At 45.8% G+C, this 52,373-nt stretch overlaps 1 protein-coding gene across 1 annotated transcript; it reads left to right on the forward strand.

Moving 5' to 3' along the window:
- Positions 1-444: 444 nt before the first annotated feature.
- Positions 445-44,753, forward strand: LOC140899499 (myeloperoxidase). The gene is made up of 11 exons (XM_073315118.2): positions 445-597; positions 1,845-1,968; positions 8,841-8,970; positions 11,488-11,691; positions 15,890-16,205; positions 25,536-25,696; positions 29,743-29,995; positions 35,797-35,967; positions 38,603-38,840; positions 41,123-41,340; positions 44,296-44,753. Exons 1-10 carry the CDS (start codon positions 450-452, stop codon positions 41,328-41,330), a joined length of 1,953 nt encoding a protein of 650 aa, XP_073171219.2. The 5' UTR covers positions 445-449; the 3' UTR covers positions 41,331-41,340; positions 44,296-44,753.
- Positions 44,754-52,373: the final 7,620 nt, after the last annotated feature.

Raw genomic sequence — 52,373 nt, forward strand, 5'->3', positions numbered from 1 at the left:
ACCATGACCACTGGCTCCTCCCCAGCACTACCTATAAGGCTATCTAGAGGTCTCATGAGATCCACTGCCTTCACTACACTAGCAGGCAATTCACAAACCCAACCACTTCATATAAATTAGCATGATTCTGTATAAGAAGAAGCATAAAACAAAGTTGAATTGTTTACAGAAATTAGCAAATGTTTGCCAAGCAGGGGTTACAGACTGGAATGGTGTGTCCCTTGTAGCGATGACCTGGGAACCCTGAGGCTGCTGGTCAGAGTGCAGGAAAGGTCAGCGTGGAGCTGGCTGCTGCAGCTCTGCTCCTCAGTTGTTTTGGGCCTGGACTTAATTCCCACATACCAGTGCAGGTCTCATTTTAGAGGGCTGGGCTGTGGACAGCAGTGACTGGTGCACCACTTCGGGGGTCCTTTTTTTCCAGAGCAAAGGAGGCATTCCGGAAAAAGGACATGAGCCCCTCAGATTTCCTGAGACATTTAAAGGAGCCAGTGGGAGGAACCAGGTCTGCAATCCGGGCTGCTGATTACATGGAAACCACCCTGAGCCTCCTGAAGAAGAAGCTGCTTCGCGTGGTGAAAGGAGAATTTAATATCACAGGTACTGTGCACATAAGACTGTAAATGGCTAATTAGCAGGAAACCTGTCAATGGCAGGAGAGTCCAGTAGTGGTTCTACTCCAGGCCAATATACCCAGGATCAAAACTACTGATGAGCCAGGTGTGGCATGAAACCCCTTAATGACAAAATATGGTCAATGGTGACACAATCACAAATCCTGGTAAAGGAACCCACCTTTTAGCTCATCTAGTCACCTTCCCGTCAGAGCTGTTCCCAGCTGGACATGTGCTACTTCATTGTCCAGTCTAGTAGTGTCCCAGATGTTCCAGTTCCCACCATTTCTATTGTCTGCCTAGCTCCTCCTGGCCAGAAGTTAGTCCCTACTGCCCACTGGCTGGATTTGTTGCTCTTCTCTAAAGTTCCCTCAGTCTCACTCCAGTTTTGTGATGATAATTTGCTAGTGCAGTACAGTACACAAATCTGCAGGGAGTTCTACTGAGAGACAAACAGCCTGGTATGGTCCCTTGCTTCTCGATTCTCAATATCCTGGTTATTGCTTTCTTCTTTTCAAGTTTGAAATACCTTCCATATTAATATTATTGTCTGTCCCTACCACCGTGCTTTCTCTTCTGCTCCATCATTCTTTAAATCCTCCCATTGCTACGTCCCTACCTGGTCCCCTCAAATGATCATAGAATATCAGGGTTGGAAGGGACCTCAGGAGTCATCTAGTCCAACCCCCTGCTCAAAGCAGAACCAATCCCCAAGTTTTGCCCCAGATCCCTAAATGGCCCCCTCAAGGACTGAACTCACAACCCTGGGTTTATCAGGCCAATGTTCAAACCACTGCGCTATCCCTCCCCCCGATGATGTCACCATAGCCATTGAAAATACCATACATTTTAAACCCCCCAAAAGGAACTTTATCTCATCAGTATTTGAATCAGGCAGGTATACTAAATGTAGGGATTTTGTCATTAGCACTTTTGAATCAGTCCTGATACCTGTCCTCCACTTCAGATGCTCCAAAACTGCTGAGAGATGAAGGTTGCAAACAATATGATTCCTAGAACATGAAGTACTGAGTGAGTTCCTGAATGTGAAGCAGGCCTTTATTCTGCAGGAAAACTGGTGTACTCTGTTGGTATAAACTAGAAAGTCTTTTAAAATGAGATGCTATTTGTTTGTAGAGCTTTCCTGCTGAGGGAGCCATGAAATGGAACTATTGGAGACTGCTCCAGAAATTATGACAGAAATGACATCACTCTGAATGGCTTGTCTTGCAGATGTACTAAGTAGGAAGCAGAAGGAAATTATTTCCAAGGCAACTGGTTGCGACTATCAGATTCGTTCCATTAGGTGCCCGAGGAGTAGCATTTACCGGACCATTACTGGAGAATGCAACAACAGGTAAAGCATTGATTTTTTTCATGTGTAATAGAGGGTCTTCAGTGTATATAGTGTCCAGGTTAGACACATGAATGTTATTGGTATAACACCATTCCAGCAAGCAGAAACAATTGTATTAGTAGTTATTTGTATTGTGTTAACACGGAGGGATCCAAGAGAGGTGCTGTACAAACACATAACAAAGAGATTTTAATCTGGAGGAGTGTAGCAGGCTTCGCTCAGGGGCCTATTGGTCAAACTGTGGACAGTCTCTCCAAGACTTGAGGCTGGTCTTCCAGGCAGCCCTGGGGCCCAGCAGCCAAGCCACCATTCATCTCCCCCTCCCCGGCCCTGGAATCCTCCAATATCTCTCAGGAGGCCAGGGGAAGAGGGAAGGATAGGGGGATCTGGGCCCTTCCTCTCCACCGAATCCCAGTGCAGGGCCCAACGGAGAGAGGCGAGGGATGGTTCTGACTGCCATTCTGGATCAGCCTTCCCTGTATCACTTCCTACCTTCTTGTTTCCCTTCAGTTTGGGGCATGGCCCAGCCTTCTGCTTCCACAGTGTTGGTAATTCTGGGCTTCAGCTGTGGGTGGGCAGGGATGCTTCCTAGCTCACCCTTGGAATCCAGTTGTCCCCTCTTAGTCAGGGGAAAGGGGATCCCAGCCAGTCCCTGTCCTTCCCCTGTAGATTGCTCTGCCTCAGTGGCTGCAGCTTGTCTGACTTCTTGTAGTCAGTGTCTCCTGCACACACCCCTCTGGAGGGAGGGATAGCTCAATGGTTTGAGCATTGGCCTGCTAAACCCAGGGTTGTAAGTTCAATCCTCAAGGGGGTCATTTAGGGATCTGGGCAAAAATTGGTCCTGCTTTGAGCAGGGGGTTGTACTAGATGATCTGCTGAGGTCCCTTCCAACACTGATATTCTATGATTCTCTGCCAGAACTCCCTTTTAAGCAGGTCTTCCATAGCAAGCATGCCCGGTAGCTGCTGAGGAGCAGGGCTTTCTTGATCCAGTACTGTTCCACCATTCCTTTTACCATGGTGTGAGGTCTGTAAACCCCATCACAAGGAGGTTTGGAATTTCTTTAAGTCAAAGGTGCAAAAATTATCTGGATTTTGCATTCCAAGCAAAGGGCAAAGCTTGTAGGGAAGAGCTCCACACGTAACTCGATGAATAACCACCTCAAAGTGATACTAAAACTAAGATGACAGCATACAAGAAATCATAGAAATGTAGACCTGGAAGGGAGCTCAAAAGGTCATCGAGTACATCCCGTCTGTGCTGGGGCAGGGCCAAATAAACCTTGACCATCCCTGACAGGGGTTTGTCCAACTTGTTTTTAAACCCCCCCACTCATGGTGTGACAGGGGCCCCAGGGTGCAACCGGGACTGTGGGACCACTGAGCCCTCTGTCCCACCAACCTGGGGTATCCCTTTCACACTGTGATGCTGATGTCAAGCAAGAAACCTCTGACAGGTACCGCACTTACACAGACATCCACGGGCAGGGACACATCCAGCTGTATTACATGAACCATCTGTAGGGAGGCTCCAGCCAATTTCTCTCAGTTCCCCAGTCTTACACCCCAGAACTGTTCCATCTTGCAATAGTCAAAAGCCTGACCAGTGTAAGTTCATTATCCAGTTTGGCCCTCCCTCAGTGTGGAATGGATACACACTAGCCTTTGTAAAGTGAGCTGCTCTGACTCTGTGGGTGCTCCAGGGCTGGAGCACACATGGGGGAAAAATGGTGGGTGCTGAGCACCCACCAGCAGTGACCCTATCAGCTCCCCTGCCAGCGTCTCCCACCTGCTGGCAGCCCCGTGGATCAGCACCTCTCCCTCCCTCCCCACTCCTCCTGTCCACCGCAATCAGCTGTTTCACAGCATGCAGGAAGCTGGGAAGGTGTAGGAGGAGTGAGGACACGGTGCGCTTGGGGGAGGGGTGGAACTGGGTGGGAAGAGGCAGGGTGTGGGTGGAGCAGGGGTGGGGCCTTGGGGGAAGAGGTGGAATGGGAGCGGGGCCTGGGGCAGAGGCGGGGCTTGGGCACCCCCTGGCCCTTTGGAAAGTCGGCACCTGTGGCTGAGATTTCCCAAGCACTTCAACCAAAACACATTGCTTTAGGTAAAATATAAACACATTTATTAAGTACAAAAATAGATTTTAAGTGATTATAAGTAGCAGGCATAGAGATCAGAGTTGGTTACTTAAGAAAGAAAAATAAATTTGCAGTCTAATTTCTAAAAACTAAGCAGGATTTGAATCAGTGTCTCACCCTGACAGATGATACAAGCAGGTTACAGATCCTCCATACACAAACTGGCAATATATTTTATTGGATCCACATGCTTACAACACTGCAAACAAAGGCAGATCATGTCAGACTAATCTGAAATCTCTCGTTGATAAAATGGATGATTTCTTACATAAGGGAAATGCAGTAGATCTAATTTATCTGGACTTCAGTAAAATATTAGACACAGTACCACATGGGAAACTATTAACATAGATTTCAGAGTAGCAGCTGTGTTAGTCTGTATTTACAAAAAGAAAAGGAGGACTTGTGGCACTTAAAGACTAACAAATTTATTTGAGCATAAGCTTTCATGAGCTACAGCTCATTTCATCGGATGCATTCAGTGGAAAATACAGTGGGGAGATTTATATACATAGAAAACATGAAACAATGGGTGTTACCATACACACTGTAACGAGAGTGATCACTTAAGGTGAGCTATTACCAGCAGGAGAGTGGGGGGGACGACCTTTTGTAGTGATAATCAAGGTGGGCCATTTCCAGCAGTTGACAAGAACGTCTGAGGAACAGTGGGGGATGGGAGGGAATAAAAAAGGGGAAAGAGTTTTACTTTGTGTAATGACCCATCCACTCCAAGTCTCTATTCAAGCCTAAGTTAATTTATCCAGATTGCAAATTAATTCCAATTCAGCAGTCTCTCATTGGAGTCTGTTTTTGACATAGAGAAGATGGGGATTGGTACAGGAATTGAGAGGTGGGCAAGGAACTGGCTGAAAGGGAGATGACAGTGGGTTGTGCTGAAAGGGAAACTATCAGTCTGGAGGGAGGTTGCCAGTGGAGTTCCTCAAGGATCAGCCTTGGGAACGAGCTTATTCAATATTTTCATGAATGACCTTGACACAAAAAAGTAGAAGTGCCTGAATGACATTTGCGGATGACACAAAGTTTGGTGGCATCTTCTATATAGAGGAGGATCGGAATATTACACAGGAAGCACTGGATGATCTGGAGGACTGAAGTAATAGCAGTGGGATGAAATGTAATGCAATGGTACAAAGGGCAAGGTCATGCACTCAGGGACTAACAACAAGAATTTCTGCTGTAAGTTGTGGGTTGGTCAGTTGGAAATGACAGAGGAGGAGAAAGACCTGGATGTTTTACTCAGTCACAAGAAATCTGAGCCACCAATGTGATGCAGTTGTAGAGAAAGAGAAAGGGGATCCTAGGCTGCATTAGATACTTCTTCCAGGGGTATGACTACACTGCAAGAACTACAGCGACGCAACTGCAGCGCTGCAGCAGTTCCACCTTAGCACTATAGTGTAGACACTTACTACAGCCAGGAGGGTGTTTTCCCATCAGTGTAATAAATACTCCATTCAAGAGGCAGGAGCTAAGTGGATGGAATTTTCCAAAGCACCTAAACTAGGTACGCCCTTGACTCCTATTGAAAGTTAGGTGTCTAAACACCTTTGGAAGTCTAACCCTTAAGTTCTGAAATACCTTTGTCACTTTTGAAAATGGAATTTAAGGCCTGATTTTCAAACGTCTTGAAGCATCTAAAGGTGCAGATAGGTGCCTAGTGGGATTTCCCAAACCATCTTGGTGCCTAATGCCCATTGAGAAAAATCCCACTAGGTGCCTATCTGCCTCTTTAGGCACCCAACTACCATTAGGAATCTGGCCCCTAGTGACGGATGTAGCCATCAGGACTAGCACCCGGCTCTAACTACTCTCTGTCATAGACAAATATTATCTCACACAGGAGTTTTTTCTCATTAAAATGTTTGGAGCATTCTGCAGTTTTGTGTATTGTAAAAATACACCAATCTATGGTCCTTTCAGGTACATGATTAATGGTGACATGTTCATTTTAGGTGTATTACATGATTTCAGTGGGAGTTAGGGTTCAGATTTTCAAAGGATTTAGATGCCTAATGATACAGAGAGGTGCCCAGTGGGATTTTCAAAGGCATCTAGGCACCTAAGTCCTGTTGGGTGCTATACACCCCAGGCTCCTGGAGCTGTGGGGGAGGTGAGCAGGGGCTCTTTGCCTCACCTGCAGCAAGGCTGGAAGGCTCTTTTCAATTTCACAGGCAGCCAGGAAGCCAAAAAATTGCCTTTCAGCTCTCCCAAAAGAGAAAGTTTCTTTAAATCCCTTCCCTTGAAAAAATTCATGTTTTTGATATTTTGTCTTGGCTTGGGATGAAAACGTTTCTAAAAACACACATTTTTCCATGGGAATGGATTCCCATTTTTGGGTCAGCTCTCGTTGTGAGCATATTGAGGGTTGTGAGGCACTCATACTGTTGTGAGGGAGGACTAATCTAATTGCCTTCTATGACGAGATAACTGGTTCTGTGGTTGAAGGGAAAGCAGTGGACGTGTTGTTCCTTGACTTTAGCAAAGCTTTTGACACTGTCTCCCACAGTATTCTTGCCAGCAAGTTAAAGAAGTATGGGCTGGATGAATGGACTATCAGGTGGATAAAAAGTTGGCTAGATTGCTGGGCTCAACAGATAGTGATCAATGGCTCCATGTCTAGTTGGCAGTCGGTATCAAGTGGAGTGCCCCAAGGGTTGGTCCTGGGGCCAGTTTTGTTCAATATCTTCATAAATGATCTGGAGGATGGTGTGGATTTCACCCTCAGCAAGTTTGCAGATGACACTTGTCAAGGTTCCTCCCCCACTCTGAACTCTAGGGTACAGATTCGGGGACCTGCATGAAAATCTCCTAAGCTTACTTTTACCAGCTTAGGTTAAAACTTCCACAAGATACAAATTAATTTTACCCTTTGCCCTTGGAATTTCCACTGCCACCACCAAACTTTAACTGGGTTTACTGGGAAATGTAGTTTGGACACGTCTTTCCCCCCAAAATCCACTCAACCCTTGCACCCCATTTCCTGGGGAAGGTTTGGTAAAAATCCTCACCAATTTGCATAGGTGACCACAGACCCAAACCCTTGGATCTGAGAACAATGAAAAAGCATACAGTTTTCTTACAAGAAGACTTTTAATAGAAGTAAAGAAATCCCCTCTGTAAAATCAGGATGGTAGATACCTTACAGGGTAATTAGATTCAAAACATAGAGAATCCCTCTAGGCAAAACCTTAAGTTACAAAAAAGACAAACAGACAGGAATAGTCATTCTATTCAGCACAGTTCTTTTCTCAGCCATTTAAAGAAATCATAATCTAACACATACCTAGCTAGATTACTTACTAAAAGTTCTAAGACTCCATTCCTGTTCTGTCCCCGGCAAAAACAGCATACAGACAGACACAGACCCTTTGATTTTTTCTCTCCTCCCAGCTTTTGAAAGTATCTTGTCTCCTCATTGGTCATTTTGGTCAGGTGCCAGTGAGGTTACCTTTAGCTTCTTAACCCTTTACAGGTGAGAGGAATTTTCCTCTGGCCAGGAGAGATTTTAAAGGGGTTTACCCTTCCCTTTATATTTATGACAACACTAAACTGGGAGGAGAGGTAGATATGCTGGAGGGTAGGGATAGGATACAGAGGGACCTAGACAAATTGGAGGATTGGGCCAAAAGAAATCTGATGAGGTTCAGCAAGGACAAGTGCAGAATCCTGCACTTAGGATGGAAGAATCCAATGCACCGCTACAGACTAGGGACCAAATGGCTAGGCAGCAGTTCTTCAGAAAAGGACCTAGGGGTTACAGTGGCCGAGAAGCTGGATATGAGTCAACAGTGTGCCGTTGTTGCCAAGAAGGCCAATGGCATTTTGGGATGTATACGTAGGGGCATTGCCAACAGATGGAGGGACATGATCGTTCCCCTCTATTCGACATTGGTGAGGCCTCATCTGGAGTACTGTGTCCAGTTTTGGGCCCCACACTACAAGAAGGATGTGGAAAAATCGGAAAGAGTCCAGTGGAGGGCATCAAAAATGATTACGGGACTGGAACACATGAGTTATGAGGAGAGGCTGAGGGAACTGGGGATGTTTAGTCTACGGAAGAGAAGAATGAGGGGGGATTTGATAGCTGCTTTCAACTACCTGAAAGGGGGTTTCAAAGAGGATGGCTCTAGACTGTTCTCAGTGGTAGCAGATGACAGAACAAGGAGTAATGGTCTCAAGTTGCAGTGGGGGAGATTTAGGTTGGATATTAGGAAAAACTTTTTCACTAGGAGGGTGGTGAAACACTGGAATGCGTTACCTAGGGAGGTGGTGGAATCTCCTTCCTTAGAAGTTTTTAAGGTCAGGCTTGACAAAGCCCTGGCTGGGATGATTTAATTTGGGATCAGTCCTGCTTTGAGCAGGGGGTTGGACTAGATGACCTCCTGAGGTCCCTTCCAACCCTGATATTCTATGATTCTATATAAGTAGCTTAGGTTTAAATTCTGAATTACAAATGTGAGTATAACAACAACATGAGGATTCGTCCTTTTACCTCAGTATTAACCACAGCCTGCGCTAAGAGACTTTGAGCCTTTGCCTCGGAGGGTTGTCTGTCCACAATATAGCTGTTGCCTCTGAACCCGAAAACGATTCCTTTCTATCGTTCGAGCAATTCAACTTAGGTTCCCGGGAGAAAAAGAAATTCTGCTTCTCTGCAGGGCGTGTCCTTTCTGAAATAGTTTACTTGTTTGTTTTCTTCCCAATGTTCCAGGAAGCATTCTTATTTTGGAGCTTCCAATCACGGATATGCCCGATGGCTCCCAGCGGAGTATGAGGATGGAGTGTCTCTTCCCAGAGGGTTAACTGAAGGAAAACTTTACAATGGATTTCCGCTCCCACTGGTACGAGCCTCTGAGGTCGTTTGATTCCTTGTGTAATCAATGACTCCCATATTTCAGACCTGTCCATGGCTGGGGGAAGTGCTCCCTGGGCAGAGGCCCAGGCCAGGCTACTGCCCCATTTAAGTCTATTCTGAGGGCACAAGTGAGGTTTAAGCAGTACGTATGTCTTGTGCTGGGCTGTGTTGCTTCGAGCACTCCACACACCTCATACCTTGGCAGGTGCTGCATGTGCAGGGAATTCATGCCCACCGAATAGCATTCCTGTTACCCTCCTGTGGAGAAGAAAGCGCTCATTGGATCAACGTTTTCCGGGGGTTGCTCAACCCCAGCTTTTCCCCAGGCCCCATCCCAAGTCCACCCCTTCCCCCAAGGCCCCATCCTGTCTCTTCCCGCCCCTTCCGCCCCTCCCCTGAGCTCCCCACCCTCACTCTGCTCCCTCCCCCCAGCACCTCCTGCATGCCGTTGAAGAGCTGGCTGTGGGGGATGGGAGGTGCTGGGGGGTGGAGGAGGAGCCGCCATGAATGAGTGCTGAGCACCCACTGTTTTTTTCTGGAGGGTGCTCCAGCCCTGGAGCATCCACAGAGTCGGCACGTGGGCTTGCACTCTGCATGGGGTGAATTTCACCCCAAATGGATATGCCAGTTCTGTGCCCCGGGCATTGGTGTCTGTAAGGTGGGGTTACTCCTGCATCTCCACCTTCCTAAGGTGCTTTGAGACCCATTGAGGCCTGAGAACGGTGTCAATGCATTGCATCACTAGCAAGCATTCTCATTCTCTCATTCAAACAGTTTATGAATTTGCTTTCATACTCAGAGATCCTGGGTTCAAACCCTTCAGACTCCCTGACATTCTACTTCTGTCAAGCAAATAACCCACTGGCAACATGTGTGTCATGCCCAGTCCAGAAGTCCGTCCACATAGAGGACCTGAGGAAGGACTCTGTGTAGCTTGAAAGCTTGTCTCACTCACCAACTGACGGTCTAATAAAAGACATTCCCTCAGCCACCTTGTCTCTCATAGCCTGGGACTGACACGGCTACAACAACACTGCATACACACAGAGGACAATAGCCTACTACCGCTCTAAGCTAAAGGAGCAACTCCTTCAGCTGAAGAATAAGAGATCTATGTTCAAACCCTGCTGCTAACCCAAGCTCCTGGGTTACTACAGCTGCACATGATGGAATTGTGTTTCTTCAGGGTCTTTAAATTCTAGGAAACTCTATACCAGAAAATATTGTTAAAAGAAGGTTACAAAGTTGAGCCCTCAAAAGTGAGGGAATGCCAGAATCACAGTCACCAGCTTCTTTCACGCCCCAGTGGTGCTCAACCCACCACTCTGCTCCACCCGAGGCCCTGACCCCACCCCACCTCTTTCTGCCCCCACTCCACTTCTGTCCCACCTCTTCCTGCCTGGTTCCAGCCCATCCCCTGAGTGTGCCCTGTCCCCACTCCCCCCACCCCAGGGTCTCCTGTAAGCCATGAAATAGCTGATCTGGAGTGCGGGAGGTGCTGGGAGGGAGGAGAAAGAGTTGATCCAGGCTTCTGGTGGATGGGAGGCGCTGAGTGGAAGTGGGGGGAGCTGATTGGAGCACCCATGGAGTCGGTGCCTATGGCCAGAATGAACCCAGCACTCCCACTCCTTCTGGGTCATCCAGCTTGCACTCTCTCCCACTGCTCTGACCCTCAGCTCTGTGGAGAAGTCGAGGGGAGAGCATCCACAGTACCACAATGGCAGAAGCGCTTCCCTTCCTCACAGAGGGGAGAGATCTGTTCACAAAGGGTGTCTTTCATGTGCAGATGGGGGGTGATGATCTCAGTCTGGCGTCAACACACGTGACTGAATACACACAGGGAGCAGATTGGTTGAGTAAGGAAGTTTCATTTTAAGAGTCACTGTTCAGAGTAAAACCAGACTGTAACGCTTTCCTCCTCTTCCTCCTCACCATCATGGTGTACTGTGGTTGTGCCTAGGACCCCAGTCATCAGTCAGAACCCCATTGTGCTAGGCACTGTGCAAACAGAACAAACATCTTCCAATCTAAATATAAGACGAGGCAAAAGGTGGACACAGACAGACAGATGGGGAGCACAATGCAACATCACAGGGCAGCATGATGGATAGGGTCTCGGCTCACCAGCTGCCTAAACACTACCTAGTTTTTTGTAGGCATGATGGCAAAGGAGAGTTTGAAGAGGGGTTTTGACGGAGGACAGTGAAGTGGCTTTGCAGGTGTTTTACAGGGAGCTTCTCCCAGTTGCTGAATGGCAGCAAGGGAGAAAGCACAAAGCTGCTTCTTTAAAGATTCCAGTGGGCGATGAAGGCTGCGTCATTGGCAGTTCATTGAACTTCATCACTGATGTTCAGAAATTGACTTTCAGCATTACAAAGTGTTGTGTCTGATACTTTCCTGAGGTCTGTAGCAGGCTACCCCTAAAGTTACAGCACTTCCCCTATGGAGCTAAACACGTTCACTGTGTCTCAATCATAAATGGTTTTGTTTTGATTCTATGCAGGTTCGAAAAGTGTCAAATGAAATAATTCACACAGCCAATGAGAATGTCACACAAGACCAGGAGTACTCTGTCTTCTTCGTGCAGTGGGGTCAGTGGGTTGACCACGATTTGGACTTAGCCCCTGTCACTACTACAAAAATCAACAATAAAGAAGTTCATTGTGAGACCAGTTGCACCTTTGAGCTACCTTGCTTCCCAATTAAGGTACAACTACAACCTTGACTCCCTTCCTTCTTTGCAGGGCTCTAAGCATGAGACTAGTTTAGAAAGTTAGACCCAGAAAGACTTTATGGTGAAAGAATAGAGAGAGCAAAGACATGAATTCTTGAAAGAGCCTAAAGCACCTAGAACATTGTATATATTACAGGGGAGCTAGAAGTAACCCCTATATTTAGGTTGCCTAACACCTTGCTGTCTGCAGGGATTGGTTTCCAAACCCAGCAGTATCACCCTAGTGGTGAGAGTCTGCAGCCATGACAGGCCAGTGGTGAGAGTTTGCAGGGTGTGAGGTAGGGGAACCTGGGCCCTCCCTGCTCATTCAGGGGCCCTGTGACTGGCAGGTCAGATACACAGCCTGGGGCAGACACCCCCCAAGCCTGCTCCCTGGGTCACTTCTTACCCAAGCCTCTGCCCCTCCAAAGTCACAGCAGAGTCTGCTTATGGACTCACCGAATATGACTAACACGGCTGCTACTCTGAAACCTGTCACCGAATAGGGTTTCTCCCTGGCAATGATCCGAAGGCTCTTCTCCATCAATCGCAGCCCACTGCTCCCAGTCTCCTCAGGCAGCTCAGGGGATGGGTCTGGTCCAAGTGGTGGGAGCTCCTGTAGCCTCTCTGTAGGAGCTAACTACGTAGAACTGCTCCCTTGCTTTATCTACCCTGACAGAACTGGGCTGCTCCCTTTTGAGCTCTGCTTCCATTGTGAGCAGGCCCTGGCCTGGGCGTTCTGGGCTACTCATTAACCCTTGGTTCCTCAGAGTGGGGCTTGTACACCCCTGTGGTGTTTAGATGTTTCTTAAAAAGAAAAGAAGGACTTGTGGCACCTTAGAGACTAACCAATTTATTTGAGCATAAGCTTTCGTGAGCTACAGCTCACTTCATCGGATGCTGTAGCTCACGAAAGCTCATGCTCAAATAAATTGGCTCGTCTCTAAGGTGCCACAAGTACTCCTTTTCTTTTTGCGAATACAGACTAACACGGCTGTTACTCTGATAGATGTTTCTTGTAATTATTAGAATTGGGAGCACTGGCTGTTGGGAGTCTGAAAGGACAAGAAACAGGAAGGAGGGGGAGGAGTTGAGAGGCTGGGAGAAAGCTACAGAGGGTGCAGCAGCAGCTTGGTAAAGAGGTTTCCACTTTGAAAATAAAGTCCTGTTGAAGCTTGTTAGTACCTTGCCTGGTTGATACAACACACCCCGTCACAATTCCATCATAAAATACTCTTGCAAGCTTTTCTGGGATGATCTACTAGCTCCACTGTTTGCAGCTGGCTTTTGAAATTTGGCACAGCGAAAGCCCTGGAGCCAGAGAAGTGCCCGTTCATTGCCCTGTGTAATTCTGTTCACGTTTTCCTGAGATACAACAAATAGTTGAAAAAATGGCCATTTCCCCTCTCTCACTTTTATTCTTCAGAAACATGTTGGTAGCCTGCTGAAAAACTAACTGAACAGCACATTCAAAGGCGGGGCCCACACTGCTGCCAAAGAAACAGTAGCCACCGTACTGCGAATGTCTATCAGCTGAAAAAGGGTATTGTGGGGAGAGACAGACTGGGATGCTGCACCCACCACCTTCCCCAAGCCAAAGAAGACAGGGAATTACTTGCACAAAAACTACATTAAAGGAACACTATTTAGACTGCAAAGTCAAGCAATCCAAAGTTTAAAAATACCAGAATTCAGGTTGTCCATTCAGTCTTTACTCTGTCCCGTGGCACATAGTGATCATGCTACAGTCTTTTATTATGTGATAAAATACTATTTTTTCTAGGATTCGTTTAGTGCACAGAATGGACACACAAAAGGCAGAGTTAAGAGCAGCCATAAAATTTGTAATTTCCTAACTTTTGAGTGCTTGACTTTGTGATCTAAATAATATTCTTTAACCATAGTTGGGATTTTTGTTTAATTGGGTTGTTTGAGAGTAGGGTTGTATGTAATATTTTTATAAATCAGGAAAAGAACTCGGGCATCACTGTGGACATTTCAATGTCCCTGCTCCATATGCAGCTGTGGTCAAAAAAGGAAACATGATGTTACGATGCATAAAGATCACTATATTTTGAAAAAAAGATATTGCAGAATTAGAAGGCGTTCAGAGAAAGGTGACAAGGATGATCAGGGCCTGGAAAAACTCTCCTGTGACAGGTTTCAGAGTAGCAGCCGTGTTAGTCTGTATTCACAAAAATAAAAGGAGGACTTGTGGCACCTTAGAGGCTAACCAATTTATTTGAGCATAAGCTTTCGTGAGCTACAGCTCACTTCATCGGATGCATGACGTGACAAGAGATTGAAAAAATTAGGATTGTTCAGCTTCGAGAGGGACCATATGAAAGAATAAATGATCTGAAGAAGGAAGATTGGGAGCTCCTGTTCTCCCTGCCTCATAACACAAGAACTAGGAGACAGCCATTGAAACTGGAAGGGGGCAAATTCAAAACTGATCAAAGGAAATACTTTCACGCACAACACATAATTAGACTTTGGAACTGACTGATACGAGATGATGAATTTGGCAAGATTCAAAGAGAGACTGGACATTTCTGTGGATAACAAGAGCAGCCAGAGTTAGAATAGCTAATACTAATACAATTTTTGTCAGGGTTATAAAAATTCTACTTCAGGTTTTAAACTGATCTCTAACTATTAGGGATTAGGACAGGAGTTCTCAAACTTCATTGCACCGCGACCCCTTTCTGACAACAAAAATTACTACAGGACCCCAGAAGGAGGGACGGAAGCCTGAGCCCACCCAAGCCCCGCTGTCCTGGGCAGGGGGCCTGTCATAACCATAGGGGGAGCCTAAATTCCTCCTTACCTGTAAGGGCTTAAGAAGCTCAAGTAACCTGGTTGGCACCTGACCAAAGGAACCAATGGGGACAAAAGATACTTTCAAATCTGGTGGGAGGGGAAAGGTTTTGTTTTGGCTTCTTTGTTTCTGTGGCCATTGGCTCTTGGGACTAAGAGGGACCGGACATCAATCCATGTTCTCCAAATCTTTCTAAACAAGTCTCTCATATTTCAAACTTGTAAGTAACAGCCAGGCAAGGCGTATTAGTTTATCTTTGTTTTCTCAACTTGTGAATTTTCCCTTTGCTAGAGGGAGGTTTATCCCTGTTTTGTTGTAACTTTGAAACTAAGGCTAGAGGGGGTTCCTCTGTGCTCTTTGAATTTTCCGCTACTCTGTAGGTTAACTACCAGCCTAAGTTTACAGAATTGATTCTTTTACCTTTTTCTCTTTAAATAAAATCCTTCTTTTTAAGAACCTGACTGATTTTTCCATTGTTCTAAGATCCAAGGGTTTGGATCTGTAGTCCCTTTGTAACCAATTGGTGAGGATATATGCACAAGCCTTTCCCAGGAAAGGGGGTGTAGGCTTGGGGGACTATTTTGGGGGAATAGGACTCCAAGTGGTCCTTTCCCTGATTGTTTGTTAAATCACTTGGTGGTGGCAGCGATCGCAAGGCAAGAAAGGAATCTGTGCCTTGGGGAAGTTTTAACCTAAGCTGGTAAGAATAAGCTTAGGGGGTCTTTCATGCGGGTCCCCACATCTGTACCCCAGAGTTCAGAGTGGGGAAGGAACCCTGACAAGGCCAAAGCCAAAATCCAAGGAATCATCCCTGGGCAGGGGGTCTGTAACCTGAGCCCAACTGCCCGGATCTGAAGCCAAAGCCTGAGCCTTGGGTGGTGGGGCTCAAGCTTTGGCTTTGGCCCTGCGCTCCAGCCAGTCTAACGCCAGCCTGGGTGACCCCATTAAAACGGGTCATGACCCACAGTTTGAGAACCACTGGATTAGGATTAGACCTTCATGGGGGCAGATTATCTCATGACTGCCTGCTGTGGGGTTTTATGTCACCTTCCTCTTAATTGTCTGCTACTGGACACTGTCAGATAGGACATTGGACTAGATGTACCATGAGTCTCGTCCAATCTGTGAATTGCCCTGTTGCTATTTTAATAGATAATAAGAATAGATAATGCATTTGGAACATTCCTAGATTCATACATTCTGAGGCCAGGCGGTATTGTGATCATCTAGTCTGGCCTCCTGTATAACACAGGCCACAGATCTTCCGTAGAATAATTCTGTTTGAACTCAGGAATATCTTTTTAAAAAATCCAATCTTTATCAACACCTCGACACTTTAAATTGGGAGTAATTCTCTTTTGTTTTCTACAGTTTCCCCCTGATGATCCACGAATTAAGGATCCAAATACTTGTATGCCATTTGTCCGTACAGCTCCAGTGTGCAATGCCAGAACATTTATGCACGAGCAGATCAATGCAATCACCTCATTCTTGGATGCCAGCATGGTGTATGGCAGTGAAGTACCTCTAGCTAAGAGTCTTAGGAATCAGACAAACCAGCTTGGTTTGATGGCGCTGAACCAGAACTTTACGGATGCAGGGTTGGGATTACTGCCCTTTGAGAACAATTCCCAAAGCCCCTGTTTATTCACAAACAAGATCATGAATATTCCCTGTTTTAAAGCAGGTAAGTCATGTGCCTGGAGCACAATTAATTTTCTGAAGTGAGCTGCAGAGAGACTTAGCAGTCCCTGAGACAAACATAATGAGACATCAGAAACTATTGTGTAAAAGTATTGTGTAAGAAAAAATGGGGGGAACCATGAAAATGATAAAACTGAAAATGGAAACGGAAATGTTTTGGTTTCCAAAAACCAAAATGACACTTTAAGCCAAACCATTTTTTCATTTTAAAATGTCATTACAAAACTAAATGAAAAATTCTAGTCAAAAGGAAATTTCCCACAGAAAACCCACCATTTTTTGGTCAAAAAATGTCAAATGGTCACTTTTCCGATGGAATTTACCATGAAAAAAAATTGGTTTTCCAATAAGCTTTGTTGTTGGTTTTTTTTAAAAAAAAGACAAACAAAACAAATTCTATCACATGCAACCAACTGTATCACCCCTTCTCTCACATCATCAACAGCAGGGTTTGTTCCAGGGTTTGTACTTCAGCATAGAGCAGTACCAGTGACATGGAAGAGTGACCGCACTATGTGGAAGCAATAGTAAGCCATTTTCCTCTAAAACAGTGGACTGGATATGCAGGAACCTTTCACATTTTTCTCTTTAAATTCTTCTTCCCAGCTGATTTGGCTCATGAATATTTTCAGATTTGTGAAATTGGTGTTTTTAAAGCATATTACTGGTTTGGCATTTATTCTGTTTGTACATTACAAATGTGATCAACTCCTTATCGCTTGTACCTAAGCTACCCCTAATTTTCAGTTTGGTGACTGGTTCCTTTTTATCTCTCATCTACTTTGCCAGACCACTGACTTTCTATACTAAGGGCAGGTTTATACAGAGATTTAGTGCGCACTAATCTGGGGTGTAAATCTAAAGTGCCGTACCATGCCGCACACTAACCAGCGGCGTGGACCCTGCATTTAAATACTCTGTGACCCACACAGCCAGTTAGCGTGCAGCAGACTAGAGCACTGTAGGCTGACATCCCCACTTCCTGCACGCTAACTCTCCACGTAAACAAAAAGAACAGGAGGACTTGTGGCATCTTAGAGACTTACAAATTTGAGCCTAAGCTTTCGTGAGCTACAGCTTCACTTCCTCGGATGCATGCAGTGGCCACAGTTCCACAAGTCCTCCTTTTCCTTTTGCAGATACAGACTAACATGGCTGCTCCTCTGAAATCTCCATAGCAACAAACTCTAAGCCTCCTTGCTCAGCTCTACTCTCTCAGAGACTTCAAACAGTGTTGCTGACACCAACCAACAGACCTGTCTCAGCTGCTTACTGAAGGGCCCATTGCCTCACTACACAACCCACACACACGCAACTGTAAGAACCTGCAGGACTAGAATCCGTGAGGTTCTGGGCTGCTGACTCTTCCACATCCCCATTAGAAGCTCACCCCGGGCTTCTGATGGGACATCCTGTGAAGCAGCCATGGCAGGAAGCACGGCCCAAAATGCCACAGTCCACTCATGGGCTCATGTCTATAGATAAACCAGGAAGCCATCACAGGGGGTGTCTGAATCATAGAATCATAGAAGATTAGGGTTGGAAGAGACCTCAGGAGGTCATCTAGTTCAACCCCCTGCTCAAAGCAGGACTAACCCCAACTAAACCATCCCAGCCAGGGTTTTGTCAAGCTGGGCCTTAAATCTCTTAAGGATGGAGATCCCACCACCTCCCTAAGTAACCCATTCAAATGCTTCACCACCCTCCTAGTGAATTAGTTTTTCCTAATATCCAACCTAAACCTCCCACACTGTAACTTGAGACCATTGCTCCTTGTTCTGTCATCTGCCACCACTGAGAACAGCCGAGCTCCATCCTCTTTGGAACCCCCCTTCAGGTAGTTGAAGGCTACCATCAAATCCCTCCTCATTCTTCTCTTCTGGAGACTACATAATCCCAGTTCCCTCAGCCTCTCCTCATAAATTATGTGCCCAAGACCCTGTCGTGGAAAAATTAACCACGCGTTGTGTTTGGATCAGAACAAACCTGACGTTCCTTTATTCAAGCATGTGCATACAGGGAGAGTCAGCCGGAGCTGCTCTGGCATAAACAGAAAATACAGGAGCTTATATTGCTGAAAACCACAATTTATCAAACCCACTTCCTTTAACAGCATTTTCCTTATTTGGCATATACTGCAAGCTTTAACAGTAGCTTTGCCTTACTTGGAGTTTAGCAAAAACAAGCTTTTCCTGTAATTGACAGGTGTTTCCTTTGCGGTTAATGGTTACATTTCTTAAGCTGTGCTGTTTGCAATTGCCTTACAATGGAATTTTCCTCACTCTCTTCTTATGCTTCATATACACAGTTAGCTTGACCAAGTTTTAGGCCTTCTTGGGAAGTTTAGGCCTACTTGGGTCCACTGATTTTTTCCTCCACAACCCCTAATCATTTTTTTTGCCCTGCACTGGACTTGCTCCAATTTGTCCACAACGTTTCTCTAGTGGGGGATGCAAAACTGGACGCAATACTCCGGACGTGGCCTCACCAGTGCCGAATAGAGGGGAATAATCACTTCCCTTGATTTGTTGGCAATACCCCTACTAATGCAGCCCAACATGCCGTTTGCTTTCTTAGCAACAAGGGCACACTGCTGACTCATATCCAGCTTCTCGTTCACTGTAATCCCTAGGTCCTTTTCTGCAGAACTGCAGCTTAGCTAGTCTGTCCCCAGCCTGTAGCGGTGCATGGGATTCTTCCATCCTAAGTGCAGGACTCTGCACTTGTCCTTGTTGAATCTCATCAGATTTCTTTTGGCCCAATCCTCCAATTTGTCTAGGTCACTCTGGACCCTATTCCTACCCCCCAGCTTACTGTTATATGCGAACTTGCTGAGAGTGCAATCCATTCCATTATCCAGATCATTAATGAAGATGTTGAACAAAACCGGGCCCAGGATCGACCCCTGGGGCACTCCACTTGACACCAGCTGCCAACCAGACATCGAACCGTTGATCACCACCCACTGAGCCTGACGATCTAGCCATCTTTCTATCCACCCTATAGTCCATTGATCCAATCCATACTTTTTTAACTTGCTGACAAGAGTACGGTGTGAGACATTACCAAAAGATTTGCTAAAGTTAAGGTATATCATCCACCACTTTTCCCATCTCCACAGAGCCAGTTTTCTCATCATAGAAGGCAATCAGGTTGGTCAGGCATGACTTGCCCTTGGTGAATCCATGTTGACTGATCCTGATTACCTTCCTCTCCTCCAAGTGTTTCAAAATGGATTCCTTGAGGGCCTGCTCCATGATTTTTCTAGGGACTGAGGTGAGACAGACCAGTCTATAGTTCCCTGGATTCTCTGTCTTCCCTTTTTAAAAGATGGGCACTATATTCACCTTTTTCCAGTCGTCTGGGACCTCCCCCGATCAGCATGAGTTTTCAAAGATAATGGCCAGTGGCTCTGCAATCACATCAGCCAACTCCTTCAGCACCCTTGTGAAGGGTTAATGTCTAGCTATTCCACCTGGAAGCAGGCGGGGCACACCCTGACTGTTTCCTAGGAGCAATGCACACATTGCTCTATCCAAGGACAAGGGCTAAATATCAACCCTGAGAACTTGATTGTTTGGACAGCAACTGTGGGAGGTTTCTTTAGCCTGGGCTCAAGGCCTGAGAACCAGGATTGTAGTAGATAGAGGATGGTAACTAAGCATATGAATCAACGTGATACATTCCTTTGTGTAGCAGTGTGTAATGCTTAGGGGGAGAAATATAATAAAAGGAGAAGGTGGAAGGCAGGGGGGGCAAAACAGCCCATCTCCGCTGACCAGCCTGTTTGCTTGCATAAAGCTGTGTTCTGTCTCATCACTGAACCGCAACACCCTTGGAAGCATTGCATCCGGCCTCATGGACTTGTGCATGTCCCGCTTTCCTAAATAGTTCTTAACCTGTTCTTTCACCTCTGAAGGCTGCTCACCTCCTCCCCATACTATGCTGCCTAGTGCAGCAGTCTGGGAGCTACCTTTGTCTGTGAAGACCGAGGCAAAAAAAGCATTGAGTACTTCAGCTTTTCCACATCATCTGTCACTAGGTTGTCTCCCCCATTTAGTAAGGGTCCCACACTTTCCCTGACCTTCTTGTTGCTAACATAGAAACCCTTCTTGTTACCCTCACATCTCTTTCTAGCTGCAACTTCAATTGTGCTTTGGCCTTCCTGATTACACCCCTGCATGCTCGAGCAATATTTTTATACTCCATCCTAGTCCTCTGTCCAAGTTTCAACTTCTTCTAAGCTTCCTTTTTGTGTTTAAGCTCACCAGAGGTTTCTCTGTTAAGCCAACCTGGTCACCTGCCATATTTGCTATTCTTTCTGCACATCGGGATGGTTTGTTCCTGTGCCCTCAATAAGGCTTCTTTAAAATACAGCCAGCTCTCCTGGACTCCTTTCCCACTCATATTAGCCTCCCCAGGGATCCTGCCCATCAGTTCCCTGAGGGAGTCAAAGTCCGCTTATCTGAAGTCTAGGGTCCATATTCTGCTGCTCTCCTTTCTTCCTTTTGTCAGTATCCTGAACTCGACTATCTCATGGTCACTACTGCGCAGGTTCCCACTCACTTCTACTTCCCCTACCAGATCTTCCCTGTTTGTGAGCAGTAGATCAAGAGGAGCACAGTTCCTCCAGCACTTGCACCAGAAAGTTGTCCCCAACACTCTCCAAAAACTTCCCGGACTGTCTGTGTACTGCTGTATTGCTCTCCCGCAGATATCAGGGTGATTGAAGTCCCCCATGAGAACCAGGGACTGTGATCTGGAAACTTCTGTTAGTTGTCTGAAGAAAGCCTCGTCTACCTCATCCTCCAGGTCTGGTGGTCTATAGCAGATGCCCACCATGACATCACCCTTGTTTCTCTCGCCTCTAAACTTAACCCAAAGTCTCTCAACAGGCTTTTCTCCAGTTTCATACTGGAGCTCTGAGCAATCATACCACTCTCTTACATACAGTGCAACTCCCCCATCTTTTCTCCCCTACCTGTCCTTCCTGAATAGTTTATACCCACCCATGACAGTGCTGCAGTCATGTGAGTTACCCCATCAAGTCTCTGTTATTCCAATCACATCATAGTTCCTTGACTGTGCCAGGACTTCCAATTCTTCCTGCTTAGTTTCCCAGGCTTCTTGAGTTCGTGTACAGGCACCTAAGATAACTAGCTGATTGCCCTGCTTTCTCAAAGTGAATCAGGAGGCCTCCCCTGTTGTACCCTCCCCCTTGTGTTTCCTCCCACTATCCCACTTACCTCAGGGCTTAGGTCTCCATCCCCCGGCAAACATAGTTTAAAGCCCTCCTTACTAAGTTAGCAAGCCGACCTGCAAAGATGCTTTTCCCTCTCTTTGTTAGGTGGACCCCATCTCTTCCTAGCAATCCTTCTTCCTGGAACAACATCCCATGGTTGAAGAATCCAAAGCCCTCTCTCCGACACCACCTGCATAACCACTCATTTACCTCCACAATTCGATGGTCCCTACCTGGGCCTTTTCCTTCAACAGGGAAGATGGATGAGAATGTGACTTGCGCCTCAAACTCCTTTATCCTTCTCCGCAGAGCCACATAGTCTGCAGTGACCTGCTCAAGATCATTCTTGGCAGTATCATTGGTGCCCACATGGAGACGTAGGAAGGGGTAGTGGTCTGAGGGTTTGATCAGTCTCGGCAGACACTCTGTCACATCCTGAATTCTAGCTCCAGGCAAGCAGCAGACTTCTCAAGTTTCCCGGTCTGGATGGCAGATGGATGATTCCGTCCCCCTTAGGGAGTCCCCGACCACCACCAGCCGTCTCATTCTCTTGGGAGTGGTGGTCATGGAACTCCCATCCCTAGTGCATCCCATGCCTTCTGGTCAATGGGGTCTCCTTCTGATTCCTTCCTTCGGATAACTCTTCCAAACCAGTAGTCTGCCATAGCACCTGTGCAGAGAGCCTGAAAACAGTTTCTTATCTCTAAAAGAAAAGGAGTACTTGTGGCACCTTAGAGACTAACAAATTTATTTGAGCATAAGCTTTCGTGAGCTACAGCTCACTTCATCGGATGCATACTGTGGAAAGTGTAGAAGATCTTTTTATATACACAAAGCATGAAAAAATACCTCCCCCCACCCCACTCTCCTGCTGGTAATAGCTTATCTAAAGTGATCACTCTCCTTACAATGAGTATGATAATCCAGGTGGGGCATTTCCAGCACAAATCCAGGGTTTAACAAGAACGTCTGGGGGCGGGAGGGGGAGGAAAAAACAAGGGGAAATAGGTTACCTTGCATAATGACTTAGCCACTCCCAGTCTCTATTCAGAAGAATCAGAGAGGGCAGTGCAGAACGGGGAAGAAAATTGGCAGCATATGACCTACAGAAGAAGAAAGAGGAGAACCCATGTACCCCCAATGCAGATAGAGATAAGAAAGGTTTCAGAGTAAAACCCTGTTAGTCTGTATTTGCAAAAAGAAAAGGAGTACTTGTGGCACCTTAGAGACTAACAAATTTATTTGAGCATAAGCTTTTGTGAGCTTCATCGGATGCATGCAGTGGAAAGTGTAGATCTTTTTATACACACAAAGCATGAAAAACCCCACTCTCCTGCTGGTAATAGCTTATCTAAAGTGATCACTCTCCTTACAATGAGTATGATAATCCAGGTGGGGCATTTCCAGCACAAATCCAGGGTTTAACAGGAACGTCTGGGGGCGGGAGGGGGAGGAAAAAACAAGGGGAAATAGGTTACCTTGCATAATGACTTAGCCACTCCCAGTCTCTATTCAAGCCTAAGTTAATTGTATCCAATTTGCAAATGAATTCCAATTCAGCAGTCTCTCTGGAGTCTGGATTTGAAGTTTTTTTGTTGTAATATTGCAACTTTCATGTCTGTAATCACGCACAGACACACCCCTGGAACCCCGACCTGGGATATTCTATCTACTACCCAAGATCCATAAACCTGGAAATCCTGGCTGCCCCATCATCTCAGGCATTGGCACCCTGGCAGCAGAATTGTCTGGCTATGTAGACTCCCTCCTCAGGCCCTACGCTACCAGCACTCCCAGCTACCTTCGAGACACCACTGGCTTCCTGAGGAAACTACAATCCATTGGTGATCTTCCTGATAACACCATCCTGGCCACTATGGATGTAGAAGCCCTCTACACCAACATTCCACACAAAGATGGACTACAAGCCGTCAAGAACACTATCCCCGATAATGTCACGGCTAAGTTGGTGGCTGAACTTTGTGACTTTGTCCTTACCCATAACTATTGTACATTTGGGGACAATGTAGACCTTCAAATCAGCAGCACTGCTATGGGTACCCGCATGGCCCCACAGTATGCCAACATTTTTATGGCGGACTTAGAACAACGCTTCCTCAGCTCTCATCCCCTAACGCCCCTACTCTACTTGCGCTATATTGATGACATCTTCATCATCTGGACCCAGTCTCTATTCTTTCTTGGAAATCCCCTATTTGGCTGCCAGTGTTCATGGCTCTGAACCTTTGATCAGCAATGAACTCTCTATGAATGGTCTCTCAGTACTAAAACATCCTCTGAATTTCTAAATATTGTAGATGACAATTTCCTAGCTCAAAAAGTGTTACATCCAACATGGGGGAATTCTACATTCGAGTTTGTCTTTGATCAGTGACTACCTCTGAGAAGCTAGGTGTAAGTGACTTGCCTAGACTCACATGGGAACTCTGGCAGAGGCAGGAATGAAATCCAATTCTCTCAGCTAGCATTTAACTGCTTAAATCATGAGATCATCCTTTAACTTTCTAAAACCCTCTGGCTCATACACTACATATCTTCTCACTTCTGTAACAAAGGAGGCAGGGGTCCTACAGATAATAGACTCCTCCATTATGCAACTGTGACCCATTCCTTGATTACAATACTCTTCACTGAATGAGACAGGGGACTGCCGGAATTATACGAGAACATGTAATTAAAAACTATTATCATGTGCACACACACAATGCGGGTGGGGGAGAAGGGCTGAATTAAGGTTGCATGGTGTTTTTTGTTTTGTTTTTCAGAAAAGCAAAGTAAAAAAAATAGAAAGTCCAACAGGTGGAATCATCTTGCTCCCACCCCACATGGGTTATATGCAAGATCTGAAGATTTCGATCCACAACAAAGCTCTCTACCATTTAAGCTAATTGAGTAACCGGTAGCACTAGTAGATTGGTATCCTTTATGGGGACCAGCCATTGCAGGAGAAGAGCCATTTTGTTAATAGAATTCATAGCTGTTTGCTGACAGCAGAGGAGGGCTGAGATGCAGGAATCCTGGGTTCAATTACAGGTTCTGGAGAGCAGTGTGATCTAGTGGTTATAGACCCTTCTGCCCCGGCCCCCCTCTGCTCCTATTCCCTCACCTCCCAGATCCTGTCCCTCTCCCACTCTGCTTCTGTTCCAACCTCCAGCTCTCATTCCTGTTCCCCTCAGCTCCTATCACCCCAGCATACCCCTGCCCCCTCCCCCCGCTCTTCCACCTTTGCATGAGAGTGATATTGCCCCTCCCCTGTGCGTTCTAGGTCCTAGAGCGGTGGTATTGAGAGTACAAGGGAAACAGTCTCTTTGCTCCCAGGTCTGGCACACAGCAGCACAGAACCCCCCCGGCAGCCGAGAGAATTAATTGCAGGGAAAATCCTGCTTGGCACCAGCTGCCCTGGGCAGGAGCATGCTACGTCGCTCTGTGGGAATGTGCATGTGCAGTTCATTCACCATGTGAAGGGATGGACCATGCTCAGTGCAGACACAATCTTTGAAGATTTTTTTCTGCCTGCCCCTAACAAATCTCCTCCGAGCCTGTGCAACCTGAGATTTTTCAGAGGTTTGCAGCTTGGCCAAATTTGTGTGGTTTTTATGGGAATGGCAAAATTACACCCCTTACACTAGGGCCGGCCCTCTACCAAATTTCCAGTCCCTGCTCCACAGCATGGAGGTGCTGGAGATCCTCAACAAAACAGTGGTAAGAACATTTTAACATGGTCAAAAGAACATTAATTCCATAGTCCCATTCTCAGAAACAGCTCAACTAATTTTGCTGAAAATTTCAGGAAAACAATCAGCCTGGGGAAGACACCTGGCATGGGAAATTTCAGCCTGAATGGTTAAAGTTTGGCAAAATTATAAGGAACTGAAAACAGGGTATTACCATGGAAATCTTGGGCAATCCTAACTTTAGACAGCACTACCAGCCGTGGCCACAGTGACTTGCTAGCAGCCCACCTTACAATGCAGGAGTCTAATATGGCAAATTAAAAACAGTTCCTCAGATGAATAAAATATAAAATTATACTGTATTTTTATATTTTAGGTGATGCACGAGCAACTGAAAATCTGGGACTTACAGCTATCCACACACTCTTTGTGCGGGAGCACAATCGCTTGGCTACCGAGTTGAAGAAATTAAATCCACAGTGGGATGGAGAGAAGCTCTACCAGGAGGCTCGAAAAATCATAGGTGCCATGACCCAGGTACTAGCTGCAATATCGGTTTTGCTGCCATTCACTTGTTGATTAAACATTTCTTGCTCAAATTTAGACATGATGTTTTCCCCTCCAGAATTGCCTGTGCAGGTTCCTACACACCAAGCTCGCTCGGTCCTGTAGCCACTGGGGCTATGTGGGCAGCAGCCTGCAGATCTAAATGTTTTAGGCGCCCTATGTGCTGCAAGTCCCCTCTGCCTTATCAGTCACTCACAGCTCAGTTTCAGAGTGGCAGCCGTGTTAGTCTGTCTCAGCAAAAACAATGAGGAGTCCTTTAGTCTCTAAGGTGCCACAAGTACTCCTCGGTTTTTTTAGCTCCGTTTTAGTGGCTTCCTGTTAGGGTTGTACAAATGGAAATAATTACTGTGTCAGACATGCGGTATCTTTGGGGACCAATGCAATCAATCTAGGAATAGTTTCACTATGATTGTGTTCTACTCCATGGAGGTGGTTATCACAGCTCCTCCAGGAATTAAAAACAGTGGGGGATGATTAATGTGAGTTGCTAAGACAACCCCTTGAGGCAGTTTGCATTTCTTGGTTCAAACTGGGTTTTCTAGAGGCATTCGCCCAGTCACCCAATTTTGTGAGATCCCTTTGTAACTCTTCACATTCTGCTTTGGAGTTGACTATCGTGAGTAATTTTGTATTGCCTACAAACTTTGCCACCTGTTTACCCCTTTTTCCAGATCGTTTATGAATATGTTGAACACCATGGTCCCAGACCTCTGGGAGACACCACTATTGACCTCTCTCCATTCTGAAAACTGATCATTTATTCCTATCCTTTGTTTCCTATCTTTTTACCAATTATTGATCCATGAGAGGACCTTTCCTCTTATCCCATGACTGCTTACTTTGCCTAAGAGCCTTTGGTGCAGGACCTTGTCAAAGGTTTTCTGAAACTCCAAGTACACTATATCCACTGGATCCCGCTTCTCCACATGCTTGTTGACCCCCTCAAAGAATTCTATTAAATTGGTGAGGCATGATTGCCCTTTACAAAAGCAGTGTTGACTTTTCTGCAACAAATCGTATTAATCTCTGTATCTGATAATTCTGCTCCTTACTATAGTTCAACCAGTTCGGCTAATGCTGAAGTTAGGCGTATTGGCCTGTAATTGGCAGGATCATCTTTGGAGCCGTTTAAGAAAATTGTCATCACATTAGCTATCCTCCAGTCATCTGGTACAGAAGGTGATTTAACTGATAGTTTACATGCCACAGTTAGTAGTTCTGCAATTTCACATTTGAGTTCCTTCAGAACTTTTGGGTGAATACCATTTGGTCCTAGTGACTTATTACTGTTTAATTTATCAATTTGTTCCAAACCCACCTCTATTAACACTTCAAAGAGGCACAATTCCTTAGATTTGTCACCTAAAAAGAATGGCTCAGGTGTGTGGGAATCTCCCTCACATCCTCTGCAGTGAAGATCGATGCAAAAATTCATTTACGCAATGGTCTAGTCTTCTGTGAGTGCTCCTTTAGCACCTTGATCATTCAGTGGCCCCACTGATTGTTTGGCAGGCTTCCTGCTTTTAACAAACTTTAAAAAAATTCTGTTAGTTTTTGAATCTTTTGCTAGTTGTCTGCTAATTCTCTTTTGGCCTGGCTGTTTATACTTTTACACTTGATTTGCCAAAATTTATGCTCCTTTTTACATTATTTTCCTCAGTAGGATTTGACTTCCAATTTTTAAAGGATACTTTTTTTGTCTGCCTCTTTTACTGTGTTGTTTAGCCATGGTGGCATTTTTTGGTCCTCTTATTATTATTTTTTCTTAATTTGAGCCTCTATTATGGTGTTTTTAAAAAGTTTCCATGAAGCTTCCAGGCATTTCACTCTTGTGATTGTTCCTTTTAACTTCCGTTTAACTAGCTTACTTGTTTTTGTGTTGTTCCCCAGTCTGAATTAAATGCTGCTGTGGTAGACTTCTTTTGTATTTTCTCCCCTGCAAGGATATTAAAATTAATTACATTATAGTCACTATTACCAAGTGATTCAGCTGTATTCACCTCTTGAACCAGATCCTGTGCTCCACTTAGGACTAAATCAAGAATTGCCTCTCCTCTGGTGGGTCCCAGGACTAGCTGCTCCAAGAAGCAGTCACTGATGGTATCTAAAAACTTTATCACTGCATCCTGTTCTGGGATGACATGTACCCAGTCAATATGGGGATAGTTGAAATCCCCCATTATGGAGTTTTCTATTTTTATAATGACAGGTTTCAGAGTAGCAGCCGTGTTAGTCTGTATCAGCAAAAAGAACAGGAGGACTTGTGGCACCTTAGAGACTAACAAATTTATTTGAGCATAAGCTTTCGTGAGCTACAGCCCACTTCATCGGATGCACAGAATGGAACATATAGTAAGAAACATATACTATATGTTCCAATCTATACATCTGATGAAGTGGACTGTAGCCCATGAAATCTTATGCTCAAATAAATTGGTTAGTCTCTAAGGTGCCACAAGTCCTCCCGTTCTATTTTTATAGCCTCTCTAATCTCCCTGAGCATTTCACAGCCACCATCACCATTCTGGTCAGGTGTCAGTAATAAATTTCTACTCTTATTCTTCAAACATGGAATTTCTGTCCATAGAGACTCTATGGTGCAGTTTGATTAATTTAAGATTTTTACCATATTTGACTCTATGCTTTCTTTCATATGAATTGTCACTCTCCCACCAGCATGACTTACTCTGTCATTCCTATATATATTTATCCCCAGTTATTACCTTATCCTGTTGATTATCATCATTCCACAAGTTTCTGTAATGCCTGTTATATCAATATCCTCATTTAACACCAGGCACTCAAGTTCATCCATCTTAGTATTTAGACTTCTAGGATTTGAAAACCAACCGTTTTAAAATTTCTTAATATTTTGGATGAATAATTGAAGAGACTCTTTCATTTCACTGTTTCTCTTCAGCTCCTGCCTGTACTTTAGCAATTTCTATCCTCTCCTCTCTACTAGGATATAGAGAATCCCTGTTAATAGATCCTCCCCACAGGGATGGCTCTCTCTGAACTGTGTGCACCTCAGCACCTGTTGGCTTTCCCCCAACCCTCAGTTTAAAAACTCTTTTATGAACTTTTTAATTTTATTTTTAATCCTGTTCTGATTTGGTTTAGGTGGAATCCATGCTTCCTGTATAGGCTCCTCCATTCTCAAAAGTTTCCCCAGTTCCTAATAAACCTAAATCCCTCCTTTATATGCCATTGTCTAAGCCACACATTGAGAGCCTTCAGTTCTGCCTGTCTAGCTGGCCCAATCATGGAGCTGGAAGCATTTTAGAGAATGCTACCATGGAGGTCCTGGACTTTAATCTCTTATGAAGGCATCCTCTTGGGGAGCTTTACAGGATAAGGAGATCCAGCTGGGGAGGAAAGTTCATATCTCAGCCATGCTGTCAGTGAGTGAAGTTCAGCCCTGTGCAGAGGCCAACACAAGGCACAGTCACTGTCCAAGCCCCTCAGGTAGCTGGGCCTTTCTAGTCACCCTTCTGAATATCAGCGCACTGGCTTTTCTCTGGTCCTCTGGACCATCAACATCAGTGGCTCAGAGAGCTCCCCGGCCAATTCTTTTAATTCTCTTGGGGGAAAGTTTTCCAGTCCTGCAGATTTAAAACTTTTAACTTCAGCAGTTGCTGTTTAGCATGCTCCCTACTTATTATTGGAATAGAAAGCATTTAATGATCACTGCAAGTTATGAATACATCCTCCTGCTCCTTTCAAAACACAGAACAGAAATATTTATTGAAGACTTCTGCCTCTTCTGCATCATTACGCACAATTTTGCCATCCATACCTAGTAACAGAACAAAGCCATTGCTTGAATTGCTTTTGTGTCTCATATATTTAAAATTTCCTTCTTGTTGTCTTTTACCTTCCTGGCTGTTTCATTGATGTCTTGCATTTTGACACAGAATTTTTGACCAATCCTATTGATAACGTTAGAAAGTGATCGTTTTTTCCTTTAGAAAGAGTGTATATGAGCTTCTAACTCAGTCTGTACTCCCTTCCAGGTAGTAACATACAGAGACTACTTGCCACTTCTGCTTGGAGATGAGAGTGAGAAGGAAATACCATGCTACGGGGGCTATGATGAGTCTGTGGATCCCACCGTGGCAAATGTATTCTCCTTGGCTTTTCGGTTTGGTCATGGTTCTGTACAGCCTTTTGTGACCCGTTTAGATGATCATTTCCAACCTTTGGGTCCACATTTCCGGGTCCCTCTTCACCTCACATTCAGTGCTTCCTGGAGGATTGTAATGGAAGGTAAGCATGCTTTGCCAGGCCCTGCCTGCAGTCCTGCTTTGTCAGCAAGGCAGAGATTCAACAATGTACTGAAGCAGATGAGTTCACTGGGACTTAAGCACATGCTTCAAGTTAACCACATGCTTAAGTACATTCCTGAATCAGAACCTAAAGCTCGTTACAACTGATCATTTGTTTCTGTGCATCAGGACATGTTTTCAGTTAATAAATCATTTCCTTAATTCCAGCAAATAAACAGTTTTCATCAAAGGTAACTATCTGGCCATAGGGATATTTATTACAGACCTTTTATAGACTTGGGTCTGCAAAACCTTCTTCTTCGATAAGAGGTTTTCCAGAATGACATTTACAATCGCCCTCCCCACACCTTCCACAGCTAGAGCTTCTCATATCCAGGGGGAAGGGAGATGAGCCAAAGACTCTGTGAAGTCCAGCAGGACCTCACGATGCTAATCTAATTAACCTGGAAGGTACTAAGTCAGTATGGTGATGGGCATGAGTGGCGGGTATCGGAGGCCAAAGGAGGCTGAGCCTCCGTAAACAGCCTGGCATGGCAATGCTCATCTTCACCCTGAGGCCCCCTCCTGAGGGCATGGGGCTGGGGCCTGTTGGCCCATGGCCCAGGACTTGGAACAGCTGGGGCCAGTGCTTGGGCTGCTAGGTGTTGTGGCTGCCCACTCGATGCTCTAGGACTGGAGGTGCAGAGGCCATGCCACCCACACAGCGCTCTGGGGCACTGGGGGCCGCGCAGCCTGCGTGACACTCTGGGACGCTGGGGGCCACAACGGGGGCCACCTGGCTAAGGCTCAGGGCACTAGGGTCCACGCCAGGGGCCGCCCACCCAGTGCTCCCGGACTGGGGGCACTCAGGCGGCCCAGGGCTGGGGGGCTGCCGGTGGGGGTTCAAGGCTCCAGCGGGGAGGGTGTGGGGAAGGGCAGGGACGGGGGTTAGCCTCCCCAAGTGGGTGGTTCACGCATCACGCCTGGTGATGGGTAATGGTAGAAAACTCTAAAATGGATAAACAATGGACAGCAGGCGAGCCATGAGCTTCAATCTAAACATGGCACCACAAATAGCCAGTGCAAGTTTGAGCTGCATATGTAGATGGAACAGCTCATGGAGCAAGAAGGTGACAGTCTCTGTTCGACTGTGACTGCACTTGGAATGCTGCATTCAGCTCTGGGCACCAGAATTAAAACAAATTGAAGGCATTAAAAAAGAGCAACAAAATTACTCTAGTATGCAGCGTTGTTACAGCCATTTCGGTCCCAGGATATTAGCAAGACAAGGTGGGTGAGGTAATATCTTTTATTGGACCAACTTCTGTTGGGGAGAGAGACCAGGTTTTGTGCTACACTACCTGAGGAAGAGCTCTGTGTAGCTCGAAAGCTGGTCTCTCTCACCAACAGATGTTCGTCCAATAAAAGATATTACCTCACCCAGCCTGTCACTCTAAGAAAGATTTTTAAAGCTGCCAGTAACTTTCACTGTGTTGACTAAATGTAACCTTGCAAAACCACTTAAACTATGAAATTATATGCAAAAACTGGCAGTGGGCATCTGCAAAAGAACTTGCTGATAATTGTATCCTTAAAGACCTGGAACGTGAGCAGAGGCTAAGTTGTGTCTTACTCCTGCTGCAGGGCTAGTTTAATCTTCTGCTTTGAATGTTCTACCTCTCATCAGTGTAGATATAATTCCCAGTTACAATACAATGATGATACTAAACTGGGAGGAGTGGTAGATACGCTGGAGGGCAGGGATAGGATACAGAGGGACCAAGACAAATTGGAGGATTGGGCCAAAAGAAATCTGATGAGGGTCAACAAGGACAAGTGCAGAGTCCTGCACTTAGGATGGAAGAATCCAATGCACAGCTACAGACTAGGGACCGAATGGCTAGGCAGCAGTTCTGCGGAAAAGGACCTAGGGGTGACAGTGGACGAGAAGCTGGATATGAGTCAGCAGTGTGCCCTTGTTGCCAAGAAGGCCAATGGCATTTTGGGATGTATAAGTAGGGGCATAACGAGCAGATCGAGGGACGTGATCGTCCCCCTCTATTCGACATTGGTGAGGCCTCATCTGGAGTACTGTGTCCAGTTTTGGGCCCCACACTACAAGAAGGATGTGGATAAATTGGAAAGAGTCCAGCGAAGGGCAACAAAAATGATTAGGGGTCTGGAACACATGACTTATGAGGAGAGGCTGAGGGAACTGGGATTGTTTAGTCTGCAGAAGAGAAGAATGAGGGGGGATTTGATAGCTGCTTTCAACTACCTGAGAGGTGGTTCCAGAGAGGATGGTTCTAGACTATTCTCAGTGGTAGAAGAGGACAGGACAAGGAGTAATGGTCTCAAGTTGCAGTGGGGGAGGTTTAGGTTGGATATTAGGAAAAACTTTTTCACTAGGAGAGTGGTGAAACACTGGAATGCGTTGCCTAGGGAGGTGGTGGAATCTCCTTCCTTAGAAGTTTTTAAGGTCAGGCTTGACAAAGCCCTGGCTGGGATGATTTAATTGGGGATGGGTCCTGCTTTTGAGCAGGGGATTGGACTAGATGACCTCCTGAGGTCCCTTCCAACCCTGATATTCTATGATTCTATGATTCTATGCAACATAACTTTTAATAGCTGTTCTATTAATTCTAATAAGCCACCATTTTTAAATGATGCTTTTGCTGATAGTCCGCTTAGTTTATAAAATTTATACAATGTACAGTTTTCATATTAAATATGCCTTTAATCAAGGCCTCAAAATCACTTTCCAAACAAGAAGTAAGTCTCATGACCTTCAGAGGTGGGAATTATCTCCATTTTACAGCTCCAGAGACTGAGATGCAGAGGTCTAGGACCAGATTTTCAAAGGTCTTTAGATATCTAAAGATGCAGCTAGCAGCTAGTAGAATTTCCCAAAGCACCTACATGCCTAATATCTATTGAGAAGATCCCATTGGGCTTCTATCTGTGTCTTTAGATGGCACCTAGCTACCTTTACGATGTAGCAGGCAGGATTAACATCTGGCTGGGACTATGGTCAAGGCCCTTCATTTTCAGTTTTTATTGTGTTTAAAATTATCTAGGGATTTATCAGTGTTTTTATTACAAAAACTAAAAAAGAGGTGAAAATCAGTGCAAAAAATTAATTTCCCAGTTTTCTGAGTAAATACCAGGGTTAATGTTGGATGAGAGGACAGAAAAAAAAAAGCAACAAGCAGAGAAAAGTAAGAGGATTGAAAGTAAAAGCAATTTAAAAGTTACTTCATGAACTGTACATTAACATATGTACTTGCCTATGTGTATCTTCCACTACATTGTGTTACTTTAACAGACAGCCTTGCATTTACACTTAGACTGATTTACTAACATAGACATATGTACCTAATGTAATGTATTGGATTTTCTTAACATAATCAGAGTTTTCCGGTCCATGAGTTGTGACAATCAGTAAAAACCAGATAATAGCTTTTGAAAAATCCAGGAATTTTTCAGTAAAAATCAGTACAAACGGAAAACAAATGGCCTTATCTAGATTACGAACAAATATCTCAAACAGGAGAATTTTTCCCCCCAAGATTTTGAGTTTATCAATAGCATTCTGCTATATTTTAAAAATACACAATTCTATAGCTCCTTTCACTCATGTTTAGTGGTGAACTTTCTTTTTATATGCATTTCATGCTAATTGGATATATATACAATGGGACAGAGTGCAGCCACTTTAGAACTGACTGCCCTACCTCTCAACTGACTGTGACTCATTCAGCAGAATCTTAAACCAAATTAGCCAAAGTATGACATGGGTGAACTCACTACTTGTGAATAAGTAAATAGTCATTGGAGCAAGGGCTTGACCATGGCTCTTTCACATGGTAGATACAGGCCCTAGCCACCAGGCTATCGAGTCAAAATCTCTCGCTCTCTGTCTCTGGCCCAATGAATTGCTTAATACCAAACGGAACAGCTTCGACAGGAGTGACTGGGACACCCCCACCCTCAGATTAACCAATAGCCTGCCAGCTAGGGCTCTTACCTGGGATGTAGGAGAGCTGAGTTCAAGGCTTTGTGCCAAATCAAAGAGGGGGATTTGGAAACAGCTCTTCCCTTGCTAACTGGGGAGCATGAACTTCAGCCAGTCTAATTCCCACTCTCCTTATTGCTGACTGTCTTCTGCACAGGACCCAAATGGGACCAAGCCTGGTAGGGGAACACCTAGCTTGTAAATCCTGCTGGGATTTAGGTGTGCGCTAGGGTGCTGAGCAGCTCAGTGGCATCAGGATTTGGAGGCTTTATGCATGCCCACTGGTGGACATGTAGGCAGCTATGGAATTTAGGTGTCTACAGAGTTAGGCAGCAGTGGAGCAGGGGTTTTAAGGATCTTATGGCGTGGAAATTAGGGGCCTAAATCCCTTAGTGGGTCTAGCCTGAGGCACCGCTATGAACTCAGCATTATAAGAACTGTATAGCTTTTCAGAAATCAAACAACAACTAATGACCAACAGCCCTGTGCTCAAAATATCCTGAATATCAAAATCGCATTACTAGCAGTCCACATCACCCACGAGCAAATGGAGAGGCGGAGAGAGCTTTAGACAGACAGCCAAGAAAATCCATTCCTTGCCCTTCTGAGTTACACATCAACACCAGTCATGGTTACTGGACATAGTCCAGCCCAAATCCTGATGGGAAGACAGCTCAGAACTACTATTCCAGCTTTGGAAAAGAACCAAAGTGGCCAAATATGAAGAGAATAGACAAATCAGATAAAACAACTAAAAGAACTTTTGAACACTTTTAGGATAGACATCACTCAGAGAGCTGCTAGGTCTAGAACCTGAGGAACATGTTCATATCAAATTGGGAACTCTATAATACAGCTTAGCACTGCATTACATCACTGACAGAAGGATTGTTCAGTGTGTTTCAGGAGGTGTAATTAAGAGTAATGTCGTAAAGCTGAGAAAAGGAAAATTTAAGCTGAATATCAGGAAAATGTTCCTGAGAGTAAGGAATTCAACACTGGCCAACTCTTCCAAGGGAGCAAGGGGATTACAACAAAACCATTGGGGAGGACATTTTAAAACTATACAGAACAAAAGGAACTGTAAAACAAAGCCCTTCTCTATGAGGAGGGCCTGGCAAGGATAAAGTAGAGCTTGGTGAAATTTTTCATTTGAAACATTTTTTTTCAATGAATGGGGGTCTTTTTTGTCAAAATGGAACTTTTCACAGCAACTCCCCACTTTCAACAACATTTTGAATTCTTGTTGAAAACTTGAATACCAAAACATTTCATTTTTCACTTTTTGCCCCTGTTGGCCTCAAAATTTTGATTTTCATGTTTTTGATGAAAACCTAAAAACTTTTGAAGACAAATTTCAATGAAATTTTTCCAGGAACAAAACACACATTGCCCAGCCAGCTCTACCTGCGTGGCCTTTTCCAGCTCCTGTTTTATTGCTGTGAGGTAGAAACACAAAGATCCACTTTTCCTGAAGGAGAAGCCTTCCCAGTTCTTCCTATGCAGTTTGTTTACTAAAACTGCTTGGCTTCCTTTGAGCAGCTCATGTTGTTGTCAGCCAACAGGCCTCTGCATCTGCAGACATTCTTAAAAACTACTCTGGTTCCTTAGGGGGAACATGGTGCTAGGAAGAACCTTCCCAACCATCAGAGCAGGAAGGATCTCAGGTGACCCCTGAAGAGCAAAGTGAGCATTGGGGCTAACCTTCTGTTGCACAAAATGTAGCCTACAAGGTGGAATGTATTACAGACTGTTCTGTTTCTTTCTGGACTTGACCTTCATTGCAGGTGGCATTGACCCGCTTCTCCGTGGTCTGCTGGTTGACCATGCAAAACTAATGAAACAGAATCAAATGGTGGTTGAGGAGCTCCAGGAGCGGCTTTTTGAACAGGTAGAAATAATTGGACTGGATCTGGCAGCCTTAAACCTGCAACGGGGAAGAGATCATGGTCTTCCAGGTAAGTAAGCATAAGACTGCATCCCATAGGTAGTAATAATGTTCTTTCTGCATTGTTTGCAGTTGCTTCCACAATGTGCTAGACTTTTCCAGACAACCCAGGAAGGACAGAGGAGAAGGCGAAGTAGAGGAGAAGGGGGGTAATACAACATTGAAAAAGAAAGATAACGAGGGAGGGGCAGAACTGTGCAGAGACTTGGAGAAGGTGGACAGAGGCTTAAATCTAATGTCAGAACTGATGAGAGGCAGAGGAGGGATGTGATCATGGATGGAGAAGGAAGGTGGCTCTATTGCTGGATTCTGGATGGGCCAGAGGGAAAGGGAGTCTCCAGGTGGCCAGAGGGAGGCTGGTGCAGCAGTCAGGACCTGGACAAGAGATCTGGTGTGGAATGGAAAGAAAAGAAGGAATCTTGGAGATGCTGAGGAGGAAGCAGCAGGGTTTGGAAATGACCTGGATGGGCAGCAAGGGAGAGGGTAGAGTCAGAAATAGCCCCTGCGATGCAGGCGCGAGTGACGGGGCTGGGGGCTATCGATGGTGATGCAGAAGAGGGAAGGTTTGGGAGGAAAGGGAAGGTGTTTGGGTTTGGCTGTATCCCGGGTAAGATGATGCAGGACACCCGAAGAGAGATGTCAGAGAGCCAGGCTGAGAGGTGGGATTGGAAAGCAGGAGACAGGCGAGGCATGGAGAGAGCTGTGTGAGCCATCAGTGTGCAGATGAGAGCTGAGTCCTGTGAGGCTGTCCAGGGAGCGAAGGGAGATGAAGCAAGGGCAGAGCCCTGGGAACACCCCGAGAGGGACAGGGGGCAGCCCCACCAAGAGGACTCATGGTAAAAGGGGTAGGAGAGGTCAGAGTCTCAGCACCCAACATGGAGAAGATGTCCAGGAGCGTTTCTGCTGTAACTGCCTCAAACTCTGACAGAGATTTGTGGGTCATGGTGGACAATCAGCTGAAGGTGAGATCCCTGTGCAATGCCATGGCCAAAAGAGACAATGAGATCCTAGGAGAAATAAGCAGGGGAATCTTGAGTAGCAACAGAGAGGTTATTTTACCTCTGAATCTGGCACTGGTGCGACTGCTGCTGGAATACTGTGTGCCGTGCTGGTGCCCGCAATCCAAGAAGAACCTGGAGAAAGTTCAGAAAAGAGCCATAAGAATGATTGAAGGGTTGGAAAACATGCCTTATAGTGAGAGAGGCAAGGAGCTCAATCTGTTTAGCTTGACGCTGAAAGGTTAATGGTTGACTTGATCAGTCTGTAAGTACCACATGGGGAACAGAAATTTGATAATTGGCTCTTTAAATGGGCAGACAGATGTACAACAAGACCCAGTGTCTGGAAGCTGAAGCTAGACAAATTTGGATTTGAAATAAGGCATACATTTTTAAGTGATGGTAATCAACCACTGGAGCAATTTGACCAAGGGTTGTGGTGGATTCTCCATCATTGGCAACTTTTAAATCCAGGTTGGATGGATTTTTTAAACGATACACTCGTTCAAAAGAAATTCCTTGTGGGGAAGTTTCTGGCCTGTGATCTACAAGAGGTCAGACTAGATGATCAGGGGTCCCTTCTGAGCTTGGAGTCCATGAAAACAGTGGTGACTAGATTTTTCCCAGCAGGAATAGTATCTGGACTTCATTTTTTGGTAGAAATTGCTCAAACTTTCAAAACCAGAACAATGTCCTTTGGCAGATTCTGAACCTTGGATTATTATTATTTGTTTTACCATAGAACCTAGGAGCCCAAGTACTGGAGCAGGATCTCACTGTGCTAGGCCCTGTACAAACACAGAACAAAAAGACAGAAGAAGAATCTAAGTATAAAATGAGACAATAGATGGCTATAGACATACCTCCAGGGAAGCACAAGGAAACAGCGAGACAATATTGATCAGCCCGCCAGGCAGTGGGTCTCAAAACAGCAGCAGCCTAACTGTTGGCAAGCTTTTGTAGGCATCACACACAGGAGAGTTTGAAGGAGGATAATGAGGTTGCTTTGAGAATGTTGACAGGGAGCTCCTCCCATGTGCAAGGGACAGCATGAGAGAAAGCTCAAAGGTGCTTGCTTGAAAATTTAACAAGGGGGCAATGGGGGCTGCCATTGGCCAGTCAGGTAGGAACTGACACCTAGATGGTGCATGAGAGATGATAGGCAGGGTGAGGCCTTGTTGATAGGCGTAAATGGCCTTGAAAGTGAATACAAGCAGCTTGTGTTCGATGCATTAGAGAAGAGGGAGACAGTGGAGGGATCTAAAGAGAGGAATGACGTGGTTAAAGCAATTGGCTAGGAAAATTATCCTTGCAGAAGTATTCTGGATCGTTATGAGCGGAGCAAGATTGCATTTGTCAAGGCCAGAGAAGAGACTGCTGCAGTAGTTGAGATGCAAGATGAGTAGGACACTGAACTTTCTAAGTCAGCTTTAACTCCCACTCCCATTTGTGAAGACAGTACTTTGTTAATTCAGTGTCTGATCCTAGATGACACACCAACATCAGCTGAAATGCGTTTTAAAATCCTGGACAAGGCAAATGTTACTAGTGGGCAAAGGCAAAGCGGGCTGCCCATGGGGAACGGACTACAGATGGGGTGATGCTGGCACAGATGGCAGTACTGACTGCTCTGCTCTGGTTCTGCAGGGTATAACGCCTGGAGGCAATTCTGTGGGCTTTCACAGCCTCGCAACTTAGCTGAACTCTCTGAAGTGCTGAGAAATCATAAGCTAGCCAAGAAGTTCATGGACCTGTACGGGACACCAGACAATATTGACATCTGGATTGGGGCTATGGCAGAGCCGTTTGTTCCCAATGGCAGAGTGGGACCTCTCCTGGCTTGCATCATTGGATCTCAGTTCAGGAAATTGCGAGATGGGGACAGGTAGGCTGACTGGAAAGTGAATCTCCACTTCCATTTTATTTACAAAAGAACAAACGGCAGTCGGTGTCCTGTGCTGTTCCATTCCCTCGCCAATGAGCTTGCTTGGTGTTCCAAGCTCCACAGCTCAATACCGGAGTTTCATTCACAGTTATTAAAGGGGTGCCCTTGTGGGAAGGGCAGTTGATTAACCCCTACGTGGCCAGGCAGCTCCAATCACTGGTGCATGGATGGTCTTTAGAAGGCTTTGAAGAAAGGTGAAACACCCCCTTAAATCTCCTTTAAAGGTGATAATTTCTGGGATCGTGATCCTATGTTTATGAATCCAGCCTGCTTCAAACCAACATGAAAAATGCAAACACTATGTCAATTTTGATTTCTGTTTTGTGTATTGCCACTTTAAAAACATTTCTTACAAATGCAGGTTTAATTTGACGGTTATTGTTGCAGCAGAGTTTTCCTTTTAACAACAATGTCAGCACCATTCTCCCATAATTGATGACATTCAGAAACACTACATTAAAAGAAAGTTGTGTAGTTTGCAAAGTTGAGCACTCAGAAGCACTCAGAAATAAGGCTGCCTGCAATCTTAATTTGGCACCCTTGTGCGTATGCATTTTGACCGTCTTTTTAATTACATGATTGCATGTTGTCAGGGTTCTGGGAAAACCCCGACAACATGCAATCCAGTAGCAGGAGCCGCGCTAACAGCATGGCAAGGATTCCCCCTTCCTCATGGAGCGTGGGGAGTGCTTAGGCAGCAGCAACCCTGAGATCTGCTCCACCATACACCAGCCTCACAGAGCAAGGAGGAGAGGCATCTCCTAGAGTGCAGCACTCCAGCCCTCCGGACTGTGCCCTTCACTAGCCGTAGCACTGCCTGCAGGTGCTCACTAGCCCGGTCAGGTCATGACCCCAGCTCCAACGGGAGCAAAGAGCCCGCTGGGCCTGTCAGTAAAATCAGCTAATGCCTCCCTGAAACAGGGCGAGTTCCTGGAATACACTAGTCTGTCTTCTGCGCAGTGCTTGGGTGGCGTGCACAATGAGTGGGAAAAGATACAAATGTGGTCAAGCAGAGTAACTGCCCACCAGCCCGAAAAGGGTTAAAGAGAGCCTTTGGGCCCAGCTAGCCCTGCCCTGTTATACCTGCAGCCAATGCCAGGCTTGGAGGGGAGAGAAAAGGAGGGAGCCTGGCTCAGTTTGGTGAAAAGGCAAGAGCTAGCTGCCTCCCTACCCGAGGGAAGGAGCACTGCCCTGCCAGCCGAGGCAGTCACCAGGAACCCAGCACCGTCTTCCTGACCAAAGGAAATAGATAAAGAGGCCTATGTGCACCCGGCCTGAGAGGAACCCGGGTGACCAAAGCACAGAGACCTTGTGGGGGTTCTGGCCCTGGCAAATTTATAGCTGCTCCACCTGGAGGAAACTGGGACTGCAGAGGTGGCCATGGTAGCCAGCTCACTATTCTAGCCAATTTATTCCAGGGTTCTCAACCATTGCAGACCCTCTTACCCAGGTGCTCCACTCCACAGCATGCCCCTGTCCACCCTGTCATAAAGTCTGAAGCACCTCGACCACACAAGCAGGGAGTCAAGTCCTCCAACCACTAGGTTGACTGGCCCCCCAAGCCCACTGTTACAACCAAGAACTGGGCAGCTACCTCATTCGGACAGCACCGTGCGCTGAGTGAGCCAGGGGCTGTTTGTGGACTAAACAGTATGTGAACATTCAATTAAGGTGTCTAACACAGCCCATACGCACAAGAGGGCAGAGTTAAGATTGCGCAGGCAACCTTAATTCAGGGATTCCCTAACCTTTGCATAGATCCATAGATGTTAAGGCCAGAAGAGACCATGGTGATCATCATCTGAGCTCCTGCACAGCACAGGCCGGAGAACAGCTGTGATTCCTGCAGAAGCTTTTTAGCCCGTGACTTTGCAATCTAAAGTTCTTTTCATTTTCAATAGAACTTATCTGTATAGAATCTTCACAGTCTTTCTCTGGAAATCCTGGAGACCGTTTGGCTATAGGAGATTTATTCACACTAGAAATACACTTTTTTTAAACTACCCGGTGAAATTGTGGCCCCTCTGCAGCTGGTGGGAGCTTTGCTGCTGACTCCAGTGAGTCCCAGACTTCACACCCCATCCCTTGTACTTCCTTTTCACAGGCAGGCTCCTTTTCCTATCTGTGGAGACAAAACAGAATCGTGACCCCCCAGAACTCAATCAATTCCCAAGAAGGATAAACCCAGGCGGTAACACTGCTGTTTTTCTGCTTCTCTGTAGGTTCTGGTGGGAGAATCCCGGGGTTTTCACTCCACAGCAGCGCCGTGCCCTGAGCAGCAGTTCATTGCCAGGGGTTCTCTGTGATAACACTCGCATTAGAGAGGTGCCCAGGGACGTCTTCAAGGTCAACCGCTATCCTGAGGACTTTGTGAACTGCAGAGTGATCGACCGTCTTGACTTGTCACCTTGGAGACAACGCAGTAACTAGGGAGTGGAAGGTACAGAATGGACCCCGTGCCCAGAGAAACACACGCAACCGGGCCCATGCGGAGACTTCCCCTCCCCAGCACTCCCTGGCCTTTCCTCCCCAGATCAACCCCAATCTCCAAACAAACTCACTCTTCCAGCCACCCTTCCTCAAACAGATCCTTCCTCCCAATCCCCCACCTTGATCTTCCTATCTGCCCCAGAGGCTCCTGCTTGTCTTCACTATAACATGAGGGAATGTTAGCACTGCTTGGCGGAGTTGTGTTAACCAACGCACTGGCGAATACACCCACTGCAAAGTCGCTTTTAACACCACGTTAGTTAACACAACTAGTTCAGGGCCATGTTCTGTCATGCCCTGATTTTCTAGTGAACACAAGTCCATTGACTCTCTTTTCCCTAAGGCTCTGTCACTGCCTGGCCCCGGTACCAAAGACCCGGCCTTCACCCACCCTGCTCACAGACTGTAGGCTGGATCCAGCTGCACTGAAGACAGTGGGAGGCTTTCCATTTACTCCAGTGGGAGTTGGACTGGGAGCCCTAGATCCCTGGCTGTGGATCATATTCTGACAGCTGATCATATTCTGACTGTACTCATAGTTATCTTCTTAAGAGAGATTCATCCACTCTAGAAATGGGAAGGATCTGTTAGGCCCCATGCAGGCCCTGTCCCTGCGGCCAGTGCAGGATTGTTCCCTGTAGTATTTCTCTAGTGTCATAGCCAGACTCCCAAGAGGTGGGTTTTCCACGCTTTCTCTTGGTACACTCTTCCACAGCCTCCTAGACCTCACCGCTGGGATGATATTTCTGAAATCGTGTCTAGTGTTCTACTCAGGCACTTACACAGTGTTCATCCCCATAGTATCGACCAAGCTCCCACGAGTTACAGATGAAAATGTGCTCCCCCTTTCTGGCCTCAGGGGGATTGAAATGATTTTAACGTCATTTGGAAGGTTTCTCAGGTCCAGGATGGACTTTCTGGAGAGAACCAGCCCTACCCCACAACAGCTTGCTCAGGAGCAAGGACTTGGGTCTTCCACATCCCAAGTACGTGCTCTAACCACTAGGCTATAGAGTCACTCTCTTTCAATGACTCCTGTTGGAGCTGTTCCATTTTATATTGAAAAAATTACATGTTTATTGCTCCAGAGAGGCTGATTCTATTGCCTGGTGGTCAGAGTATGCACTTGGGATGTGCAAGATTCAAGTGCCTACTGCAAATCGGGAATGTGAACCTGGGGTGTTTTCATCCCACGTGAGAATGCCTTAACAATCAGGCTATTGGATATCCTGGGGTGGGCTGGTGCTTGTACTCATATTTGGGTGTGGGGGATTTTGAAAGGTCTCAATTTTGTTTTGAATTGGAACCAAACAAATTAGAGACCTCATTTTTCCCCAAACTGGAAGTGCTGTTTCTTGCCAGCCCTAGTGTTCCAGCGGAACTCAGGTGTCGGAGGACCCCTGGCTGCAGCAGGGTGACCGATCTCTCAGGGAGCCAGGACCAGTGCCATGCAGGGTCTTGAAAAATCCGGACAGCACCCCGTGGAACTGGGCTCTGAATTGAATGGGGAGCCAGTGCAGAGAACGACATGCTGGGGTGATGTGTTCCCAGTGTCCTGTGTTGCAGAGCGACCACGTTGGTGTGTTTTGAACAAGCTGTTTTTCCTCAGGGCTTGGTCTTCCCTCGTAGATACAAGGAATTGCAATACCCAGCTTAAGTATTGCAGTGCGCAGATCACTGTGGCCAGGTCTGCCTTTTCTAACACCGGGCACAATCGGGCCAGCCACAGACTGCAGGGAGGTTTTTTCTTGGTTGCTGTTGCTACATAAATCTAAGAGGACCCCAGGCTGTGGACCAGAGTGGCAGTCTGAGGGCAGATGGCTGGGATTGTGATAGAGGAGGAGTGCTTTTCCTTTCCCACATGTGTCACATCAGTCTCATCCTGGTTCAGCTTCAGCCAGCTGCTCTTCATGCAGGTGCTGAGCTCGGAAGGCAGTGAGAAACTGTCACGGGGCAAGTGCACCCTGTCCCCCTCTGGGGTGGGGGAAAGGGCATTATAGCCCTACGGCTAAGTCCTCCTGAGCACCCTTAGCCTCAGGGTGGTATGCCCTAATGGCCAGGGTCAACAGGGTTGCCCTCTCTCGCAGGGCCATGCAGCCTAACAGTCAGAGGGGGATGGGCCACCGCTAAAGGGAGGTGGTGGGCAGGGTAGGGGGACCCAAACCCTCCTTACTCCGCCAGGTCCCAGCCCAGGGCCCTGTCAGCAGCTAGTGTACTCACCACTGGCTCAGCAGAGATCCGACCAAAACACACTAAGTTAGTGCCCAGTCCTACAACTGGATCAATGTCTAGTTCCCCTGGGGTGCTTCCTACTGTATCTTCCAGTGGCGCGGTCTCTGGATTTCCTGGGTCTCCAGGGTCTCTGACCTGTAAAGCTCCCAGCAGTTCCGACATCTCCTGGGTGTCCATGGGTAACCTTGTAATACCTTTGTCCAGTAGATTAAAGGGCCCCCTACTATCAGATTGAAAAGAAGCTGGATGATGCAATCGTGTCTTACAGTGCCAGTGATATACCTTTTATTCCAGCAATAACTAGGCAGATGTGAAACTACACCTGCTAAAGAGAAATTTCTTTAAATCCGCAAGACCAGAGAATTTGCATCCAAGAGTTCCAAAAGAATTGCCCAAGAAGCATTCTGAGCCATTGATCTTAATTTTTAACAAATATTAGAAAGAATGGGAAAGTCCCAGAGGACTGGGGAAAAAGCTAATATTCTGCCAATATTCTAAAAAGGCTAAAGGGGATAACCTGGGTAATTACAGGTGCTGAATGTTCAACACCAAAAACTGCTTCACTCAGAGGCAGAATACACAATATTTCAGGGGAAATTTCATGTCCAGGACAATCCCAGCCACCCAGGAGCCTTCTCTGCTTTATTGACACCTTTCCCATTTCACCCCACAGAACAAGCATCCAGTGACTCCTTATGATGGAAGTTGAGATTTCCTTGGAGGGCTGGATTCAGGATGCTGCTGGCAAGGATTCTTCACTCCTTTCAGTCTAACCCCCCACTGACTTTGCTGGCTGGAATGCATGGCCTAGCTGCTGCCATTTTGCCTGTGTTTGTGTCGATTTTCTTCCATTTGCAAAAACTTCCAGGCCTGTAATTAGCTTGCAAGTGGCTATTGCTAAAAGAACTAGGATTAGCTAATAACACTAGCTAAAGAAGTCTAGATTGAATTGAAGCCCATGAGTGCAGATTTACAAGTTAGTGATTGTAGGCTGCCTACTGGCACCTATTTTTGTGATTCTTCAATTTCTTTATAATACAGATGATTGATTCTCTTTCTGGTTTCTCTGAATGGTGAATGGGCAAGTTGTACACATTTAAGATATTATCTCAATAAAGCCTGATTTATGCAAAGGTGTATTTGGGTACCATCACCTCCCATTTCTGATTATTGTCAGTACATTGGAACAAATACACTGTTAACCAAATAGCACTATCTAGCAGACAATATACGTCTCTAGCACCCCCTCAGGGAAAGGGCCACTACTCCTGTCTCAGAGTCCAGGGCACTGCCCCCCAGCTGTTTTGTTCAAGGCGTCAGCCCCCTTTTGTGCCAACCAAAAGTCAGTATGCTTCTGCAGCCCACAAAAAGCATAGTTTGAGACCTTCGGGAAGCCAAAGAAAGAGAAAAGACCTGGCACTTCTCCTTTCTGAGAGAGCTTAGGGGGACAAGGCTCTCAAACCTTTTCCCTGTTCTGCAATCCCTGTTTCCAGGGGCCAAAGGACTCTGAGTTGCAGTCCTGCTCCTTCAGAGTGCCATCCTGCACTGATCAGGGATCTTCCCTTTTAGGGACCCACCTATCTCCGGGCTTGACATGCCTCACAGGTACAGCAGACTGAGGCTGATTGTGCCCAAAGGAGTTCTTTAACTCTTTTCTGTCTGGGGTGGGGATCAACCTCACTGCAATCACACTAAAAACTATGCTAATTATGGATGGAGAGGATCAGCACCTCTGGATAAGATTGCCTGACACTTTCCATTAGAAACTTTTGTTTTCAGTTGCCAAACTTTAAGGTCTGAAATTTTCCACACTTACCACAGGTTAATTTTCTGGAAAGTTTGAGCAAAATTGCTCAGCTGTTTTTGAGAAGGTAAGTGAACACCAGGTGGTTGGTTTTGTTTTAAAAAAAAACACTTTCCAAACCATTTTGTAAAGGCCCTGTACTCTGTTAGGGGAGTGGAAGTGGAAGTTTGAATTTACAAAGTCCTAGAGCCAGAGCGATACCTCTCCCCATGAAAATCATTCAGGCTAGAAAACCACCATTCGCACCTGCTCCATATTGGTGACTAACTGATAGATCTCAAACATAATTGGTAACAGAGAATTATCAATGACTGAGTTATTAGTGGGGTTCTGCAAGGATCAGCTCCTGGCTAAAGGCACCCTATATTTTTGCAAATGAATTGGCATCTGTCATAAATATAAAGGGAAGGGTAACCACCTTTCTGTATACAGGGCTATAAAATCCCTCCTGGCCAAAGGCAAAATCCTTTCACCTGTAAAGGGTTAAGAATCACAGAATCATAGAATGGTTGGAAGGGACCTCAGGAGGTCATCTAGTCCAACCCCCTGCTCAAAGCAGGACCAATCCCCAATTAAATCATCCCAGCCAGGGCTTTGTCAAGCCTGACCTTAAAAACTTCTAAGGAAGGAGATTCCACCACCTCCCTAGGAAATGCATTCCAGTGTTTCACCACCCTCCAAGTGAAGAAGTTATTCCTAATATCCAACCTAAACCTCCCCCACTGCAACTTGAGACCATTACTCCTTGTCCTGTCATCTGGTACCACTGAGAACAGTCTAGACCCATCCTCTTTGGAACCCCCTTTCAGGTAGTTGAAAGCAGCTATCAGATCCCCTCTTATTCTTCTCTTCTGCAGACTAAACAATCCCAGTTCCCTCAGCCTCTCCTCATAAGTCATGTGTTCCAGTCCCCTAATCATTTTTGTTGCCCTTCGCTGGACTCTCTCCAATTTATCCACATCCTTCTTGTAGTGTGGGGCCCAAAACTGGACACAGTACTCCAGATGAGGACTCACCAATGTCGAATAGAGGGGAACGATCACGTCCCTTGATCTGCTCACTATGCCCCTACTTATATATCCCAAAATGCCATTGGCCTTCTTGGCAACAAGGGCACACTGCTGACTCATATCCAGCTTCTCGTCCACTGTCACCCCTAGGTCCTTTTCCGCAGAACTGCTGCCTAGCCATTCGATCCCTAGTCTGTAGCTGTGCATTGGGTTCTTCCGTCCTAAGTGCAGGACCCTGCCCTTATCCTTATTGAACCGCATCAGATTTCTTTTGGCCCAATCCTCCAATTTGTCTAGGTCCCTCTGTATCCTATCCCTGCCCTCCAGCGTATCTACCACTCCTCCCAGTTTAGTATCATCCACAAATTTGCTGAGAGTGCAATCCACACCATCCTCCAGATCATTTATGAAGATATTGAACAAAACCGGCCCCAGGACCGACCCCTGGGGCACTCCACTTGACACCGGCTGCCAACTAGACATGGAACCATTGATCACTACCCGTTGAGCCCGACAATCTAGCCAACTTTCTACCCACCTTATAGTGCATTCATCCACTCGTACTTCTTTAACTTGCTGACAAGAATACTGTGGGAGACCGTGTCAAAAGCTTTGCTAAAGTCAAGAAACAATACATCCACTGCTTTCCCTTCGTCCACAGAACCAGTAATCTCATCATAGAAGGCGGTTAGATTAGTCAGGCATGACCTTCCCTTGGTGAATCCATGCTGACTGTTCCTGATCACTTTCCTCTCATGTAAGTGCTTCAGGATTGATTCCTTGAGGACCTGCTCCATGATTCTTCCGGGGACTGAGGTGAGGCTGACTGGCCTGTAGTTCCCAGGATCCTCCTTCTTCCCTTTTTTAAAGATTGGCACTACATTAGCCTTTTTCCAGTCATCTGGGACTTCCCCGGTTCTCCACGAGTTTTCAAAGATAATGGCCAATGGCTCTGCAATCACAGCCGCCAATTCCTTTAGCACTCTTGGATGCAACTCGTCCGACCCCATGGATTTGTGCACGTCCACCTTTTCTATATAGTCCCTAACCACCTCTTTCTCCACAGAGGGCTGGCCATCTACTCCCCATGCTGTGATGCCCAGCACAGCAGCCTGGGCGCTGACCTTGTTAGTGAAGACAGAGGCAAAAAAAGCATTGAGTACATTAGCTTTTTCCACATCCTCTGTCACTAGGTTGCCTCCCTCATTCATTAAGGGGCCCACACTTTCCTTGGCTTTCTTCTTGTTGCCAACAAACCTGAAGAAACCCTTCTTGTTACTCTTAACATCTCTTGCTAGCTGCAGCTCTAGGTGCGATTTGGCCCTCCTAATTTAATTCCTACATGCCCGAGCAATATTTTTATACTCTTCCCTGGTCATATGTCCAACCTTCCACTTCTTGTAAGCTTCTTTTTTATGTTTAAGATCCGCTAGGATTTCACCGTTAAGCCAAGCTGGTCGCCTGCCATATTTACTATTCTTTTGACACATCGGGATGGTTTGTCCCTGTAACCTCAACAGGGATTCCTTGCAATACAGCCAGCTCTCCTGGACTCTTTTCCCCTTCATGTTAGTCCCCTAGGGGATCCTGGCCATCCGTTCCCTGAGGGAGTCGAAGTCTGCTTTCCTGAAGTCCAGGGTCGGTATCCTGCTGCTTACCTTTTTTCCCTGTGTCAGGATCCTGAACTCAACCAACTCATGGTCACTGCCTCCCAGATTCCCATCCACTTTTGCTTCCCCTACTAATTCTTCCCGGTTTGTGAGCAGCAGGTCAAGAAAAGCTCCCCCCCTGGTTGGCTCCTCTAGCACTTGCACCAGGAAATTGTCCCCTACGCTTTCCAAAAACTTCCTGGATTGTCTATGCACCGCTGTATTGCTCTCCCAGCAGATATCAGGAAGATTAAAGTCACCCATGAGAACCAGGGCGTGCGATCTAGTAGCTTCTGTGAGAAGCTAAGATAACCTCGCTGGCATCTGACTTATGGCTTTTTGGTGGGCAACCTCCTGGGCTTTTTCTGCCTTTTTTGCTGCCTCCTTATTGAGTATTTTTAATTTGACCAGTTTTTGGAGTGTTGTTGTTTGGTGTATTGCTTCCAGTTTGGTTGTTTTCAGTTTCTGTTGGGCATTGCTTTTTCTCATTTTAGCCTTTTTGTTTTTAACCTAGCTATACCCAAGAGTTAGAAAGAAACAAAAACCTGGCTTGTAAAATTTGCTGTGCTGTAACCTGATACCTTTGTCTCTGATAGCTGTTCTCGGCCGACAGAAAAATCCTTTTGTTATGGAGCTGCTCTGTCCCCAGGCAAAGAGACAGAATTTGCAGCGGTAATCACCTTTTACAAAACCTTTTAAATTCCGCTGTGTTTTTGGTTCAAAATGATCTCACTTCTCCCACCATGTCAAGGTTCCTTCCCTACTCTGAACATTGGGGTACAGATGTGGGGACCTGCATGAAAGACCCCTTAAGCTTATTCTTACCAGCTTAGGTTAAAACTTCCCCAAGGCACAGATTTTTTTCTTGCCTTGGGAACCAGCTTAGTTAAAAACCTGATACATTGCCACCACCAAGCGATTTAAACCAAGAACAGGGAAAGAGCCCACTTGGAGACATTTTCCCCCAAAATATTCCCCCAAGCCCTACACCCCCTTTTTTGGGGGAAGGCTTGATAATAATGTCCTCACCAATTGGTACAGATGAACACAGACCCAAACCCTTGGATTTTAAGAACAATCAAAAATTAATTAGGTTTTTAAAAGAAGAATTTTAATTAAAGAAAAGGTAAGAGAATCACCTTTGTAAAATTAGGATGGTAAATACTTTACAGGGTAATTAGATTTAAAACAGAGAGAATTTTTTTAGGCAAAACCTTAAGTTACAAAAAGACACAAAAACAGGAATACACATTTCCTTCAGCACAGCGAATTTACAAGCCCAAAAAAACAAAGAAAAATCCTAACACATGTTAGGGGACTTATTCCTTCACTCACTTACTTCCCTGGTCCTTCTCGCATGAACAGAGAGCAACAATACCCAAAGTCCAAAGGTGCAAACAATTCGATGTTTATTGGGGTGAACTTCCAGCAAGCATGATTCCAGTTTCCTTCCTTAGTATCCTCCTTCCCAGCTCTGACACCACAGAGCCTTACGCCTGTGTCCCTGTTCCCATTCCTACCCTTAGCCAAACATGATTCTAACTTCCTTACTCCCATTCCCTGTTCCCATTTCCCCCTTTAGGAAAACATGATTCCAATTTTCTTACCCCCATTCCCTGTTCCCATCTCCCTTACCCACATGCCCATGCCCATGCCCATGCCCATCCACACCCACACCCACACCCAGTCACTTCCTCATTGACTACAGATTATATAGTAAAACTTGAGTTCTGCTTAGCTATACCTTAACCAATCATTTTCCTGAAATTTAACTAACCAATCCTAACATATTGTAACATGATTATGTAACCAATTATATCCCACCACCTTAATTAGTTTACACCCAGCAAAATTAATTATACAGCAGACAGGAACAATCACAGAACCAGACAGAGATTATACAGACAAACTACAATGACAAGACAACACAGAAGTGAGGATTTCACATCCCAGCTATTGATAAGTGAGTTCTTGCCAGACAGGATGCTATCAAACTAAGTTTCCTTTTACATTTTCTAGGCACTTCCCTTTCTCTGGAGGTGATAGGAATACAATCCTGTCCTGATAGTGCCTAACAGCCGAATAGCACCTTATTTCAATGTGACTAGTTTGGAATGTGAGGATGTGACCGTTCGCTTCCCAGCTTATGGCTGCCTCTGCTGCTTAGCCAAAGGCCTTAGCCTAAGAACAGGGCCACAAACTGTCACAGTAAGAGAAGGCCCTTACACCAGCAGATAGTGATTTTGATTCTTCTTTTATACCTCTATAATTAGCCAAGTGATAAGAATACACCTAAATTCTTAGAGTATAGGCCTTTACAGACAGGCCTGAATATCTACATCCTAACAACACATTTTTTAGCTAGATTACTTATTACCTTTACAGGATTTTTTATTTGTTTTTGGCAAATGTATTACACAGACAGACAGACAAAAGCCTTTTCCCCGCCTCCGGATTTGAAAGAATTGTGTCCCCTCATTGGCCATTTTGGTCAGGTGCCAGCAAGGTTATCTTTAGCTTCTTAACCCTTTACAGGTAAAAGGATTTTGCCTTTGGCCAAAAGAAATTTTATAGCACTATATACAAAAAGGTGGTTACCCTTCCCTTTATATTTATAACAGCATCTATTAAACAGTAAAGGCATACATCTATGCCAAGCTGTGACAGGGCTGGGAGAGACCCTGTCCAGTGCGAGGCAAGTGCGTCCCGTCTCTCTTAGGGTGTAGATGTTGGGGTGTACATAACCTATGTTCTATGCCTCCTTATACTTGCCCTTCTTTAGCAGGGCAATGAGGCCTAATGGCCAAATTCAATGTACTCGCCCCTAATAGCTGGGCAGTGTAGTCCATTAGCCAGAGTCAGTAGATTTGCACCAGTTGTCAGGGCAATGAGGCCTAGCGGCTACAGTCAGTAAATTTGCCCCGGTGAGACAGGGCAGTGTGTCCCAGTGTAGGGTGACCAGGTTTCTGGTTTTCGACCAGAACACCCGGTTGAAAAGGGACCCTGGCGGTTCCAGTCAGCACTGCCAACTGGGCCATTAAAAGTCTGGTCGGCAGTGCTGCGGAGCCAAAGCAGGCTAGTTGCTACCTATCCTGGAATACCGTGCTGCACCTCGGAAGCAGCCAGCAGGTCTGGTTCCTAGGCAGGGGGGTCACAGGGGCCGTGTACTGCCCCTGCCCTGAGTACCAGTTCCACACTCCCTTTGGCCTGGAACCAGCCAATGGGAGCTGCGGGGGCAGTGCTTGCGGGTGAGAGCAGCACGTGTCGCGAAGCCCCCAGGCCCCCCCAACTCCCCGCCTAGGAGCTGGATCTGCTGGCTGCTTCTGGGGCACAGTACAGAGCCAGGACAGGCAGGCAGCCTGCCTTAGCCCCGCTGACCGGGAGCCACCCAAGGCAAGCCCGCGCCCCAACCTTGAGCCCCATGCAGCTGATGAAGTGGGTTTTAGCCCACAAAAGCTTATGCCCAAATAAATATGTTAATCTCTAAGGTGCTGCAAGGACTCCTCATTGTTTTTGCTGATACAGACTAACATGGCTACCACTCTGAAACCTGTCTAGTAGGAGTAGGGAAGTGGTATTTAGAGCTGAGTGAATAGTGAATTTTTCAGACTATGGCGGGGTGGGGAGGGACCGAAAAACTTGAAAAAAAATGCAGTTCAATTTGAATTAAACCCTTTTTTTTTTTTACATTTTTATTGTATACAAAACTCTAAAAATTATTTTGAATTGACCAAAATGTTTGACTCAAAATGAATTTTTTAAGAGTTTTTTGTTTTGAATGTTGTGATTTTGGGTGTTTTTCACTCCTTTTTGTGATTTTTATTAATTAGCCAAATTTGAAAATGAAATGCTGTTTCAAAATGAAATGTTTTCAATTGTTTGAAAAAAAAATTGAACGAGATTTGAAGTTTCAAAGAGTTTTAGAACCTCCCCCGCACTCAATTCATTTTTTGTCAAAATTTCTATTCCCCGAAAAATTTCTCCCAATTCTAATGGTTTTACCTCTGTATGAGACTTTGATGACACCAATGTTGGCATACTGTGTACACTTCTTTTGTCCACAGTGGAAGGTTATTAAAAAACAAGAGGGTTCAGAAAAGAGCTACCAGAAAGATCCAAGGCCTGCTTGATATCACACCAGGTGACAATAGATGACAGCTTTCACAGCAGATGACTACAGTGGTATCATTTTAAAACCTGTGGTCTATGAAGTTTATTCTTCTCCTGGCCCTTAATTTTCTGAATGTGCCACTCAGCCCAGATGCAGTTACTGCATCTTATCATAGCC

Source organism: Lepidochelys kempii, chromosome 17 (assembly GCF_965140285.1).
Source record: "Lepidochelys kempii isolate rLepKem1 chromosome 17, rLepKem1.hap1, whole genome shotgun sequence".
NCBI classification, from domain to species: Eukaryota; Metazoa; Chordata; order Testudines; family Cheloniidae; genus Lepidochelys; species Lepidochelys kempii.

Bases quoted from the DNA above. Each gene is read 5' to 3' on its own strand.
- LOC140899499 (XM_073315118.2), top strand. From the start codon at position 450: ATGAGCCCCTCAGATTTCCTGAGACATTTAAAGGAGCCAGTGGGAGGA. The intron at 8,971-11,487 runs GTACGAGCCTCT...GATTCTATGCAG, and splicing joins ATGGATTTCCGCTCCCACTG to GTTCGAAAAGTGTCAAATGA. The intron at 38,841-41,122 runs GTAGGCTGACTG...GCTTCTCTGTAG, and splicing joins AAATTGCGAGATGGGGACAG to GTTCTGGTGGGAGAATCCCG.